At 51.0% G+C, this 72,089-nt stretch overlaps 1 protein-coding gene across 7 annotated transcripts; it reads right to left on the bottom strand.

Annotated features, from left to right (window-relative positions):
• Nucleotides 1–13,649: 13,649 nt before the first annotated feature.
• On the bottom strand, nucleotides 13,650–53,389 carry GATA2 (GATA binding protein 2). Of its 7 annotated transcripts, none has more exons than XM_061551817.1 (7): nucleotides 53,047–53,389; nucleotides 35,436–35,683; nucleotides 29,171–29,953; nucleotides 26,220–26,363; nucleotides 24,136–24,284; nucleotides 15,222–15,347; nucleotides 13,650–14,160 (listed from the first exon to the last, which is right to left on the bottom strand). In XM_061551817.1, the coding sequence occupies exons 2-7, from the start codon at nucleotides 35,674–35,676 to the stop codon at nucleotides 13,855–13,857; spliced, it is 1,749 nt and encodes a 582-aa protein (XP_061407801.1). In that variant the 5' UTR covers nucleotides 35,677–35,683; nucleotides 53,047–53,389; the 3' UTR covers nucleotides 13,650–13,854. The 7 variants fall into 7 exon arrangements, with proteins under 7 accessions (XP_061407801.1, XP_061407800.1, XP_061407802.1 ...); XM_061551816.1 differs by lacking the exon at nucleotides 53,047–53,389 and adding an exon at nucleotides 37,817–38,270; XM_061551818.1 differs by lacking the exon at nucleotides 53,047–53,389 and adding an exon at nucleotides 37,817–38,268 and having other exon boundaries at nucleotides 29,171–29,950.
• Nucleotides 53,390–72,089: the final 18,700 nt, after the last annotated feature.

Below are 72,089 nucleotides of genomic sequence, written 5' to 3'. Positions count from 1 at the left end.
GGTGGGGGGGTAGTCGCTGAACTAAGTTCTTGCCGCGTCGTTACGACTTCCTGCGCAGAGCAACGCGATGAATACATCCGGATCGAAGAGGGAACACCGTTCGATGACGGTAGCGTTGGTCAGCGGTACAGCACAATGCAACGCGGCAACTTGAGAGGTCCTTGGCTCCGGAGACTTCCAGGGCGGATTCCAAAAAGCCACGTGGTCGCCGGCGGCGTCGGTGGCGGTGTCAGTGCAGCAGAACAAGCCCCGTCGGCACGTGACCCCCCCACGGTCGGAGCCGAACCCTTAAATCATGATGACCACGTTCGTGTGGGAAACCTTTTTTGAGCGGTCCTCGTAATTCTTGACGCCGTGTGTGGCGAGAATATTGTTGTTGTTGTTGTTCTTCTTCTTGTTGTTGTTGTTCTTCCTCTTACTCCTCCTCTTCTTCTGATGTAGATGCAGAACAACAACAACAACTACAATTTCACATTCAGGTGGTCAAGTCCAGACAACCAAGTCAGAAGCAGCCGTGTTGCATCGCTGCGACGTGCCCTTCTTGTTTGTGGACCGGGCATTGCGTCATTACACGTTGTGCGGTCTCTTCTGGATGACCACAGTCGCTCACCGATGGAGAGATTCTAGTTTCCCATTATCTCTGCTCGCAACATCTGCATTCTGCTGCAGATGGAGTTTGTGCGATGATGAGAGAGAGAGTATGGTGTCTTTGGAGACTTGACTGAAAACCCGAGTGTGGGTCTGTCTTTGTATTACGAGGTGCTCGCTCACAGCACTTGCTCCTACAGTCTGTTAGGGCTATCGGGGAGATCGTTGACTTTGTATTGCGGCTGTGCCAACACATTCTGAGTTGGCACAGTGGGGAGCGCAGTTGCTGCATCCGCCTGTCAGTCATCTCAGTCAGTCAACCCATGGCACCTGGGTTTGTTCTGGGACCTCCTGCCAGCGGGCTTTGGGCACTTCACGTGGCTTCAAAGTGCACCAAGCCTGGCACAAGCGCCATGGTGACATTACCGCCACTTAGTGGTGAAAGGCCTCACATGAGTACCTGGAGCGGTGTGTAGTAAACACCGTCACTTGGGTGACAAAGGCGGCCGGGCGTGGTGCTGGCCACCCACTCCACTCGTTTGCCCGTGTCGACCTTCATAGGCGCTGATCACAAACAACAGCACTTGCCCAAAAAGTCTACTAAGGCTACACGGGGGATCTTTGTTTCGTCTTGTTTTACGAATGGGATATTCAGGAACACGTACCTGGCGTGATGACGATGTATTCAATTAAATCGATTTTTTAACTTGCAATGCACGAATCCATCATTTGCGATGTAGAATAATTGTATGCTAACGTTATATTTAGGTGTAATGGAACGCGACGGAACAGAGGAGAAGGACCGAACAAATGAGACACACAATGGCAAGGAGAGACGGCGAACGAGACAACGTCAGATGAAATTCCAACAAGTAACGAATCGGCCAATAGATTAACAAAGTTCCGCATTTTTTGCGAGTCATTTAAAAGTGTTTCCACGTAATTAAATAATTGTTGGGCGGTAGCTCGTCTCTTGGCCGTGCTGAGCCAGTAATGGAAATTCCACATTCCTCAGGATGGCACCAGTCTGTCTATGATAGCCACTGTTAAATAAATGCCGGCAAAGTGCCACTCATTAGCCTAACAATACCAACGCCCATGGCATTACAGGAGGCCGAAAATAATGACAGTGGGTGGTGGCTCGCACATTTGTTTGGACGTTGCTTGGGTAAAGCTGCAAATGCCTCTGGCTTTAACTTGCGCTTGGAGGGATGGCAGGCGAAGCGAGCAGGGCTCGCATTCTCGCCATAGTTGCATAAACGCTCTCTCTATGAATCGCCAGTCTCGGGACAACCCGGAGCCAATTGAAATGTCTTTTCGTTGCGACACTGATGCATAGGCCGTACGCGCGGCTCGTACGGAACGCATGTCCGCGCAAGAGTCTAGGTCAGAGTGACTTCCTGCTCATATGGACGTTGAGGCCAATGCCCAACCTCCCGTTTACAGGCCTGAGCCAGTGGTGGAAATTCGACATTCATGTGACGGGGGGTGAGTCTGTCAAATAGGACCGTTGACTTCCCCACAAAGTGGTACTTCATTGTATCGACCCTGGAGCGATGATGGGCTGAGTCAACCCCAACCTGAATAAGAACGGGCAACCTTCCGATTTTTGAGCGGCTCACTCTGGCCTCTAGACCACCACTATTGGGGCATTACGGGAACCGAATCTGTTTGTCATGGAAACGAGTTATTTGGTGCTGCTGCTACTGCTGCGTTGGGTAGTGGTGCACATGTACAATTAAGAAACTCAATTTAAACATTACATTATTAATCATCAATAACACTGTGGCCTCAAAAGTTTGAATCTTAGAACGGCGACGTTTTAGGCAATGGCCCTTTGATGGTGAAATATGGTGGAACAACCTATATGACACAGCATGAGGCCCTCATCCAGCAGTGGATTGACAGAGGGCTGTAACGAACTACAATTAACGAGTATATATTTTTTTGTTACCAGTTAAGGCCCACTGAAAAATATGTAGCTTTTTGCAAAAGCGACCTGGCCACAAATGACAGCTTAACGAAGTGGCTTATCATCACGTGAGAATGAATAACAGCAGCCAAACAATCTAAACGCACATCGATACTAAACGTGGAGGGGGAAAAGGCGGATAACCCGGTGAAAAATAGCACACGACCACGGGGAGAGAGAGACACTCCAAATATATTGGCGGAGTTAGGGTTGGGATCAAACCCACGACCTCCTGTATACCGGGCAAGGTAGTTAACATCTCGCCACCGTGGCGTCGTTAGTCTTTGGTCGCTACTCCCATTGCATAGCTACAGATGAATCGGTGTCATTTTTTGACGCAACGACTCGCTGACTTTCCCCCCCCCCACCTCCGGCTTGTGCCCCTACACCGGCACAGGGCATCACAATGAAGCACATAAATAGCCGTGGCCCGGAGTTCAGGGTGATGTGAGGTTCTTAGCAGCGAGGTGGGAGTTCAGTGAGCGCTCCAGTACCCGGATTTTTTAAACAATAAATTTTCCAGAATCACTTCCTCCTGCCCAAGCTTCTTTCCTTCCTGCCCATAGTATGTCCATGACATCATGTGGTGTTACAGAGGCCCACAGGACCTCGCGTGGAAGTTAATTCAGCACGAACACGTGCGTTGATTCACTTGTTGTGCACTTATTGACTTGGTGTACGGCGTTTCACATTTTGACTCCATGCATCACGCTCGCTTATGACAGCATGGACACATCTCGCAGAATGGACGCCAGGTTCTCTTTAGATGTTATCATCACGACTATCATCATCACCATCATCTTCACCATCATCATCACCACCATCATCACCACCATATTTCATAACTTTATATTTGCGCCTCGCATAAATTACAGTCTAAAGCGAGTCCCCAAGCGCCAACAGGATTGATAATTTTTATTTTCAATAAGAACATTGCACTGCACATCGGTAGCTCACACGCACTTAAAATCTTAGAAACTAAGCAGGGGTTGAGTCTGGGTAGTGCCTGGACGGGTGATCTCAGTCCCCAGTGCATGCCAGGTTGCTATGGGCGACTGTCGGTCACTGCGATGGTGGTCATCATTGTTGTACTGTAGTTCTATGCGTCCACATATATGCTCCAAATGCAATGATCGCCCGTATAGCCTTAGCAGACCGTTGGGGCAAGTGATGTTAGCGAGTAGCACCTATGAAGGCCGGCACGGCACGCGAGGGGGTGGGTGGCCAGCACGACGCCCGGCCGCCTTTGTCTCCCTAGTGGCGATGGGTTACTCATTTGAGTCTGAATCTATGCTCCACGCATTTACCCACCCGCACAGACCAGCGTGGTAAAGTATGATCAAACAACCGCCGTGATTGGAAGGGCATGAGGAGGCCTCCATTCAGCAGTGGATTGGCTGCGGGGCCAGGTATGTCCAGGTTGATGGATAGGCGGATGAACTTTGCTGGACTTAGGGACATGTGCTGTGGGTGGCACGTTTGCGAGATGTTAACTACATCGCCTGGTATACAGGAGGTCGTGGGTTTTATCCCGCCTGCTGTATATTTGGAAGTGTGCGTGTCTTTCTCTCCTCGTGGTCGCGTGGATTTTTCTTCTAGTCCTGAGGGTTTCCCTGCACATTTAACATCAACATCAAGCGTTTTGAGTATAAATTTCCACGTAATTAAGCCACTTCGTTGAGCTATCATTTGTGGCCAGGTCGCTTCTGAAAAAAATTGCTATACAGCTCAGTGGGCCTTACCTGGTAAAATGAAATGAAAACAGTTTAGTTCAGATTATATACCCGTTCAGAATGAATGACAGTGCTGCCTTGAATGCTTCGGTATTTTGTCGCAATCATTTAACAATTTTGTGGTCGAGTGATCGTAATACTCGTGCATCGCCTTGCCGGGTCTAATCCCACAATCTCCTGGTGGTTTTCAAAACGATGTTCAATAAAACGTTAAGACATCGCCATCATCACCGCCACCGCCATCGTCATCATCGTCATCGTCGTCATCATTGTACTCGTTCCAAACCACAGCATGTCACAGGTGCGATGCTGCAATGACTCACGATTAACGAGTCGCGGGGCAGGTGAGCAGGAGACATTGTACGTGGTTCTCGCGAGCCGAGCTGCGTTTACAAACAAAAGCGAAGTTTTCCTACTTGACAAAACTGTAAACATGACAATAACTGGCATACACAACAACAATCACCAACAACAGCAGCAGCAGCAAAGCCTGTTACGTAGTTGTTTTTGTTTCGTTTAATGATGGGGCGCAATCAGCAACACAGCGTGGTTGGGATGGGCCCTGGTGTACGGAATGAACTGTCTGCATACCCACGTCTCTCGGCCAACACCAGTGACGATTATCTGAACCGGTCCTGGGCCTCCCCTAGGTCGACTCAGCCTCAAATGATTACCCGGTGTGGTGTGCAAACTTCGTCACTGGGGAGACAAATGCGGCCGGGCGTGGTGTTGGCCGTGCCGGCCTTCACAGGTGCTACTCGCTATACGGGGCATATTTTTTTGCGTGTGTTTGTGTGTCACGCACGCGCCGGGATTGCAGGTGTAACAAAGACACGCGCGCGCGCGCACACAGCCACAGGCACGCGCGGCTGTGCGCACCGTGCACGCGACACGGTCGGCGCGCGTGAAAGCTGAAATCTGCGCGGCCCCACAAAGCCTCCTCGCGCGCTGCTTGAATCAACACCTTTGTGCCAGGGGCCATGGGATCAGGGCCCCGAGATGCCGATGCTGATGGTAGTGGTGGTGGTGGCGGCGATGCTGCTGCTGGTCGTGCAGTGGTGAGGGTGGGGGTGGGTGCTGGGTGACCTAAGCGTCAGGGGTCATCGGACTTTAGGAGAAAAAAAAAACAATTACAGTAATTTCGTATCGTTATTCTTACCTCCAATGGTCAGAAACGGGTGAAAATACTAATAATGATACATAATAATATAATGTTTATTTTTATTATTTTATTACTTCCATTCTACGTGACTTTACCGAAAGAACCAAGAAGATGAATCCCTGCAGTCACGAAAGCTTTAAATCGAAAAGTAACGATACACCTGTGTGTGTTTGAGAGAACTCGCGCTGACTGTTTTCCTGTGTCGACGAATCTCCGCGGCGACGTTGGGCGCAGCAGCGTCTCTGTGTCACAGGGCGAGAGCCGGCCTGGGTTTACAAAGAAGAGAACTTACATATCTGTGTTGTTGACAGGTGTTTAAGTGATGTCAGCCCAGAGCCACGGAAGGAATGTGTCGGTCATGAGGAAGCAGGAACCAACCGAGCTGCATGGAGTCGACACAAACAGGGCCAGGCCCGAGTGGAATGGGCGCCGTGGTGGTGAGATGTTAACGATCACCAACATCAGTGACGATTGTCCGAGCCGGTCCCGGGCCGCATCCCTTAGTTTAACTGAGTCTCAACTGAGAAGCTGGCGCGGTGTGTAAACATCGCCACTAGGGAGACAAAGGCGGTCGGGCGTGGTGCTGGCCACCCACCCCCTCGTGTGCCGTGCCGGCCTTCATAGGTGCTCGCTAACTCCACTTGCGCTGACAGTCTGTGTCGGCTATACGGGGTGTTTTTGTATTTATCTTTGTGCTTATGTAAGAATAATAATCATACGTTATAATTTGAGATATCGAGTCAAAAATGAAGTTGCAGTCATGCAACATTTCTAGCGAAACATTTTTCGAGAACAATTTGCAAATTTCGATTTAAAGCTTTCGTGACTGCAGGGATTAATCTTCTTGGTTGTTTCGGTAAAGTCACGTAGAAGGGAAATAATAAAATAATAAAAAAACATTCTTTTATTACGTTTTATTTTTATTTTATTTTTTATTTCCCTTCTACGTGACTTTACCGAAAGAACCAAGAAGAACAATTTGTAAGTAAAAAATAAAAGATACCGAAGTGGGATTGAGCAAGACACGTCCCTTGGAAGAGGTGATGGCTGGTGGTCAAGACGAACGATGGAGTCGCAGCGAAAGGAGAGACAACCCTTGGGAGGGCGTCAAATAGGGAGATGGAGCCACGGTGGCGACAGATGTTGCAGGGCCGGATTACGACATTCTGAGGCCCTGGGCGATGTCAAGCTTAAGAGGCACCATGGAATTACAAAAAAATGTGTATTGTTATTATAACCAAAAAGTCTATGAAAATTGAAATAGTAAAGAATTGTGTTTATATATACACCGAGGCGAATGTGCAACCGATGATGCTAAACCTTCAACTTCGTGTTATTTTTATATATTGTATTTAGAGGCCCTTCATAATGTGAGGCCCTAAGCCCCAGCTTACTTAGCTTATGCCTAGACCCGGCCGTGAGATGACGCGTGCAGCCTCTTCAGTCAATCCACTTCTATATCAGGACTCACCCCTCCTCCCATGCCGTGCAGGACATTTGACCATACTTCACCACCCTGGTGAAGGCGGACGGCGAAAATCATCGGAGTGTCGAGCAGTGCAGCACAACGGCATCCTACATCCACAAGCACGTGTGGTTAATTCAGACATGATTCCTTGCAAAAAGGTTTCTGTTTGTTGTTTTAACATCTGAACACCTTTTGATTTAAAGCTTTCGTGAGTGCAGGGATTCATATTCTTGGTTCTTTCGGTAAAGTCACGTAGGAGGGAAACAATAAAATAATAAATAAATAAAAATGTATATTAACTAATAAAACAAATATTTTATACTTTATTATTTTATTGTTTCCCTTCTACGTGACTTTACCGAAAGAACCAATAATATCTTAACACCTGTTTTATTGCCGTAAAGGGTTAAACATATACTTAAACCTGTTTATACACTGTGGTCGCGCCATCCAAGCTCTATCCAGGTTCAAGGCTGCTTAGTTTCCAAGATCCCATGACATTGGTTGGGCGAGTTCCAGGTGATCTGGTCATCGGCGTTGTTGTCGTAACTCTAGTTTTTGTTGTCATCTTTGGAACGTACGTTCAGCGTCGTGTGGTTAGTCGTAACTCGACAAGTCACCCAGATCTTGACCGAGTTTTTGTTTATCATGAAGGTATGGATCTGTTTAACAAGTAGGCTTTCGCGACCAATATCATCCATAGTACAGGTTTTTTGTGGGTTAAATCGCGTAAATATTAAGGACCCATTTATATTTTACGCGATCTAACCCGCCCCCCCCCAAACACCCCCCTGTATTATGGAAGGTATAGAATGCCGAAGTCTAAATCACCGGCATTGGGCCAAATCAGGTGAGCATCGAGCAACGGAGGAGGCACGGTGATGCAAGTGGCCACCTAACTTTGATTCCTGGTCATGGTTGATAGCAGTGGCGAGCGATTTACTGAACTAATCCAGTGCCTTCCCGAACAACCCCTACGTCCGACATGGCACGGGAAAGTCGTCATCCAGCAGTGGAGTGACACACGGCTGTAAATATTTGTTTATTCGTTGATTATCGAGTGAGGTTGAGGGTTTTTCTTTTTTACAGAAACTAACCAAAACTCGAGATGATGTTCATCGTGAATGGACTTGTGCGGTGTGACCCAGGGTTGTACAAATTCCAGTCCGTTTGGCCCCAGTGCAAGCGTTTAGTGTATACCAATCATCAGGTGTGTGCAGCGTGTTCAGTGCGGCTTTGATTTGTAGTTGTGAATAGAGAAATAAATTGATAGAGGCGGAAAAGGCGCACGGTTGGGGAGGTGTTCCAACTGGATTTTGAAAAAGAAAAGCCCTGATGTATATTCACACTGCCCTAAACGGGGAGCAATATATCTACCTATGAATATTCGACTAACGAACTTTCAGAGATACGAACAAAGTTCAACCGCAGTGCAATAGACGGCGGTGGTGGCATCTACGTCTGCAGAACGTGAAGAACCAGTTGGCATCTACTTCTGGAGAACATGAAGAACCAGTGGCATCTACATCTACAGGAGATTATATAACTTGTATAAAGCCATTAACTGTGTTTAGTGTAGATGCCGTACAAAATGTTTGTAATCGACATGAGTAAAGTTAGACTAATGAAAAAATCGACTTACGAACAGACCTCTGGAACCTAACTCATTCGTAAGTAGAGGATTGCCTGTATGTATATAATAGAGAGTATGCGACGTGTCTTCAGGGCAGTGCTATTGGCGAATGCGTTGAGGTATTTTTTTGGTGTAATTGTGCACAATACCACGATCGCAAGCGAAATAAAAAAAAATTTCCAAACGGAGCAACTTCACTCAATTTATGTGCTTTATTTAAGCTGCAACAACATAGCGAGGATAGTAATAGCATTCAAATATATAAACAACAGGTTTTACATATTAACAATAACTTAACTTCACTAAAAAAAAGATGAACGAAATAATGATAACGACAATAATACCAATAATATTCATAACGACCGGAAATTGCTTGTTTAAAAAAAAAGCACGAGAATTATAATTTCTTATTCAAATACTGTACGGGACCGCCCCCCCTCCCCTCCGACTAATAAGAGCCCATTGGCACAAATAACTTAATAGGAGTGATCGCTGTGGCAAGTGGGGGGAGGAGGAAGGGGGGCGTGGGAGGGGGGGGCTACCACCTCCACGTGTGACCCCCCCCACCTCCTCCACACCCATACCCATGCCCGAAACGCACAGCAGTGGCAACGAACGAACGAACGAAAAGAGAGAGAGAGAGAGACACGCAGAGAGCCGTTCCGTTCATTCGCCGTCGCTCTTTCGAATGTTTGGTCGGGCGAGCGAGCGTGCGCTGTTGTTTCCGTCGATTTTAAACGACAAGAGAGCTGGTTGACAGTGGGGGGGGGGGGGGGGGGGGGGGGTGGCGGGGGGGGGTGATACTCTTTCACAGTACGTGTTAACTACTGCAGCTAGTGCGTGCAGGTCGTGGAGGGAGAGGTGGGGATTGAGTGGGGAGTGGTGGCGCAAGTGGTTAGCGCACTTGGTTCTATGAATCTGACGGCGCGAGTTGAGGGCTATTCGATTCCAGGCCACGGCTGTGTGTGTGTGTATTTATATATATATATGTATGTTGAACTTCTTTCGCACCGTACGTAACCAACCGTGCTAATCGGCGGCGCGAGAGAAGTTCTACGTACATACAGACAAGCTGGCGACACACGAGTCGGACGTTCGATTCCAGGCCACGGCTGACACCCGTGGCGAGCGGATATCTAAACCGGTCCTGTGCCCAAAGCCACCACCGCCCCATCATCATCACACAGCCCATCGTGGTGCAGTACAGTCAATAGACAACTGACAGACCACCTGTAAATATATCGCCGTGGCGGTTGCGACCGTACAAATTATTACCACGTTGCACCGCAGTGTGCCGTGCGTGTCAACTGCCCTCCAACCTCCCCCCCCCCCCCGTCGCCCATGCACCTCCGATTAGCACGATTAGCCACGTAACGGTGCGAAGGGAGTTCAAACAAACATACATACGTTCGTACAAACATAGCGAATTGGCTATGGCCACTAATATGCTCCGGTGGGTAAATTCAGAAAAGTGCATCATCGCCCGCACGGCACAATGGATGATGACGACGAGGATGACGACGACGACGACGATGGGTCGTGCTTGAGCCGTGGGATGATGCGGATTTGTGCGCGCCGGGGCCTGCGGGTGTTTGCCAGGCGTCCGTCGTGCAAGACCGAGATACGGCGACAGGATGCAGGCGCAGGAGGAGGCTCAGAGAAAAGGGCCTTAAACGATTCCAAAATGTAGCTGTCACGCCGCGACTTAAATCTGCGTTTCTCTGATTGAGACGCAATGTGAGCACGTGACGCTGTCCAAGGGCACATGACAATAATCCGAGAGTGCGCGCGCGCGTGTTCGGGACAAGAGGCCCGGGTTGTTGAGGTTATGACGGGATTTTGACGCAAAGGCCGCAAAAGCTGGTCACTCCGGCAATGCTCGCTGACCGTCAAAGCAGTCGACACGCACGCGCGCAGTATTTCAAGTGTGCACGCGTAGACGTCGCAGGGAGAGGAAGCGGCATAAATTTGGACGCTGGGATTTCAGAATGAGATTCGAACGTGGGCAGCAGCAGCAGGCGGCCGCCCTCCCTCCGCACACGGTCTCGCCCGGTCGTCACAGAGCGCCGTTCGGCACGACGTGTCCGACGTTTCGCCCTGCACGCTGAGAAAATGTTTTTGGTTTTTCTCTCTCGTCGCCGGCACTTGGGCACGTGCGGCGAAACGTCGTGGACATCGCGCCGACAGAAACAAGGAACAGCAACGCAAGGAGAATAATCAACAACCGCCCCCCCCCCCCACACCGCCGCCACCGCCCTAATAGGAACAGCCGCTCCGGTACAATCCCGCGAGAAAAACAAAGTGAAATAAGAGGCGGTCGATGGGTAACCCACTGCAGCGAGTCGTCGTGAGAAACTTGCCGATGCAAGTTTGGGGGGATGGGGGGGGGCGTAGAGACACTGGCGGTTGTTTGTAGAATAGCGGGCCTGTAGCTCGCCCTCCCCCCCCCCCCCCCCCCCCCCGTACACATTTTGTATATCGCCAACTTAAAAGTGCAGCTCTCTCTCCCTCCCCTCTCCCCTCTCTCTCTCTCTCCTTGGCTCAGCGAAAAACAACACAATTGATACAAACTGCGGTGCTCGTCGATATAGTTATGGCTCTGTGGTCCCTCTGAGGCATTCACAGACTGTGGGGGGGTTCATATATAATACATAAGTAAAAACAAAAACGCAACATCATCCACACTCGCGCAGCAATCATTGAGAAGGGACGAGAACGATAGTACAACATGTTTTACTTCTCTCTCTCTCTCCCTTAACCTTGGCTCTGCAATATGTATACACTTAAGCACAGGCAAAGGCTCCTTCAAACACTTCTGAATTTATATACACCCCGATAACAAATAGCAACAGCCTTATAATTGCTAAGCTCTTTGCATATATATAAATGTGAAATTCAGTGGGGGGGGGTGCCCATTATATGAACACGATCAATGCCGAGGGTCGCCACGTGCAACGCACGCGGACGCAATGACAGCCCCACCCCTCCCCCCTCGTCTGACGCTCGCGCCCACGTGGTTTAACTATTATGACGTTTTGTTGTCGTTTATTATTGACTCTTTGCCGCTACCGCCGCCGTCGTCGTTGTTAACTGCATCATTGGCTCCCTTAAAAGTTTGCGTCACGCAATGTCCCTGATTTCTTAGCGCAAAGAGAGAGGAACCACCCCCCAGCGTACTGGTGGAGTGAAGAGTCGTGCGCGTGTGTGTGTGTGCGTGTGGGGAGAGAGACACCCCCAGAGACACCCCAAGAGGCACTGTATGCCCAAGAGGAATGCTGCTCCCTTCTCCCTGCTGCCAGCTCAGCTCAGGAGCCACCCAGCTACGTCTCACCTTCACACCCCACCCTGCCTGCCTCGCTCTACCCCCCACACCCACCCACCGACCCTCCACCCGCACCCCCCCTACTCCACTCCCATCCAACCTTCTCTACCTCCAAAGCTCCCCTGGCTCACTCACCCGTGCAGGTTAAGTTCCCTAAAAAATAAAAACTGGTTTGGGCGGCGTGCCACAAGCATGAGCTGTGAACGGGGAACGTCTTCAGTTCAGAGTGAAAATGCGAAGAGTTTGAAATCCGCCTCCCTTCGCTTTTGTGTGTGTGTGAGCCTGTGCGTCTGTGTGTCTCTGTGTGTGTGTGGGGAGCGGTGGTGCAGCGGTTAGCGCTACGCTGCGTCACGAACTCGGCGAGCCGAGTTTGGTTCCCGCTCACGGCCAACACCCGGTGACGATTATCAGAACCGGTCCTGGGCCTCCCCTAAGTCGACTTAGCCTCAAATGAGTACCTGGTGCGGTGTGTAAACACCGCCACTAGGGAGACAAAGGCGGCCTGGCGTGGTGTTGGCCACCCACCCCCTCGTGTGCCGTGCCGGCCTTCATAGGTGCTCGCTAACAGCACTTGCCCCAACAGTCTGTTAAGGCTACACGGGGGATCTTTGTCTTTGTTGCGTGTGTCTTTTTTGGTTTGTTCTTTCCAAAGCTGCGACGTATGGCGTCGTGGAGTTGGGAGTCTTCTCGTGTTCATTTCGAGCCCCCGGAGGGGGAATGTCGTTGCCGTGGTCTATAACTTAATAAAAACGATGTAAGAGGGTTGGCGTGTGAACACAACAATTGAAAGATTGGGAATGTGCAAGGGTAGAAATTAGATATATATATTTGTACATATGTATATATATTTTTTTACTTCAATATGTAATTAACATTAAGACACACTCATCCCAATATACAGACGGTACTTATGTGTGTATACAAGATACATACACACAAGATGATACGGACGTACACACGCACACATACCTAACATATATATATCATATGCCGATATAACACGGGTGACATGTTATACCAAATGACAAAACAATCATGGGACATGGCTTTAACATACAGTGCTTAACATTCTCACATGGGATTGACATGCATAACATCTTAATGTATTCCAGTAATATGACCTTTAAAAAGGTACGCATTTATAAAAAGCTTTATCAATACAAGTTTTACATATAGGCAGCTGCATTAATTTCCTTCATTACATTGTCACGCACATGCTAGGTGGTTTTTTTTCTTTGAATAACGGGCCTTTCGACAAAAAACAGGGAATTTTTTTCTTGAAATGAGCGTAGCGATTTTTTTTTTGTTCGTTCATTCGCTTTACACGTTCTCACATTCGGTTAAACGACACGGCACTCCAAAATGTGGTTGCGATCCAATGCTTTTCCAAGTTTCGTTTTCCGCGCAACGACCCCTCGGGTGCTCTCTGTCCGCTCAATTCGTTTGCTTTCGTTCGGACCGGTTCCTGTGTGAACGTTTCTCGCAGACACTTCTCAGTCACTCTGGGACCAAAGCGCCAAAGTCCACCTCTTACGTTACTCTGTGGACGGACGCCGCCACTTTGGTGAGTTAAAAAGGTCGCGGTGGTTTGTGTTTTTTTGTCGACGGGGAACTGAACCAAGCCCGGCCTCACGATCGACTCGTTAAATAAAAAATAAAAGTAAAATTCCTTCGGCGGAGTCGTCGTTTGCGCCCAGCGTACCGTCCGGATATGATGTCAGAAACCGCAATAAAAACAAAACAAACAACCCCCCACCTGCCCCCCCCCCCCGCCCCGCAGAGCCCCCTCCCAGCACCGTCTCCCACGAGCCTCCCCGCCGTCTCCACGCTGCCGCGCGCGACGCCGCTCGCCTCCCGCGCGCTCGCCAGCGATCCAGCGAACGAACGAACGATCGGTCGATCGCGCGAGCGGCCGAGACCCATCGAGCGAGCCGTCGACCGATGGAGCCAGGCGAGCCGGACGCCTCGGGGAGGGCCTAGCACATGGCGGTCACCATGCTGGAGTGGTGCGCCGGCCCGAAGGAGAGGCTGGTGGAGGGGTGCATGGGAGTGGGGGTGGGCAGCATGTGGCCCGAGTACGGGTTGAGGTGGTGGTGGTGCCCCAGGGAGCCCATGTGACCGGCCAGAGCCGCCGCGCTGAAGTGATTGGCCTTGTCGTGCATGGCCTTGGCGAGGTCGCCCTCCAGGCCGTCGGAATTCTTGCGGCTCTTCTTCGACTTGGTGGAGATCTTGCGGTTGCGCGTCTGGATGCCCTCCTTCTTCATGGTGAGGGGGCGGTTCACCTGTTGGCAGCGCGCGCGCCGAGTTACACTCCCGCACCGATCGCCGACCCTCCGCCCGACGTGCTTCTCGGCCAGATTTCCACGCTTGTCTTCCGCCGTGCGCGGAAATGTGATGTGGGGGGCAATAAAGAAATCCTAACGGACGACGCCAACTCCCCCAAACCGCACACCACATTTTTTGTTAGCCTGGCCCGAATGTCGCAGCTTGCTACTGGACATCTGTGAAAAAGAGCTTCATGGCCCATTGGATTCCTCCTCCAGACTAAATAACGATTCTGAATCTGGTTGGGCGAGTGCTGCTCACGAGAGCCTGTTGAGGACTAATGGAGCTTGGGTTGCCAGGGTCGTTAGACACACACGACGACGGCAATCGCAGCTGGGCACCGTGCCAGGCTAGGTGCACTTTTGCGGCCATTTCGAGTTGCACATAGACCGGCGTGTGTTCACTACAGACTCATTTACCCCGAGCAATTGAAAGGGGGACGTGAATTTCGAGCTACTGGGAGAGAGGCCCAGGACGGTTTCAGACGCCTCTTGCCGCTGACGTTAGCCGCGGCTGGTGCTGGCGCGACGTGGTTGGCGCAACGGCCCCGGGGCAAGAAAGACACGGGGTCACCCCCCTGTCCAATTCCCGTCCCCCCCGCCCCACCTCCTCCCACTTCATGGCCTGGCCTATGGGCCTCGTTGCATCTCCCAGTGCCTGCACGCTCCATAGCTACGCTATACGCCGCCGACGGCCAAGAATCGAACTCGGGAACGGCAAAATCCACCGTCTCACCTCTCCCACCGCCCCCCCCACCCCCACGTCACCCCCGATACACACGAAGACCCACCGCACGCCCACGCTCACGCACCAGCGCGGGCACGCACGCGCGCGCGAAGCGATCTCCGGTACGGCGATCTTGCGACAGGGGCGCCGGGGACAGGACTTTGCGACCGCCGACCAAAGCGGTGGAGAAGAAAACAGAAAAGAGGAAAATCGTTGGAGATAAGCGAGCCTAGGCGGTGGTGCAAGGTCCGCACAAGGCGATGAGCGATACTCCGGCCACATTCCAACTCACATTGTGCAACTTGTAGTAGAGACCGCACGCGTTGCAGACGGGGTCCCCGTTGGCGTTTCTCCTCCACAGCGTGGTGATGGTCGTTTGGCAGTTTGCGCAAGAGGTGCCAGCGCGGCGAGCTGCGGACTGCGCGGCAAGGGGCGGCACGGCGGAGGGGGCGGAGTGGAGGGGGGGGCACACGGAGAGACGCGCCGTTGGTATCGTTATCGGGGCATAGCGGCAAAGCCATCATTGGTGTCTATATAATTCATTCATGTAACCTTCCTGGAAATAAGAGGTGTTAAAATGTTCACACGCACGCACACTGATCACGGTCATCATCATCAATATTGTTACATTATCATTATCGCCATAATCACATTCATCATCTCCATTCTCATCGCTTACATCATTATCATCATTGAAATTAGCATAACTATTTCCACGATAAATATTCTTTTATCATCGTCTTCGCCATCATGATCATCATCATCACCACCACGATTGTCATTTGTGAACATCATCACTGTCATCAGCATGATTGTCATCATCATCGGTGTCATTATTTATCAACCATTCTACACGCTTTTGGGGGGAGCTCTGCGCAGTCAGAAACTTCAAGAGCTCTTTGCCCAAAGGCGTCGTTTGACCATACTTCGCCATGCTGGTCAGTGCGGGTTGGCGAAGGTGCGGGGGGAGCCACTGGATTGCCGGTTCAGTTAAAAATGACTCGCCACTCGCATCAACCACGGCTAGGAATCAAACTCCGCCTCGCATTGAGCAAAAAAACAAACCGCGGCCACGAAGCAACCCGCACGGAGGTTTTCACAATCCGCGGGTGTCTCACGGGCGTCATAACTATTCAAGCTAAACTGTTGTTTTTATTTTTACTAGCGAAAGGCCGACTTCGCCGTATCGCTCTTTTTTTTCCAGAAGTGACCTGGCCACAAACGATAGCCCGACGAAGTGGCTTATCGTGGTGGAGATTTACTTGCAGCCAAATAATCTGAACGCGCGACGTTGATTCTAACTGTTGAGGTACAACAACAAAAAAACGTCACCGCCTCGACTCGCCACCACTCCGCCTCGACGGATCGCTCGCCACAAATAAAACCACGATGCCCTCGGCGATCTCGTCGGGCATCATGAGCCGTCATCGCGCGAACTCTGGGCCATCTCTGCAGCGGCGGCAGTGGATTTTCTTTCGCTGGCCTTCGAACAAAGACGGTCGCCGCGTCGAACGCGCTTTCAGATGTGCTTCTGCGGCCATCCGGAGCGCTCTTCCGTCCGATATTAGGAAACCACTGGAGCAATGCGCTTTTAAATTGAAAAATAATTTCCCTAGAACTGCTTTGTTGCGTTTAGTCTGTTGTCCTTCTCCCCGCACCTCCGATTAGCCACGTAGGGTGCGAAAGAAGTTCAACATACGTAAACACGCACAACGGTGGACGTCCTATAAACGTACTGGTCTCTGCCACGGGAATGCGGAAGATCTACTGCTGGCGCGGCCTCCGTCAACAGTGGCTCGGCTAACCCCCCTCCTCGCCACTCGTCTGGGCAGATGAAGACATTTTTGCCGAAGCGCGTTCGGTGCAGGGGGGTTTGGATCGCGAAACAAAAAAAACACCGCCTAGACAATTCCCTCACAGCGGACGTCAACTCCTCACTACTCCCGATTGGGGTGCCACTCGGCCCGTCATCCCTTCTGGGGTCGATGAAATAACCACCGCTCCGTGAGGCGGTCAACAGCGGTGGTCCTGCGCGCGCACACGTGGTGGACTTCTATCGCACCGTACGTAGCCAACCCATAATCCTTTATTACGAATAATATTTGTCGCGAAAGCCTGCTGCGTATTAAGCAGACCAAATAAACCTTGGCTGTGGCCCAATCCTCATCAGATCTCGGACGCTAAGCGAGTTGAAGCCTAGTTGGTCCTTAGGTGAGAGACTGATTGGGCATAGCAGGTGACAGGAGGCTTGAGTTGTCAAGTGCCCGGTCAATGGCAGTTAAACAATGTGGATTCGTTCTAGCAGGGCCATCAGCAGCATACGCCACGAAGTGCACATCTCGCTTAAGACAACAAGCCAGACGGGGCTCAGCAGGGGAGACGGGCTGAGGCTTGGGGAGCGGTCACATTCCATGTCCAACCTGGTCGCACTGACAGCAGGCCCCACGCTCTGTGACCTACCTATAGCGATCTACAACAATAACAACACATCACCATCCGCTGTTGCGTGGGATAACCCAAGGAGACATGTCGCTCAGTCACATATATATATATATAACCGGAGTAAAGGCTGTCTCCCACCACGACGGACAGGGCATGGCGGTTGTTTGACCATACTTCACCACGCTGGTCAGTGCCCGGTGGGTGAAAGTGGGTGTTCATATTAGCCGGCGCCTGCAATTGAACTTAGGGCGCCAGGTCCATAGCACAGAGCGCGCTAACCACTGTGCCAGCACCTCCAACAACTCTTCACTGATGTTATGCAACTTATTGATGTTCATTCATATGGATGGCATGGACATTTGGCTCAGAATCAAGATCCGTATTTATACACGGAGGAATCCGATGAGCTATTAAGCTCTTTCCCATTGATGTCCAGTAGGCTATTTCACAACTCGGTCCCTGTACTTTTCCACAAATCCTGAACCAGGACTGGCATTTCCATCGCGGGAAGGAACAATCCATAGGCATCACGTGACCATTACCGGGCCGAGTGTCATTCTCAGGAATGTTGTCCCTCTGCGGCATCCTTCAAAGGGCCAGACAGAGGCCCTTTGACGGTGCCAGATGTAGGCTGTATGGAGGGACGTGGCTGCACAATCTGCCGGACCGTGGCATTACATCGAAACGTTCTCACAGGATTGACACCTTCTGGCAATGTGGGATTTGCAAAGATGGCTTCTGCCATCCGACAGGAAAATTCACGGGAATTCCCACCGAATGGAAATCTACAACCGTAGCTTCGGTTCGCGAAGGCAAAAGAACAACAAGCGCGATACGGAGGCGATGTTTTCCTTCGTAGCGAGGACGCACATCGAGCGCCAGAAAACCACGGCTGGGGAGGATTGCAACAGCGCAGAGCTGATGTTTTTGTCTCACGCAGAAGCGTTTGACATCGAGCGATGAGCCCATGCCTTTGCTGACCGCTGGCCGCCAAACTGGCGTCGCAAGCTTCTCTCTCTCTCTCTCACCACGGCGGTGGGACGACGACATTGCGACACTCGCGCTCGCTGCCACGTGGAGATTCCGATAATCCTCCCTATCAGCGGCCCATCAGCCAACGTCGTCCTCGTCTGGTCTAATCGGGCGGGAGCCATCTCGCAAGATGCTTTATCTCTTGGCCAATGGGAGACCTGGGGTGCCGCGGTTACGCAGAGTTCTTTAAATTGTTTACGCGAGTTGGGATCGGCAGGGGGGGGGTGGTGTGGTGGCTATTACAATGGCACACGATGTCCTAGCGTTGTTGTAAATGACGTCCGAGTAGAATTGTGGGTTGGTATTAGGATCGCGGCTTGATGTTAGATATTGTGGGCTGATGTTAGAATCGTGGGTTTATTTCAGCAGACAATCCACTCTGTTAATCCTGTAAATTTTATGTAGAAAAAAAATGACAAGTCACTTGTGCAGCTGATCACTTTGTTCAAGCTGGTTCAGTGGTAAGCAGCCCGTCCTCACGATACAATTACACAGAACCACGGCCATGATATGTAAAGGTTCTACATATCCCGTGGCGTAGCTAGCGGAGTGTGCAGGCGGTGCAACTGCACCGGGTTACTAAGAGAGGCGTGGGGGAATCGGAATGGGGGGGGGGGGGGGGGGGCAGCCCCACTTCGTTCCTGGAACCCAGGCAGCATGCCAACCGTGCGGGCGCTACCGTCACTGCACACAAATCGTATATATGGGCAAAGGTGGCCCCGCCCGGCTGCATTGACCGACGGGGCAAGTGGGCACGGCGGCACCCGCTGAGTACGCCCGACCGCCGCCGCGGCCGGCACAACGCCGAGCTCTCTCCTCGAACGTCGCCCCCCCCCCGACACCCTCGCCAGCGCGAGCTCCGTGCCACGGCGACGGACATCGACACAAACGAATGCACAGGCGCACGCGGAACGAAGGGCGGTATATAAAAAAAAGAAGAACCCGGCCCCGCGTGCGTTTGTGCTGCTCGTTGGTGCGCAGCGACAAATTAAAAATGAAAGGGCCCCCGGCGATCGGGGCTGCGCGTTCGCTGGGGTGGGCTAATCTCGCCCGCGCGTCGTGTTTCCGCTGCGCGCAGAGCGGACCGCATCCAACACCCTGCGCGCTCGGCATCGGGGTTCGTGGAACGCGGACGACGGCTTGATCGTCGGTGGGCATGCGGGCGATGTGTTTACCGTTGCAACATCGACTGTCTGACAGTGGCGATTCCTCTGTACGTGGAGTTTATAATTACGGGGGGAATCGCTCATTTTAGACCTTTGCGGACGCGCGATGTGGTCAATACCACGGCATGTCTGTCTTTGTCTCCCCAGTGCATGATTATTGAACGTCGCACTGGGTACTTGTTTAAGGCTGAGTCGACCTAAGGCTGAGTCGACAGGACAGGTTTGTACACACACACACCCACGCGCAAGAGATTTTAAGGAAGGGATTCAATCGAGTTTCGAGAAGTAATTTGGCACGGACAAAAGTAACACTGCCCTCACAGTAGGCGTATTAACAACGCAAATCCTTATCACCAGGCGTGGGGGAAAAAAACCCCTGAAATAACATAAAAGTTGCGGCAGTGGCGTTGAATGTAAATTCATGAAATGTTTTCTAAACATTTAAACCACGATTTATGTACATTGACCAATTCCACGGATGTTACGTGAATATATTTAATTTAATTTCTGACTTGGCGATGGGAGTGTTTATGAATGCGCCACTGACAATCCAAAACCTGGAGGTTCAAATTCGCACCCCACAGCTTGGTCAGCCGTTCATTCGCTTTGAGAGCCATTGACGCTCGCACCACTTTTGTGGGATATCTCATAGACCCGGGCTCATCCCCACCATGAGAATGTGGAATTGCCACCGAGTAAACGCGAGAGATGAGCACTGCTCCCATCGTTACTTTGTTTGATCAACGAAACACAAAATGCAATTAATTTGCCCAAACATTATGATTTCAGGAAGCTCTTGAAAAACAGCCTGTAAAATTCTAGTGAGACATTTCCCCCAATGAAGGGACACTATTGTTGTTTTATTAATTGTCATTAGTGTCACAGTTATCGGAACCAAAATAATAAAGAATAACTAACGTGTATTACTATATTAATAATAAATATATATATACAATTCGAGTGTGCGTGTCTATGTGTGGTGCAATAGTGGCACGGTAATCAGCTCACTTAAGCTCGATTCCCGGCCAGAGCTAACATCAGCAGCTCTCATCCGAAACAGCGGTGGATTGGCAAAGGGCTTGTAAGTCATCACCACCACCACCACCATTCTTACAATCACTATTATTAATGTTATAAAACGGACCTGCGCGTATGTTTGTTTATAAGCTGCTAACTTTCTCTCCCCATCCCGAAACCTCGCTCTCTCCCTCTCTTCCAGAAATAACAATAACAACAACGACGACGACGACAACAACAATAGATTAACAAACGCCATTGTCGCGAGTGGCATTGTGCCACCGTGCCTACTGTGTGCCCGCCGTGCCAGCGCTGGGGGCCACGGTGACAGCATTTCCGTTGTTTGTGAAACCTAATGACGACAAACACAAAAGTGCGGCTCCCTACGGCGCCGCGCGAGCCTCCGTGGCTCTGTTCGTGGGATTGGGAGCGGCGCTCAACGCACGCTGGGCTTAGCCAAGGTGGAGAGACGTTAACTACCTCCCGTGGTATGCAGGAGGTTCATGGGTTCGATCCCGACCCTGACGACGCCTGTATATTTGGAGTTGTGTGTCTCTCTCTCTCCCTGTGGTCGCGTGGATTTTCCTCCGGGTCCTCTGGTTTTTCCCTCCACATTTAGAATCAACATCACGCGTTTTTGTATTTGGCTGATGTACATTCCCACGTGATGATAAGCCACTTCGTTAAGCTATCAGTTGTGGCCAGGTCGCTTCTGGACAAAAAAAACATCCACACAGCTCAGTGGGTCTTCCCTAGAAAAGAATAAAACTAAATTGTTTTAGTTTTTTTAGATTTGAGGGCTTGGGTCAACAAAGCTGGAGGATGCGCAAGGGGGCAGTGCCCAGCGAACGCCGTGAAGTGACGTTCCCTGGATGGAGTCACCGGCTGGGGAGGCACGGGTGGGCACAATCGACAAAGGTCGTGATGATGATGATGATAGGTCGTGGTGATGATGATAGGTCGTGATGATGATGATAATAGGTCGTGGTGATGATGATGATAGGTGGTGATGATGATGATAGGTTGTGATGATGATGATAATAGGCATGGTGATGATGACAATAGGTCGTGATGATAATAGGTCGTCGTGATGATGATGATGATAGGTCGTGGTGATGATGATGATATGTCGTGATGATGATAGGTTGTGATGATGATGATAATAGGCGTGGTGATGATGATGATAGGTCGTGGTGATGATGATGATAGGTCGTGGTGATGATGATGATATGTCGTGATGATGATAGGTTGTGATGATGATGATGATAGGTTGTGATGATGATGATAGGTCGTGCTGATGATGATAATAGGTCGTGGTGATGATGATAGGTCGTGGTGCCAGAAATGTAATGCCTCCACCACTCTCTCCTGTCCAGTCTTCAACCTCCCCCCCCCTCCCCCATGATCATGTTTGTATCCCCTTTCTCTGCGCCCCTCTGGCACGTGGGGCCCGATGGCAGTTGCACCGCCTACACACTCGATAGCCACGCCACCACCGGTGGTGTAATGGTTGGAGCACCGCAATACGAACCCGGCAACCTGAGTTCGATTCCCGCTCACAACCGACAACAGTGGCGGATATCTGAATACCTGACCTGGGTCTCCCCTAGGTCAACTCAGCCTCAAATGAGCACCTGGTGCGATGTGTAAAGCATCGCTACTGGGGAGACAAAGGTGGCCGGGCGTGGTGTTGGCCACCCGCCCCCTCGTGTGCCGTGCCGGCCTTCATCGGCGCCGCTCCACAAACAACAGCACTCGCCCCAACAACCCGATAAAGACTATACAGGAGATCCCAGCTTTTTGTTTGATTTTTTTTGCTTTTTTTATATGTCCACATCATAGTCCTGTGTGTGTCGTGACCAGGTGGTGCACGGACTCTGTGCGGAGCTAGATTGCGAGAGTTGTGAGTCGTCAAAACCGCTCTGCCGTGGCCTTGAGAGGGACAAAAGAGCTGCCAATCAAACTCGTTTAATCACAGGAGTTCATCTTCTTGACGGGTTGCTGCTCAGCCAAGCGAGCGATACGGCACGTCTGCATCCCGTGGTCAAGGATGGCTCGCTGTTTACGATCTACGTGTTTACAAAATATCATGGAACAGTGCCGGATTACTCGCCGGTCGGTGTCCCACAAACAATATCAGCGCCCAGCACACCAAGTCCACGATGTTGATGTTAACTACCTCGCCTGGTATGCAGGAGGTCGTGGGTTCGATCCCGACCCTGATGCCTGTAAATTTGGAGTTTGCATGTCTCTCTCTCTCTCTCCGTGGTTGCGTGGATTTTTCTCCGAGTCCTCCGTTTTTTCTTACCTCGACACTTAGAATCAACATCACGCCTTTAGAGTATTTAGCTGCTGGTAAAAATCTCCACGTGATAAGCCACTTCGTTGAGTTACCATTTGTGGCCAGGTTGCTTCTGGAAAAAGAGCGAAATAGCTCAGTGGGCCTTACTTCGTAAAATAAATAAATAGTTGAATGAGTTTAGTACTCTGGCGAGCCAGACCCCCAGAAAGTATTCTTTGACGAGTTAAGCCCCGATACGGACAATACGCAATCGTGCTTATTCTAACCGCATGTGCTCTCGCGCGTAGGTTACGCAACGTGTGTGCGCATGTGCTCGTGGGCGCGTGAAGCGAGCGTGTTTGACCCCATTGAATTTGCATGGCAGCCGGACACTTCCCTGGAAACTCAGGAACGTGACTTCTATGTTGATTCTACGATGTTAAATTTTTTGTCGCTAAATTATTCGCGTCCACCGCGTTTGGCGCGTGTTCCTTTTGTTACTGAACTTCATAGAATTACAACCCAAGCCCTTATCCAAACCGTAGCTCAAAAATTATTGCCCTCATCATAGCCCGAAACCCAAATCTCCACGTGAGCCGTATCGCTCACGCTCGCTGTGGTTACGTGGAGGGCATGGGGCAGTGGAGCAGTGGGTTTTCACGCTGCGCTACGAACCCCGGCAAAATTCGTGTCCTACCCCAGGCTGCGGCTACAGTCGACGGCGAGCGTGATGTCTCAACACACAGCAACGATTAGCCTCCGTGCGCCACTAAAGCGACAGTGACGTCACCACGACGCTCGTGCTGGAGGTGGGGAAGGCAGATTTTGTTCGCTGGCAGGAGGTCGCGCGTGCAGACCCAGGCGCTATGGGGTCGACTGACCGAGGTGACTGGCGAACGCACCGCATGTGCCAACTTTCTGCGGATCGGCACAAAGGCAAAGGTACCCCGGTGTGGCCTACACAGGCTGTTGGGACAAGTGCCAATCGCTCACCGACACCAACACAAACAGCCGCCATTCGCCACCCAGTGATGACGACGTCACCACGGCGCCTGTGCCAGGTCAGGTGCACTTTGAGGCCACGTGTCGAAAGGCTCGCTGACAGGAGGTCACGGGTCAGGTGGTGCCATGGGTGGACTGACCGATACGACTGGCCCGATGCACCACCTGTGCCCACCCCATACTGTGCCAACTAACGCTCCTCACTCGCTCGCTCGCTCACTCGCTCGCTCACACGCTCGCCCACTCACACGCTCGCTCGCACTCACCAGCCGGCGCTTGGGCTTGATGAGGGGCCGGTTCTGCCCGTTCATCTTGTGGTAGAGGCCGCACGCGTTGCACAGGTAGTGGCCCGTGCCGTCCCGGCGCCACAGCGGGGTGGACGTCGCCCCGCAGTTGACGCACTCGCGCCCTTCGGCTGCGAGAGAGCAACGGCACACACGCCACGCAAACGTTTCAGACGGCCGCTTCCAGCGACGCCGGTACCCGCGCTCGCGCCGCGTAGGTTTGCATCCAGCCCCTGGTATGAACGACTCTGACGCTTGTAGGGATACGTTTCTCGCTGAATGTTTTACTTTTTTACTTTTTAATTCCGAGTCACTGGTGACGCTTGTCTAGCAGTCACAGTCACAGCGAAAGGTATACTGGATGTGGTGTGCCGACCTACGGTAGGCCCGACTGAAATGAAGGCCTCAACTGTGTTTCTAAAGCGGCGTCTGAACGCGGTTGGGGTTTTGAAGCGCGAGATATTTTGCACCATCCCGGCCAACAGGAGCGCGAGTGTCCCTTTTGTAGGTGATGCTCCGATTGGGGTCATCGTTTCGAATCGTTACGGCTTGTTGGGAGTCAGAGAGCGTGGTGCAAAGCGCGTTTGGCACTATTCTATATCGAGGTGACACTTAAAAACAATCGCCACAGCCAATGAAACAGCAGCCATCTGCTCACAAGCACTTAAGAATTATGCCAATCTGAACCAGGCAATCACTTTGCAATTCGAATTCTCCGCAGAATGTTGGTTCAGCTTGAGTCTCTCGGTGACCACTAACCTAAATCTCAACCTCTACGACCAACGTTCTAATCTCAACGATGTCTGCAAGCGTCAAATCATATCCCTGGGCTGGAGTTAGGGTAAGGGTTCAATTGTCAGGTTACATAGCCCATTCACGTAATGCGGACACACACACACACACGCGCACAGAAACGAACAGCGCAAATAAAACTCATTTCAGGTCACTGCAAAATTTCCAGGCACATTCGCGCTTCTCAGCTCGCGTAATATCCACAGAGAGGTTATGCGCGGCATCGTATCTGGCGAGACACTTTAAAGGGAGACGAAACAACAACAGCGGATACGTCGTGCGAAAAACAGGCAGGTTCGCGTTTTATGCGCTGCATTTTACACTTGGGGCAGTTTTCGTGTTAAATGTAACGAAAAAAAGTAAGTTACATTTCGTCGGACGTTAGAGAGCGCGATGCAAGTGGGTACGAGGGGGGGGGGGCTGGCAGGCGTTCCGCGTGTGAACAAAGCGCGCTGTGTGCGTTCCGCGTGTGAACAAGCACGTGCGTTCCGTCTGGGTGGAGCGGTGAAGCCTGTGCGTAAAAAAAAAGAGTGGAGATGCGGAGCTTTTTGGGCTCGTTTTATTTTGAATTCCTCGGTTTGACGATTCATTAATTACGCTCAGAATTGCCTCTTGGGGTAGCGGAAGTGTTCGTGCATTAGAAGCTGCCCCCCACTACAATGACACGGGGAGTGTCATTGGCGTGTAAAAACGCAGTCATAACTAGACTAATAATTTGAACGTTACGTTTGATCATGATGTGCGCCACATATTGTCAGGCAACTGCGCATCATTGGGCGGGGGCGTGGGAATTTTTAAAACCGCGAAGCCTCAATTCGGTGTACAATAACGCGAAATCACTCTGTCGGTCCGTAAATGCGTCTTGCAATTTAAACGAGCTGCATTTAATTCAGGAGGCTTGAAAAGGGTGGAGGGTGGGGGGGGGGGGGTTCAGCGCTGGCATTCTACGACGAAACATCAACGATGGCCAGCGAGCGGACAGAAGGCAACGGTGTTGGGAGCAAGATTTCAAAACCGAATTGCACATCGTTCGTTAACCACGATGCGGTTTGGGGGGAAAGAAGCGTGTCCCCCCCCCCCTCAACGCGCCGCCCCCCGATTGCCGAACGTCTACGCGATGTGTGTCGAAGGCAGGTGCAGAAAATAAAATGTCAGAACAAAATCACGTGACAAAAAGAAAATTTCAAAAAGCAAACAATTGGTTTCGTGTTTGGGGCTTTTTCTCTTTTAGCTTTGCTGTTTTTGGACCAAATGGAGCAGGAAAGGAAGCTCACCGAAAGGATATTTGAGGTTGAGCTCCAAGCTCTCATGCCCAGAGGAAGGCCAGGGATGTGAGGAGGTGGCATCGTGCTGCATGGGGAGGTGGAAAGTCGAGGCACCAGGCATGAAGCGAGATTCTGGAGCCAGGACCGGGTGGCCTGGCAGCAACAGGTAATGGTTTATTGATTTGAGAACATACTTAAAAGGTGATTATTCCGCTAACGTGATGCGCACATCTCCTTTGCGCCGGGGATGTCCGCGAAACCACAGCAAATGAACCGTTATTATTTTTTTACGCATGACAAAAAATATGTTTTACATCAATCGACCGTTGCGGGTGAGCTCGACAAATAAGTGGGCGCCGTGACCCTTGCGTGGCGCGTCGCAGATTCTCTCGAGAGAGCGTCCGCCCTCTGACAGGGCCGACGTTTTGCGATCGGTAACGCGCCAAAAGCGATCGTTGTGGCCGGGCACGCGTTCCAGCCCTCACTGAAGCCATCGCGAATGTGACTCGCTGGACAAACTGTCCGGCCAACGCGAATAATCGGAACCCAGACATCGGCACGAATTCAAGTTCACCGTTCAATATTTTTAACATACGCGCCGTGACCGCGAACTACAGCGGTGCGATCAATTTATCACTGCTTTATAGCTAAGAGTTGAAGCAGATGCCTCGACCGATAGTGGTTCATATTATCTAACTGGCATCGCCCACTCCCCAGTCTCGATCCGCTGCGAAGCGATGCACCGAGAAATTTCCCCGCGACATTCCGAGCCGTGGAGTACATTTTTATCGGCATCATCATCATCGTGATTTTTCAAATCACCGATCCTCCGTCGAGGCAAACTGGGCTTTTGGTCGGGATGCGCAGGCGCAGACAATAACGCGCGTAGCCTGTTTCACTTTTTTTATGCGTCGCTGAGGCCAAATTGTACACGCGCGTATTCCAATAAAATAATAATAGTGCTGCGATTCTGCCATTCTATTCAACACTCCCCCCCCACCCACCCACCCTGACCTTATGCTCTGGGCAGGTTTTGGGCTGGCGAGTTGCGCGCGTGGTGCGTGAATGACGGACGGCACAAACACAGCGGGGTTCGGTCTGCTCCTGACTACGCTTTGCATCGCGCTCTCGGTCATATTCACGGGCGGGGAGAACATTTCGCTACGGCGACGACATGTGGGCAGTGGCATGCACGTAACAATTCGGCGCAAACCTCGCAAACATCCCTCACCCCCTCTCTCCGAAAACACACACACACGCGCACACACACGCGCACACACACATGCACACACACGCGCGCGCACACACGCGCGCACACACACATGCACACACATATGCACACATACACGCGCACACGAACGTTAACACGACATTTCAGTGGCGACTTCGCATTGACACACAGCATGAAGTTTAACACGTAGGCTTTCGCGACCGATATGAAACGCGACGAACGATTGGTGGTTATCGTGGCGGGAATACGTGTAAATGGCCCTCATTTTTACTTTTTTTTTCATTAATTGAAGATTGAAGGAATTTCAATTTACATTCAGGTGCAGTCACCGTGGGCCTCCAGTGATGTCACTGCCACACGAGTCACTGGGCATCGCGGGGGAGAGATAACTACCTCGCCTGGTATAGGGGAGGTCGTGGGTTCGTTACCGACCCCGACGCCTGCTGTATAATTGGAGTTAGCGTGTCTCTCTCCCCATGAACGAGTGTGCTCCGGTTTTTCCTTCCACATTTAGAATCAAACTTTATTTAGAGTATTTGGCTGCTATATATTTCCACGTGATAAGCCACTTCATAAAGCCACTTCATCATTTGTGGTCTGGTCCCTTCTGAAAGAGCACCGCATAGGTCAGTGGGCCTTACCTGGTTTAAAAAAAAATCACATTACATTTTATACAGAAAGTTAGGTTGCAGTGCCCTGAAAACCAACGACTAGCGGCCTACTTGCACACCTCCTGGATTTCTGTCAAATATTTAACCATCAGAGTCACCTCTACACTCTTCACTAACTCTAGAATTCACCTTAGAGCTGACGTAGGAATCTGAGATGGACTACAAAACCTCTTCACTGGAGACATAGGCCAGGTTGTATAATCATAGAGTATATCATCCAGCACTATTGCAAATACGTAATTATCATTACGCTTTCTCTTTTTGTAAATCCAGGAAAGCATCATTTGAGTCTCGATTCACTTTTTTCCAAGAGAGTGCTGCCATTGGGATGTTTGGCCAGTAACATTTTTTTTGCAATGGAATGAGATGCCGTACATATTCGAGATCTCTGTTCCGAGATCCATCGCTGTTTAAGGAAGCAAATTCCGGGCCGGTTTCGACCGATTCTAGTGGGCCAATTAAAACGATGGATGCGCAACTCGTTGACGAATCGGAACCTCGGCTGCCCACGGTGCGAACTCGTGCAGAGAGGACGGAATCTCGAATCGATCGGCACCGTTGGGCAATTTTTGTCAGCCCATCGTAGGCTCTGAACAGAATTCATGTTTGGGTTGACCCACATGACTAGAATCAACATGATGATGATGGCCCAGACACATGGAACTTAATTATATCGCGGCTGTGTGATATTATTAGTTAAAATATCGTAATCGTGCAGCAAAGAATTATGATATATTTTTCTAGCATTTTTTTAAAATTAAGTATCCGAGTTCGATTTGTTGCACGCCCCGTTTAATATTTTTGTCAACAGCCTTGCGCCAATTGGGGTGCCATTAAACTTTCCCTTATCGCCCCCCCATCCCCACCACTGGCCCAGCACTTGCCAATTGTTCCAACTGCACTGTGGCCTGGCTCCGCGCGGTGCTGCAAGTGGCCACTCCAAGCACACGCACGCACGCCAGCAAAGTGACGGTGACAGGGAGGCTTGGGTGGGGGGGGAGATGGGAGAGAGGGGGAGGTGGAGAGAGAGAAAGAGAGTCAGTGTCGGGGTTCACTACCTGCGGACGTTCGCGACTTGCTGCGCGGCTTCGGGGTGAACCCCACGGGGGAACCCCCCAGCAGCCCCCCGTGGGGGTAGAGCGGGTCACCGTAATTGGGCCCGCCGGCCAGGTAGTGCGGGTACATGGGGATGGGGTGGTGCGTCGCCGAGGCGGCTGGATGCTCCCCGCTTCGGGGCGGACTGCAGCTCTCCAACTTGAGTCCACCCTGATCCCCTCCACCTCCCTGCTGCTGCTGCTGCTGCTGGTGCTGCTGCTGCTGGTGCAGGGCAAACGCATTCTTCTGCCCGTGCTGCTGCTGCTGCTGGTGCATCTGCTCCTTGTCCATTTCGTCTCTCTGCGTGCCGCGGCCCCCTCCACCCCCTCCCCCGCCTCCTCCTCCGCCGGCTCCGCCGCCAGCGGCCCCGGCCCCGCCGCCCGGCGCGTCCACGGGACTGTGCGCCGAGTCCTTGGGCGGCGTCGACGAGAAGCCGAACAGGTGGTGGTGGTGGTGGTGGTGCGGGCTGGCGGCCGACGCCACCCCGCTGCCGCCGCCGCCGCCGCCGCCGCCGCCGGGGCTGTAGCCGGCCAGGCTGCCCGGGTGGGGGTGGTGCGGGTGGTGGGCGTGCGGGTGGTGGGCGTGGGCGGCGTGCAGGGCCGACTTGCCGAACGGGGAGACGCTCCAGGCGGCGGGGCTGTGCGGGTGGTGAGCGCCCAGCGCCTTGCCACCATCGAGCCACGAGAGGCCGGCCGGCCCCGGCAGGATGTGCGGCCGGCACACCTGGGCGCCAGCGAAGCCGCCTGCTGGGACACGCGCGCACACGCACACGCACGGGACACGCACGCGCACACACATGATGATCAGGCAGAGTCCGCTTCCCGGCACGTGTGGAGAAACGTCGGACGACGTGCCAAAACAATGCGTCACACAGCAGTTGTACACCAAAGATCCACTCGCCTCCTCTGTAGCCTTTAACAATCTGTTGGGGCCAGCGCTGTTAAATGGCCAGCACGGCACACGAGGGGGTGGGTGGTCAACACCACGTCCGACCGCCTTTGTCTCCCCAGAGGGGATGTTGACACACACCGTACCAGGTACCCATTTGAGGCTGAGTCGATCTAGGGGAGGCTTAGGTCCGGTTCAGATAAGCGTCACCGGTGTTGGCCGTGAGCGGGAATCGAACTCGTGTCGCCGGGTTCGTAGCATGGCACCCTAACCGCTGCGCCACCGCTCCCCAATGAGCCGTACACCACCACCACTGTGGCCTCTGGGAGTCCGGTGCAGTTGCACCGCCTACACACTCGACAGCCGCCCGTAATGGGAGTCCGTCGAAATCCCGCCATGTCAAAGTGTTTTCAATATAAAGCAGCACAGTCACTGAGGCACGTGGCATCTCTCACTGCAATGCAGCAGCAGCCAGGCGGTAAGCCCCCGCTACAAACAATTGCCCAAGCTCTGTCGCCCTCTACCTATACTGACAATGTCTTCAGCCAATCAACGAGTGGCTGGTTGCACACGTACATCGGGGTCGGGGTGCGTCAGGCACAATCGTGACAGGCAGGTGGAGTGCAAATCCTCCACTCTTCATAGCTCTTACCCAAACCTCTGCTTCTTTATCTGCCTCTGCATACTGTACTTGTATCACGCATCACTGGGTGTCCGCACTCTCTCGTTGGCTCGTCTCGTGGTATTTTAAATCCAAGCTTTTACGGCATTCCTTCAGCTGCAAACCGATCCTTCAATGTGACACGAGTGAGCGAGCGAGCGAGCGAAGGGGCGGGCGGGCGGGCGAGTGAGTGACCGAGTGGGTTGGTGAACGAGTTGGTGAGTAAACTGAGGGGAGTGAATGATTGAGTGCATGAACGAATGAGTGAGTGAGCAAGAGAGGAAGCGAATGAGTGAGTGCTTAAGTGTGTCAAGTTAATTAATTAATTACTTTGCAGAGAGATCAAGTGAGTGTACTGTGTGTATCCAGGTATTATCATGTACCGAATTACATAGTAGGGCACGCAGATTAAGTGTGCGTGTGTGCGTGTGTGCGCATCACAGATGCGTTTACACGAAGCAGTGCCTTCAAATTATTTCGCATTGTGCACGTGAACGGCTCTCTGGAGACGCATTTACTTGCGGCGTTAATAACTTTTTAACTAAACGTGATGGGGTGGGTGAGTGTGGGGGGGGGGGGGTGAATAGCAGCACCTCGTACTCCAAGGGGTCTGGGAAAACCCAGAGGGCCTTAGCCGGCCCAGACATCCCGTGGCCACGTGTGGGCCCATCGCTTCGATGCGGCAGGTAAGTGATGATCACGCACCGCTTGCAAGCAACTCATCCACACAAATCGGGGGATGCTGGAGAGGGGGCATCAATTTCGCTGTGGCCAACATCCGTTTGTTTCCAATTGCATCGAGCGCACAGCAAACCTACGACTATCGTTGGCCACGTTTGTTGTATGATAAGTCTGAGGGGTGAGCGCGCGTGCGCTTGTGCGTGACAACGTGCGGCTTGCGGAAGGCATTTGGAAGTCACGTTCAGACGCTTGGCCTGACGCTGTGTATCCACTGCAATGGTGTATCGAGGGAGAGCGCAAATTGTCTGCCTTTAAAACGCCCTTCGTACGATTTGCCTCCGTAAATAAACATCTCACGTCACCGAACACAAACTCTAAGCCTCGGAAGGGAGAGCAATGGCTGGCGAGGGTTCCCTCCTGCGGACGGGACCTCGGGACTCAGGGAAGCTTTGCCGCGACAATAAATAAAAAGGAAGAGATGACATTGTGACAATTCGTGGTGTTGCCACTGCAGCTGCTGCTCCGAATTGAACTGTGGAATTACAAACCCGGGTGGCTCAGAGCCGCTCGCAGAATGATAATCAACCAGCCTCCTACATCGCCGCTCGCTTGATAAGCGAGATATATAACGGAACCTTTTGCAATTAATAATCCCACGTTGTATCATCAGCCAGAGCTGTAACCTCGCTACGGACATCTCACTTGAGTTCCAGACCATTCTCCACGTGCCATTCGAGCTCACGCACCGTGATGGGGAGAGATACACACACACGATGGTCTTACTCGTTCCTTCACGGGGAATTTAATTTCCCACGATGATGGCCTCGCGACTGACACCCAGTTCCACTTCAGTCAAGAGCGACCCAAGCAGAAGGTCCAGTGCGTAGCCGTAAGCCGTGGGTTGGGAATCACACCTGAGACGACCCAGTGGCAAAACAAAAGTCGCTACCCCGCCGGTCCGGTTGAGTGTACGCGTGTGCCTTTTTATTTTTCTGAGTCGACGATTTTGAGTGAACGAGCAGAGGAGAAAGGGGAGACGGGAACCCTCAAGTCGAGATAACGAGTCACACCGCACCTCACACTTCCCCACATTGCTGCCTTAACCTATCTGGCAGTCGGCATGCGCGTCCCGCAAACCCCAGCGTGTGCGTGGTTTTAACAGGAATGCGCTGCGCGCGCGCGTGTGCTTGTGTGTGTATGTGTGTGCGTGTGTGTTTGTGTGAGGGGAGCGGTAGTGTAGCGGTTAGCGCACTGCACTACGAACCTGGCGACCCGGGTTCGATTCCCACTCACGGCAAACACCAGTGACGATTATCTAAACCGGTCCTGGGCCTCCTCTAGGCCGACTCAGCTTCAAATGAGTACCTGGTGCGGTGTGTAAACATCGCCACTGGGGAGACAAAGGCGGTCGGGCGTGGTGCTGGCAACCCACCCCCTCGTGTACCGTTCCGGCCTTCATAGGTGCTCGCTAACAGCACTTGCCCCTACAGTCTGTTAAGGCTATACGGGGGATATTTTTCTTTGTATGTGTGTGCGTGCGTTCGTATGTGTGTGTGTGTTTGTGGTTCTGGCCACCCACCCCCTCGTGTGCCGTTCTGACTCTCATTAGGTGCTCGCTAACAGCACTTGCACCAACAGTCTGTTACAGGCTACACGGGGGATCTTTGTTTTTGTTTTGTGTGTGGGTGTAGTGGGGGTGGGGGTAGCGTTGGGTGGTTAAGCGCACTGCGCCAGGCACCCGGCGACTTAGATTCGATTCCCTTTCGGGATACATCCCCAGTACGCAAGCGGCTCTCTGACCCTCTTGACCTAGTCCGGGATTCCCCTAGGTCAACTCAGCCTTGAATGAGTACGGAGTGCAAAGTGGGTAACGTCACCTTGAAAGACAAAGGCCTTAGCAGGTGCTCACTGGTTGATGATGTACAGCTCAATGGGGAGCGGTGGCGCAACGGTTAGCGCGCTGCGCTATGCTACGAACCCGGTGACCCGGGTTCGATTCCCGCTCACGGGCAACACCAGTGATGCTCATCTGAACCGGTCCTGGGCCTGCCCTAGGTCGACTCAGCCTCAAATGAGGACCTGGTGCGGTGTGTGTAGACATCGCTACTTGGGAGACAAAGGCGGTCGGGCGTGGTGGTGACCACCCACTCCCTCGTGTGCCTGCTGGACTGTTAGGTTATATGAGAGATCTGTACGCATGTGTACGTAGCATGTACGTATGTACCATGTGTGTGGTCGAAATAGAATTTGTACAAATGAAATAGCACAATATTAAGTTACGTTTTCACGTCAATGTATTCATAAATGTATAGTCAACCTCTGATATGCCGTAACGTCGCCGCTGGCAGGACTGAGAGATAAAAGTATGCACGCAGTTACGTAAGCCGTGCATTGCACTGCTAATATTGGCGTCAGGATACCAACGGACATCATTCATCTACACGTCAGTGACCCAAAATTAATTCCACGCACGTGAGAAACGTCCACGTTGCCGCTCAACGCATCCGAAGTTTTCCGTTTTGCCAATTCTCACCAATCGGTGCAAAGTGCCTGGACCGCACGAGGCGATTTGCCACCGATAAATGTCGACTTTGGAGCGTCACAAAACCGAATTGTGAATTAACTTCAATTCTAACGAATATTATCAGTAGTTAAGCACGGATGTCCAATTCTACCATCAGCCCGATGCAATAATGTGCACAGTATGAATAAAACGATATACAGTTTTATAAAAATTGATTAACTGTTATTGGCAGATGTGCTGCTACCAAAACAGAAGCTGTTTTGGTAATTAATACTGACTTGTACGAAAAAAACCAATCAAATGTAGTGTCTACAGTAGACTGAGTGAGCGAATGCTGCAAATCAAATTGCTGAAGGGCTAACGCACTCGCATTTGGCACGATGAATCCAGTCTAGAATAAAAAAAACACCAACAATACAACAGAAAACCATTTGTTTATAAGTTTGCAACCCCCTAGAATCACGGCGATGATCTTTGATCGCCCTCACCATCGGGGCAGGTAGCGTGAGCCCAAAAACTCGGGGTGCGGATTCAGTCTCGTATTGAACCCTCAACCTCCCGTCACCGGGAAACCAACTCATTCGACGCCCGCTCAGCAGAGTGTGACGCTGAACCCCCATAAAAAGCGCCGCTGACGAGCTTAATCGCACAGCAGGCAGACGTTTCGGACAATGGCCCTTTTCTCAGAGAGACGCACACAGCGTGAGATAGAATATCAATGCCAGGATGATATCATGGGACCAGTTTTTTTTGGTGTGTGTAATTAATGCAGACGTGTTTCCTTGCAAAATCGATCTACTTGGTGTTTAAACAACTTAACACCTGTTTCATTGCCAGAGAGGGTGAAACGTGTTCTTAGTTTTAATGCAAGGATTGTTTCAGCAACTTAGAACCTCGATGCTGAAAAAGCTGTCGGCAAGTGTGCGCGAAACGTCGAACATCATTCCGGGTAGGGAAAAATAACTAAAATGCACAACGCGCTTAACAACGCGAAAGACGACACAGCTGGTCTGCTCCTGTATGCCGGGATTTCACAGGGACTGAAGTCCGCTCTGAACCTAGTTGAGACCGGACAAGGGAGGAACTCTGTGGAGCGACCGCGGTGAGACGAGTGGGGCGATGATTGACCGGCACACTGAGAAAGCACGCGAAGACGGTGATGGTGGTGATGGTGATTATGGTTCATGCAGGTGTGGTGAGGTCAGCGTGCACACACGGTGATAATGGTGATGATGGTGAAGATGATGATGATGGTGACGATGGTGAAGATGACGATGGTGAAGACGATGATGATGGTGATGATTATGATCATGGAGATGATGATGGTGAAGACGATGATGATGACACGGGGGGAGGGTTGCGTAGACACACGATGAAGACGATGATGTAGGTTAAGAGGATGATGATGAAGATGACACGGAAAGCGGTGTGTGTGGGGGTGGTGGTGGTGATGGAGAGGACGGCGTCGACTCACTGTGCGTCTGTCTGTAGCCGTGCACGGCGGCGCGGGCGTGCGCAGGGCTCGCATAGTAGGGGGACACGGGGTTGCCCTGCCCGTCCAGGTGATTGAAGAACACGTCCACCTCGTCCGGGGGCAGCAGCTGAGAGGGCTCAGCGTAAGCCCCGTGCGGCAGCTGCTCCATCGGGTGCTGCGCGCCGCTCAGCACGGCGTTTGGATGCGAAATCCATCGGGGTTGTTCGGAGCTCACCTCCATGCCGGCTCTGTGTCACCACCGGTGTGGGGAAGGAGGGGATGGAGAGGCATGGAAGGAGAGAGGCAGGGGAGGGAGAAGAGCAGCGGGAGATAACAGGGTGTAAATCAGAATGCGCGCGTGGGATAATAGAATATGCATCACGTGTCCATCTGGCTAGCGAAGCGCGTGGTTAATAGAGACCACGGTGCAAGGAATTCAGAATGACCACCACCCCCCCTTCCCACGTTCCGACTGCGCACCAAGCAAACACTCGTTATCTTTAAGAAAATCAACAAACAAGGAACGGGGGCGAACATCGCAGACGTGGCCGAACCCTTTGAGACGCCCGACACTCAGGCGGCTCAAAGTTCCGCACGTGCGGGTTTCACAAGCCCACTTGCTGTACTGCCACCTGCTGGCCACCGCCTCGTAACCAAGTGGGCGTCCAGAGTTTGGCAAACGTCGACGTGACCCGCCAACCCTCGCATCTCAAAGCGGCACTCGTGCTCGTGAGATCTAAATGCGTTAAAAGTAAAATAATGGAAAGAAAAAAAACCACCACGTGGATTTCAAGTCGGTTACGGATGCACCGTGAACACGACGGTTGAGTCGAGCGAAGGCGTCGCAGCAGCGAACGAGACACATCATAGCGCGCACGCACACACAAAGGATCTCGACATCGGCGTTGATGCTAAAATAAAAACTCCGTAAAGGTCGATAAAATAGACGGCTACAGAGGTGATGATTTCCGCACCTCCGGTTAGCACGGTTGGCTACGTACGGTGCACAAGAAGTTCAACATACATACACACAGCACACATACACACAACATTCATACTCACAACATACATATACACAACATACATACACGCGATTACGTCGCGTGCATAGCGAAGCTCCACTAACAACGTGTGGTATGTTTAGCTATATATACACGATATATACACGATATATAGACGATATATAGACGATATATAGACGATATATAGACGATATATACACGATATATAGACGATATATAGACGATATATAGACGATATATAGACGATATATAGACGATATATAGACGATATATAGACGATATATACACGATATATAGACGATATATAGACGATATATAGACGATATATAGACGATATATACACGATATATAGACGATATAGACGATATATAGACGATATATAGACGATATATAGACGATATATACACGATATATAGACGATATATAGACGATATATAGACGATATATAGACGATATATACACGATATATAGACGATATATAGACGATATATACACGATATATAGACGATATATACACGATATATACACGATATATAGACGATATATAGACGATATATAGACGATATATAGACGATATATAGACGATATATAGACGATATATACACGATATATAGACGATATATAGACGATATATAGACGATATACAATGTCATTCAGCGCTTACTGCGCGATCAAACTAACGCGTAACAGCATGAATAGCGTTAGTAATCATAGTTGCACATTCTTAGCTGACCATTAAATATTGAAATGTATCCTGTATATTATGAACATTATACACCGCGTAACGAATATTTATCCGGAACACGCGACGCGTAACACATTATTAGTTCAATGCACTGCGTAAAACAATGCGCGTGTATTTCCATATGTGCGTGTGTATACGCTTGTATGTCTGCAGACAAATATGCGAAAAAAAGACTTGCGAATATTAACGTACATTTATTTTTTAACTCCTTGCGCGTTCTCTCTTGCAAACATAACTTTCCTCCAATAATATTATTTTAAGCCATCGTTCAAACAGACGCGGAGTCCCTCCGCATACCTGTGACGGTCGTTTGGGGGTTATTTGACCATACCTCGCCACGCTGGTCAATGCGGCTTGGTTAAAGTGCTTCGGTGTGAAGGGTGTGGAGAGTTTCGGGTGTCTATCACTCGCCACGGAGCTCAACTGAGGCCGCCAGCGGAACTCTACACACGTCTGCTGATCGCAGCGACGCGCGGTGCGCTAACCACTGCGCCACCGCTCCCTATTACTTTACTTTACCAGTTACTTGCGGCGTCCCGTGTGCGTGTGCGTTCCTCTCCGCGTGCGTGTGCGTGTGCGTGTGAGCTGTCATTACAGAGTGCACGCTCTCTTACTTTGTTTTACCATCTACCGCCGGAGGAAGCAGTTGCCGACTCTTCAGACGATCCACGGATATGAACACAGAGAACGCTAATATAATTCAAACGTATTCCGAATAAAGTCGACGAAACGTCGTCAAATTGCGTGCGGCGACCGAAGAAGTGCTGTGGCGCGCGTGGCAAGGACTCGCGCGACGACGATCGAGGGATGCACCCGGAGCCAGGAACAACGACACGATGTCGCCTCGAATTCGCTTCGCTCTTCGCGCGGTGCGTGCGCGCTGTGCGCGTGCGTGCGCGCGTGTGCGTGTGCGGTGGGTGAGTGAGTGAGTGCGTCTCGTACTGGTGGACCGCGCTAATGCCAGAGCGAGGGGTACAATGGACCGAGCGCCAGTCAGAGAGGGAGGTGTGTGTGTGTGAGTCGAGTCGTAGCGCCGCGCGCGTGCCTGCGTGTGTGCGCGCGCGTGCGTGTATGTACGCGTTCGAGGGCAAAAAGCCCACCCCTCTTCCTTCCCCTCCTCCTCTGCACCCTCCCCCCCAAAAGAAAGCCAGCACCACCCACAGTCCATCTCAACGCATTCCCCCCTTCAACCCCCATCTCTTCTCCGACCCGCCCAGCTGACAGACCCACCCATAAATGTGCCCCTCCCACCCTCCCCGCAGCTCGCCCGCTTCTTCACTGGCGCCAGTCCGACCCAAACCCAACCTCGTAACCTCGTAACCCCCCCCCGCCACTCTCACGCACAAAAGACAAAGATCTCCCGTGTAGCCTTTACACACATTTGGGGCAAGTGTCGTTAGCGAGCAGCAGCACCTATGAAGAAGGGCCTGCACGGCACACTAGGGTGGTGGGTGGCCAGCACCACGCCCGACCGCATTTGTCTCCCCAGTGGCGATGTTTACACACCGCCCCAGGTACTCATTTGAGGCTCAGTCGACCTAGGGGAGGAGGCCCAGGACCGGTGCGGAGAATCGCTATCGCTGGTGTTGGTCGTGAGCGGGAAACGAACTCAAGTCAACAGGTTCGTAGCGCAGCGCGCTAACCGCTGTGCCACCGCTCCACAAACTACACACACACCGCCACCCACTCCCAACCCCTCACTCCCCCTCAACCTAACCCCTAACCAACCCCACGCTCAACCCCCACCCCCCCTCAATCCCTTTGCGCCGCCACACGCCGCTTGCAATTGGTGCACGGAACTCACTTAAGATTTTGTTCCACCAATTTCCAATTTTGCGCGCTTCGGTCGCCTAATAAATATCAGACTCTGAAACGCGGGCGGTAAGGGTCTGTTCAGAAGCTCTCTATTACAAAGACGTATATATATACCTCGAGTAGCCTCTACAGCCTGCTTGGGTGGAAGTGCTGGGTGAGCGAGCATTCTGTATACACGCACAATAAATGCAAAGATTTCCAAAACGTACAGCTTCGTGGCTATTACAGCAAGCGAGCGAGCCTATGAAAGCTGGCACGGCGAATCAAGAAATTGCTGTGGCCAGAGCCATGCCCGACCCACCACCTTTGTCTCCCCAAAACGCGACCGGTTACCAAACCGTAATAGGTATTAATTTAAGACTGAGTCGACCTACGCGGAGGGTGCGCGATACGTTGAGATATCTTTCGCCACTGCTGTTACAAATTGTGGCCGGGAATCAAGCTGAGGTTTGCCGGATTCGTAGCGCAATGCGCTAACCACACATCATCGTCGTCGTCGTCGGTTGCGTAACCCTGCCGCGTGTCGTGCGGAGAGCGTTCACGCGGTTCACTTTCTGTTGTTTGTTTTAATTCGCCTGCACCGAGAACGACTTTTCGCGAGGCACGCGCAACTCGTGCATTAGCGTGCAAGTATTCACACGAAAAACAAACACGCACACACGCACGCACCTACACGCACGCGTGCACGCATATATACAGACACAAACATAAACGCACACCAACGGACGACACCACGGCGCCTGTGCCAGGCTAGGTGCACCTCGAGGCCACGTGCGGTGTTTTGCATGCTCACTGTCAGGGGGTCACGATTGACAGAGTTGCACACACAAAGGTCCCCCGTATAGCTTTCACAGACTGTTGGGGCAAGTGCTGTTAGCGAGCACCTATGAAGGCTGGCACGGCACACGAGGGGGAGGGCGGCCAGCACCACGCCCGGCCGCCTTTGTCTCCCCAGTGGCGATGTTTACACACCGCATCAGCTACGCATTTGAGGCCGAGTCGACCAGCGGGAGGCCCAGGACCGGTTCAGATAATATTTACTGATTGTTGGCCGTGAGTGGGAATCGAACCTCTCACACGCACGCTCGCGCGCGCTGTTCAATCAACACCATCTCATTCCGTTTACACTATTAGCCTGTACACACACAGACAGAGAATGGCGCTTGCTGAGCCAAATGCAAACAATTAACTCCGTCGATTAACGAAAAGCAAATAAACTCTTCGGCGTCGCAAGATAATGTTGCGTCGCGCTGTTTATTAACATGCTTACTGGATGAGCAAGCATCTGCAACGGCGCGTGTGTTCATCTTCTCGTGTGTGATTATTTATGCTCAGACACTCGCTATTGCAATGCGTAATGCATTGACGATCGTGTTCCGTGCCGGCCTTCAGCATAGGCGCTCGCTGACAGCACTTGCCCCAACAGTCTGTTAAGGCTACACGTGGGGAGTGGGGGAGTGATCTTTGTATTCGTTACGCGCGCGTGCACATTTTTATTTTGGTGAAATAGACACGGTGACGTCACAGAAGCGCAACACACGTGTGTGTGTCACTGACGTCATATGACGGCATGAACACTGCGCCGTGTGGCACCGAGACCGCCACAGTAAACATCAACTCCTGGAGTGAACGTGCGCTGGGGTGAAGGCCTGCCCACACCGGGGTCGTTTGACCATACTTCACCACGCTGGTCGATTGATTGACAACTGGGGATTCGTCCGTGGAGGGTTCACGTGTAGGGCTCGCCGTGGTCAGGATTAGAACTACTGGAAATCTGGGGAAAAAGAGCTTTATTGCTCATCGGATTCCTCCAGTACGAATACAAATATTATGAAAAAATATATATATTCTGAACTCAAGTGGAGCCGGGGTCAAAGGGCAGTGCGCTAACCACACACGTCACCGCTCATTCCACTCGTAACGCAATTTCTGACGCTTCTCAAACGTTTGGGATTCTGGATCGTGACACGGCACACGATGCCCTCCTGACTTCGACATCCGTCCGACGATAAAAGTCAGTGACGAGTGGATGTCCGAGACCCGGTCATGAGGTTTCCCCGCGCATCTACCGGGCGTGGTGAAGTATGGTCAAACGACCTCGCCGTGACCCACATTGCGTGCGGAGGGAATATCCGACTTGCTGTAATTGGCTGACAACAGGACCGTAAATTATAATAATTATCATTATCACAATTATAAATTACAATTACGGATAACGATTGCAATGTAGTGAGCCCTTATATATATACACACACTGTGACATCTCAAAGCGCTTGAAGGTACAAAGAAAATCCCACGGATATAATAGCGTCCCATCAGTATATTTATTTATACTGCGGGTGGAATCCGATGAGCTATGAAGCTCTTCCTCCCACCCCTCCCTCCACAGATGTCCAATCCGTAGGGGCGGATAAGAACGTTACATCGCATCGTGCATCTGCGTATATTTTTGCGCGTGACGGAACAAAAAAATACACTCCGTGATGTTCGCCCCGAATCTCGCCCCGCGTCGGAAGCCATGCAGCTTTTGAGCCTGGGTTGCGCTCGGGTGAGCCACCCAACTCGCATACCAAGCAAGTGTTGTCGGTCAAGCGAACATCCCCATCGTCGGACTGCACTCTGCTTCAAAACGCCACGCTGCACATCTTCGATCACAACAGCAAGCCACACGCGACACTCATCCAGCAGTGGATTGACACACGTGCTGTACGTCACGCTGCACGTACACACACACAAGCATGAACCCGTCTCGAAACTGCACTGCTTTACGCATGTACAGCGCGCGCACGCCCTTACAGCAAATAATGGTGATTATTATAGGAAGTGTTCTGCAATCGTCATCGTTCATCGCGACTGACGGGAGTGATTGAAGGGGTGTCCAACGCCCAGGGCGACTGAATTCAGCCCCGGCCCCCTCCCCTCGACCCCCCCACCCCTCCCTCCCCTCCCATCATCTCTGAGCCTAACCCCTAATTCCTGTTCATCTCTCTCCTTCGACCAGCAGCAGCGGCAGCGGCGGCGGCAGTAGCAGCGGCCGGCGACGGCAGAGAAGCGAAACGTCGGCACTCGAATTTGAGTTGCCGCGGCACGGCGGGGATGTCTCAGTCACGTAGGTGTGAAATGCGATTTATTTTATTTTCTACCTACGCGACTTTACCGACAGAACCAAAGAGTATGGATTCCTGACAGTCACGAAAGCTTCAAATCTAGACTGCCACCGGCCGTTGTCGAGTCGACCGCGCGCGCGCGCGAGCGATTCGGTCGCGCGCAACTCCGTCGATTTGCGTGCGACTGAGTTGAGAGTCGCTTGCGTCCGTTGGAACCATCACACTTACCCTCCCCCACCCTTGCTAAGCAGTGTTACAAAAAATAATTGGCAGGGATTTATGTGCTTATGCAATTGTACCCAGATACTTTGTTTTGTATGATGAATGTTTCGTGATTTGCCTAACGTTTCTCTTACTTTGCGCTCCTATCGTTAGTGGAGTTTTTTTTCGCAATGTTTGTTGTTGTTACTCGCTGATCCGCCCCTACTGGACCTGGACATCTGTTAAAAAAGAGCTTCAAATTTCGTCTGATTCCTCGAGGATAAATTCAAATACTGATTCTGATTTGTGCAACTGCTCACTCAAAATGAAGTCGGTTGTGGAGCTAGCTGCTCCGGTGTGGTAATTGCCGTAAAACTCCCACGAATATCATCATCATCGCCTTCATCACCTCATCATTACCATCAACACTGTCATCATCAACACCATCATCGATCTAGACAGTTTGCTGTATATTCCGCTGGCAGTAATGTCGAGTTTAATTAGATGGAATGTAACATTAAGCATAAGATTATATGCTTGATAGAAACAGGTACATTGCATTCTACAGCTACAAGTCAGTCAATCTCTCTGCCCTCTACACACTCTCTTCGCTCCATACAAGAACCCTTGCCCGAAACGTCAGCCTCGTATTTGTGTTCTGCTCGTAAGCCAGCGTTGATAACGAACGCGTTGGCTTTGTATTTGATTTACGCGTCAGTGCCTGCTACAAACGAGCATCTCTCCCCTTGCACGTTTGCTGTTACATATTTCGCTTCTCGAGAAAGAGAGAGAGACAGGCGTGCGCCGGTTGGGCGGTGAGGGGTGCGGGGAAGGGTGGGAGAGTGGTGGGGGTGGGGAGAGAGACGTGCATCCAGCAGTGGATCGAGCAAGACCCTTGAGATCACTTGCTCTCGGGCCTGTGAGCAGTCGCGGGCCACGTGAGCGAGCACCCGCTCAGAGACGCGGAGACTGGCTAGAGCGATTACGCCCTGCGTGGGAACACCAAATTCCAAAGGCTGACGCCGGTTTTGGGTATCGTGAGGTTCAACCAAAGATTTCAATCGTGTGTGTGTGTTTGTGTGTGTGTGTGTGCGCGCGTGTTGTTTGCTTGTTGAAAATGAAAACAATTCATTTGAAGTACGCTCGAGGCTAACCTGTACACCCACCACCGCCACCACCATCATCATCACCTCGATCCCGTAATGATTACAGCTAGCCGATGTAATAACATCACTCTGCTATGCTCTCATTTTTTTTTAAACAACACAAATCGGCGACATGAGGTCACCCACCGACGTTACCGGCCACACTGTGAACCTAAAATCACGTGTGCAATGCACACGAGTGTTCATATGTCGATGTCTTCACAGGTAATCATTGACAAAACATGCATGTTCGCTCTGCGTTAATGCGCGTGCACGAGTGCACCTGGTTGCAATGCAGACGTAACTGTCACCGTAATTCATTTACCATAACATGCACGGCGACGCACGCAATGCATTAGTCCGTATCAATGCATTGGTCCCTATCAATGCATTAGTCCGTATCAATGCATTAGTTCGTATCAATGCATTGGTCCGTATCAATGCATTAGTCCGTATCAATGCATTAGTTCGTATCAATGCATTAGTATTCAGAGAGCGTAGACCCGGTACGTAAACTCGCAAATCGCGTATGTTGACACGTACGTGTGTGCGTGAATTTCTCGAAGTAATCATAAGCGTCGCCTTTTTGGAGTCGTGTAGACCTCTATAGGTTCGCGTCCAGAGAGGGTGAACTGCCGACAAGATGGGCAGGTCACCAGCAATCGATCCGAGCAACGCCTCGATGCTGCTGATGAGCTACCGACTTTACCGAAAAAACCCAAGAATATGAATCCTTGCAGTCACGGAAGCTTCAAATCTAGAGCTACCGCGACTCGAAACCGGTGCATGCAGAGTTTGCTTGTCTTGAGACAATACCGCTGAAATGACGCACTACCCCGATAATGGCGGATAATGGGTCGTGTGAGAAATTTCTATATATTCATACGCAGACGCGTATTTGTGTAGTCGATATCTGAATTGTATACATTGAGTAAAATGTATTATTTTTGGGTGGTTAGCGGCGCTAGGAGAGCCTTCGTTCAGCAGTGGATCGACTGTGCTGTATTTGTTATCATGCGTACGATGCGCATATCCCTCCCAACTCGCTGGGACACATTAGGCACGCAGAGGTTTCTCCACAGCAGTATATATATACAGTATATATATACTGTATGTGTGTGTATATATATAAATGCAGTGTGGAATTTAAACAGTCGAGAGGACTAATGGGGTAAGGGCAACCACCTTTACGGATCACGTCAAATGTCATTTCCAAACGCTTTGTCCAATGAAAGGCAATTCAAGAGAGGTCATGCTCCACGTATGACTCGTGTGTGTGTGTGCGTGAGTGCGTGTGTGCGTGTGTTAAGGCTATACGGGGGATCTTTGTCTTTGTCTTTGTTTATAGAGCGGTAGTGTAGCGGTTAGCGCGCTGCGCTACGAACCAGGCGACCCGAGTTCGATTCCCGCTCACGGCCAAAATCAGTGACGATTGTCTGAGCAGGTCCTGGCCCTCCCCTAGGTCGACTAAGCCTTAAATGAGTAACTTGTGTAGTGTGTAAACATCGCCACGACCTCGTGTGCGGTTCTGGCCTTCATAGGTGTTCGCTAACAGCACCTGCCCCAACAGTCTGTCCAGGCTATACGGGGGATCTTTGTCTTTATAGAACCGATACTGACCCTCTTCTTGTCGTGTCGACTCTGCCTTAAATAGGCTCCGAGTCTCGTGTGTAGACTTCAGCGATGGAGAGACAAACACGGCCACGCTTAGGAGATGCCCCCCTGACGCCAACAGGGGCTACACGGGGACTCTTGTGTGTATGTATATAATCAGCTTATATAAACAATATAATTCAATATTACAACTCCGAACTGAATAGCCCTTTATTTTAAACACGTGTGCGCGTATTGCACGTGTTCTACCGTGCAGGGTAAAGCCACGCGCACACGTGCAGCAGTGTCCATTTGAGACGGACAGGCTTGACTGTAGGGACTCCTGATTTCGCGCAAGTTGCGTGTGTTTGTCCGTCTGTGTGTATCTCCGTACATTCTCCCGAAATGCGGGGCGATCAGAGCCAAGCGATAAAAGTGACCATAGCAAAAAAATGGAACGTTCGTACGTGCGAACCACAGCGCGCACGTATGAACACACCACTCGCACGCGTACCAGCACGGCACTGACGCACCCACATCACGATCACGCGCGCAGCACATGCGCGCGCGCGCTGTGCACCCACGCATGAATTTATATACACAAAGGGCGGATTACTAATACACAAATAAAAATAAAAACCTGTCATCGCGCGGGTCAGAGCGCGGGACTCACGCAAGGCGCCGCGGGACTTGCGTACTCGCGCGCGCATTTAGACACGAGGTCTTGGCTGTGTATTTACATGCAAACAATCGTGCTGCTGACGCCGCGCAGATCGAGTGCACGTGGGCAACGCTGAGCGTGCTGCCTGCGAAGAGGCGACGGGGCGCACGCACCGTAGCGTTCACCACAGGACTCACTCGCACACGTGAACCGCATGACTCACCCACGCACACACGCAGCTGACACACACACACACACGGCCCACAGGTCTCACGCACACTCACTCGGAGGGGGGGGGGGGTGGTGCGCACACGAACTCCCGGCCTGTTTGCGGCTCTGACCGCTGGGAGTCAAATCGCTCCAGGCCAGGGCCTCCACGTGGCCCTGGGCGCAGTGGCCGCCCGCAAAGCGCCAAGAATGTGGGCAGGCAGGCAGCCCTCTCCTGCCGCGGCGCTGATAGGGGCGGCGCGCTCAAGGAAAGACAACGCAAGAGCCAGCGCGCTTGCGTTGAATCGCGCAGAGTGATGCCGCGTAGCCTCCGTGTGCGCGTCGAATCAGCCTCCAAAAACAAAACATAGTACCTGGTGCTGTGTGCAGTACACACATCGCCACCACGGAAGGCAAAGTCCCGCCGGGCGTGGTGCCAACCGAGCCATCACCGTCCTGTGCCGTGCCGGATTTCATCGGTGCCGCTGCTCGCTAACAGCACTTGGCGCCAGCAGTATGTTACAGGCTAGACGGGGGGTCTTTGTCTTTGTGTGTCAGCGGTAGTGCAGGGGAGCGGTAGTGCAGTTGTTACAGCGCTGCTCTCTGCTGCGTGCCCGGCCACCCGAGTTCGACTCCCGCTCACGGCGAATATTTGAACCGAACAGGGTCCTCCCCTAGCTACCCCTCCCCCCGAGGTCGACTCAGCTTTATGGAGTACCTGGAGTAGTGCTTATACATCACCACTGGGGAGACAAAGGCGGCCGGGCGTGGTGTTAGTAGCCACACCACCCCCTCGTTCGTCGCCTTCCAGGCCTTCATAAACACTCGATAGGGGCACTTGCCCCAACAGTCTACCCAAGGCTACATGGGGGATCTCTGTCTTTGTTATACACAAGTGTAAAGGTGTGTTATGTACTCTCGTGTATATATGTACGTGTCGAAGTTTACTATATTACATAAATACGCGACTTATATGCAGAATAGAGTATGTGTATATTATGTGTGTGCGTATCATATATGCAAGAGACATATATGTACTAGCATATACATGTAATGCTAATGTAACTGAGTAATGTGTACATCCATGTATTGTGCAGTTTGTATTGCATTTATGCAATTGTGTTATATACATATATAAACGCGCAATGGGATGTGTAGTGTGCATGATGTAACTGTGCAGCCCTACTCTTAACATGCATGTGAAATGCTGTGTCATTGTGTGTCATGTACATATGTGTTTTATATAGACTATGTGAGTAATGTGTGTGTGTATATCTGCATGGCGTGTATTGTGCCTGTTATGTGTATATTCTGTATATATGTTTGTATCCATATGAAACACGAGACGTAGCTACGTAACATCATACATGCATGCAGCACTTACAAAACGTCAAACACAAACGCACGCTGGCTACGTATTGTGCGAAAGAAGTTCAACGTACATACCATGTGCCGAACATAATATACAACATCTATACACACACACAAATATACATTTACGCTTGTAAAATAGTGTATAGTGTTGCATGCACTGCACAATACATATGTGTATGCAGAATACGTCGTGATAATTATACTAATTCTAAAGCTGATACGCAATTTCTGAAATACCTAAGTGGTTGAATGTGTATATATGTACAGCGGGCAGAAGCACCGCGGTTAATGCGCTGTGCTCCGAACCTGGCCACCCAGGTTCGATTCCCGCTCACGGCCAACACCAGTGACGATTATCTGAACCGGTTTGGGTCTCCCCTAGGTCGACTCAGCCTCAAGTGAGTACCCGCTGCGATGTGGGAATATCGTCACTAGGGAGACAAAGGCGGCCTGGGGCGAAGTGCTGGCCACCCACCCCCTCGTGTCCCGTACCGGTCTTCATAGGTGCTCGCTAACAACACTTGCCCCAACAGTCTGTTGAGGCTATACGGGGGAAATGTGTTATGCATTGCATGTATACTTATGTTATGCATATCACATGTGTGCTGCATAATCGGTAAATGTGTAGTATTTATACATAAACAAGATTACACGTTATCCCTGAATTGTCTAATCCCGCGTGAGATATCGCCTTTGTCTCCCCGGCGAGTGGCGATGTTTAAGCACCATACCAGGTACTCATTTAAGGCTGAGTCGACCTAGAGGGTGCACAGGACCGGTTTAAATATTCGCCGCCGTTATTAGTCGTGAGCGTGAATCGAAGTCGCGTCGCCTGGTTGGTAAGCGCCGCTGGGCTAGCCACTGCACCATCGCTCCTTACACAGAGACAAGTAAAGACAAACATCTCCCGTATATTGTTAACAGGCTGTTAGCGAGCACCTGTGAAGGCCGGCACGGTGCGATGTTTACACACCGCACCAGGTACTCATTTGAGGCCGAGTCGACCTGGGGGAGACCCATAAAAACAGACACACGCACACACATATTTATGCGCATGCGTATGCATTAGGTGAATGCTACGTAATGGTATCTGCTATATTGTATATCCACGTGTTACTCAATGCGCAGGTTAGCATTTCACCGTGTGCATTCAGACATGTCCAAATACCAGTGGCATCCGTGTCGACAAACGTCTTGGAATTCATCTCTATACACACGTGGTGACCTTTATATATAGTAAGATATTTATATAAATCCAGATGAGAAGCCACAATTGAGACGTCCTCTTATCATCGTCGTCATCTTGAGCCATGATCGATCCACTGTTAGATGACGCCTTTCAAAGCCGTCGCAATCTCCGACGGACCCGCGATCCATTGATCAATTCCCCTCCACGCCACCCTTCCCACCCCATAGCGCCTGGCTGCACACGAGCTGACGGTGGTGGTGATTATGACGATGGCGATTCCATGAGCTTGCTTCAACACAGAATGCAGCACGGCGATATCGACGGAATACGGGGTGGGTTCAATGCAATATATAACACGATGAAGACGAACACAAATCAAAAAGGAATTAAGTCTTAGATGGAATCCAATGTCATATTGAGATATTAAAAAAAGAGGATAAGCCCCCGTTTTGTCAGCTGGACTTCGTTTGAATACCCGTCTTCATTTAACAGTTCATTTTATCGTCTGTACTCTTCCGTACGCTGACTTCGCACTGGCCAATGTGGTGAAGTATAGACAAATAAGGAGGCCACTCATCCAGAAAGCAATGTCTGCGAGCACGCGCATGGACACATCTCACGCGCGTCCGCACGTCCTGGCAAACCCAGCAGGGGTTTGAGTTATTGATGAGGCTTGACTGCTGATGAGAGCCCAAGGATCAAAACCTGATCCAGAGTTTGCTTGATGGAGCAAGTGGCTGCGGGATATTATCAGTCTGGATATACAATAGACCAAGGGACGGTAACACTGGCGCCGCGGTGGCTAGGAGATGTTAACTACCTCGCCTGGTATACAGGAGGTCGTGGGTTCGAGCTCGACCCTGGCGCCTGCTGTATGTTTGGTACCGTGAATTTTGCCCCGGGTCTTCCGCTTTTTCACCCCACATTTAAAAAACACGCGTTTGGAGTATTTGTCTGCTCTACATTTCTCCGTGATAATCCACTATGTTGAGCTATCATTTGTGGCCAGGTTGCATCTGAAGAATTTATAAAAAAATATAGCTCAGTGGGCCTTACCTTGTAAAATAAAAAGAATATATATTTAAAAAAATCTGTTGTTATGCAGTATGCGTAGAGTGGATGAAAACAACAATGAAATAAATCAAAACCGGGAATTATTTTTCAGTTGTAAAAAAAAAACCAGCAGACGAGATATTATATCAGCGTGCACAACGCAGCTCCCGGGTCGAATGGAATTGTTGCTGTAAAAGTGCCATCAGTCATAATTATTTTTTCTATTTACGGAAAATGTTCTTCCCCGTGGTTATTGCGTAAACACGGCGGGGTACATCAACGAAACGTTCACACAAACACACGAACGTGCTAATAATCTGCCCACATTGATGACAAAGATCCACCGACGAGCCTGAACGGACTGTTGGGGCAAGTGCTGTTAGCAAGAAGCACCTATGAATGCTGGCACGGCACATGAGGGGGGTAGGTGGCCAGCACTACGCCCGGCCGACTTTGTCTCCCTAGTGGCGATGTTTACACACCGCGCCAGGTACGCATTTGAGGCCGAGTCGACCTAGGGGAGGCCCAGGGCCGGTTCAGATAATCGTCACCGCTGTTGGTGGCCGTGAGTGGGATTCGAACCCCGGGTTCGCCAGGTTCGTAGCGCATCGTAGCGCTAACCGCTACACTACCACTCATTGATGACACGCAGATTGACACACACACACACGCACGCCAAGTTACACACACACACAGACACGTAAAGTTACACACAGACGCACACGCGCGCGCACGCACACACAAACAGCAACAACAACAACAACGGGCGGTTAAACGACGCCGCGTGGCAAATGTAAGCGGATCGAAAGCAGAGCAGTAACGAGTCGAAATATTGTTACGTAGATAATAATGGCAGTCGCAGTCAATACGTTCAGGGCTTGCGTGCAACCGTACGGCATATATTCAACGGGGTATATATTGACAGTCTATATTATGATATTGACAGTCTATATATAAACAGCATTTCTGTGTATACTAACATTAAGTTGACATTATATGCAATACCCCGTTGGATATATACCGTACGCCATGCAGTCTGTGATGTGCAGTCACGGCACTACGAACTCATTAAAATATAAGACGCGTAGTTTGACACTCTGTTGGCTTCATCCAGCAGTGGATCGACAAAGGGCTGTATATATATAATGTTTGTACATATAAACCGACATCTGTAGCCTGCACATATATATATTGAATATTGACTTATCCTTCTCCTCCATCACCATCATCATCATTAATAATAATAATTAATAATAATAGCTATTGATGCTATTTATCGCATGTTTAAATACTGTATCGACAAATATCATGCTTTAATAGGCAGCAAACATATATAACCACGATAATTTAGGAAATACTGCAATGTGTAAATAAACATCGATACGCACAGCGCACGGACTCATTCAGCAAAATGCTGTGTATATATGTGATGCGCACATTCGAAAATAAATAGTGTTTATAATCGCATGTACGCATTCACAGTCGCTCATTTGGGTCGAACGGGTCAAGAACATCGCTTGCTGCCTTTATGATGATTATAATATGCGGACTCGGCGATACATAATTATAATATAAACACATGAAGGCGAGAGAACATCACATATACAATGTTTCTTTCACCTCCAGATCGGCTAACATTGCGCTAGGAAACACGTGTACACACACCGCATGTGGATAATGAAGAAGCGATGTGACAAAACACAGCATTTCACGACAGTCAGTCTTGGAGTGATCATTCTGCAGATGCGATTTGAAGGCCATACAGATGATCCGAACCCAAAATATATATTTACGTGACGTAGAAAATCAAGCTCGTCGTCTAAGAATCGCGCGTGGGATAACAGTACTTGGTACGCGCAACAATTTGCTTGAGGTATCAGATACATCGAGCCGTGCACGAACATTCAGTACACGTACCTGTATATATAGACAAAGATCCCCGTATAGCCTTAACAGAATGTTGGGTGCAAGTGCCACGGCACCACGCCCGCGATGTTTACAAACCGCACCAGGTACTCATTTGATGCTGAGTCGACCTAGGAGATGCCCCGGACCGGTTCAGATGATAATCGTCACTGGCGTTGGTGGCCGTGAGCGGGAATCGAACTCGGGTCCGCCGGGTTTGTAGCGCAGTGCGCTAAGCGCTACACTACCGCTCCCCACACATATAGAAGAAAACAAATCACAAAGATCCCCCGTGTAGCCTCAACAGACTGTTGGGGCAAGCGCTGTTAGCGATCATCTATGAAGGCCGGCACGGCACACGAGGGGGTGGGTTGTCAACACCACGCTCGGCCGCCTTTGTCTCCCCAGTGACGATGTTTACACACCGAACCAGGTACTCATTTAAGGCTAAGTCGACCTAGGGGAGGCCCAGGACCCGTTCAGATAATCGTCACTGGTGTTGGCCGTGAGCGGGAATTGAACCCGAGGTCTCCAGATTCATAGCGCAGCGCGCTAACCGCTACACTACCTCTCCCCACACACACACATCTATATATATACATACAAACACAGGGCAATAACAACAAAACCTTCACACATTCATCATTGACACGGCGCCTGGCGTTTCGGGCCACGCACCCCCCTTTTTTTGCCCGCAATACATTCCACTGATTAAAAAAAATGGACAAAAGCTTTCGCGTTGCGTAAGTTGAGTCGAGGCAAATCCAATGTCGTCTCTCACGGTCACACGGGGGGGTCTGGCATCGTGGACGAACGCGCGTGCCACGACTGAGCCGGAGAGCGTACAACTCGCGCGCGTAAGTCGAAGATGTCACACTCCACACCACACACACCCACTCGCACACGAGTGTGTGTTGTGTTGTGTGTGCGCCAACTTCGCCTAGGTCGACTCGGCCTCAAATGAGTACGATGTGTAAATATCGCCACTCGGGAGACATAAGACGGCCGGGCGTGGTGCTGATCACCCCCCCCCCTACCCCCCTCGTGTGCCTTGCCGCTCTCCATAGGTGCTCGCTAACAGCACTTGCCCCTCAAAGTCTCAGAGTCTGTTAAAGCCTATACGGGGGATCTTTGTCTTTTTTTTACATCACATTATCACGCTTCTGCTATCCTCCCCCCCCCAACCTTTAAATCGCTCACTCAATTGCATGCATTCATCCGCGTGTTCTTCTACGCATGCAAGCGTGCATCCCGCATGCGTGTGCCTCGTATACACACACACCACCACACACACACCACACACAACCACACACACACGTGTACTACTGTATCAGAGCCGGCCACTAATGGAAGGGCAAATGCCCACTTAACCTCGGACATCAGCGCCGGTAAGTTGGCGACTTTTTAAAATCTCAACGATACAAGATGAACTTGCAACAGCAGCAACAGCAGCAGCAGAAGAAGCAGTTGCCAGCACCGCAGCATCCTTTCGCAAGCCACGAACGCCCCAACTCTCGTCCATTCACAACCTTCGTTCCTCGCTTTCGTTCTCCGAACGACGACAAAGAGAAACGCGCACGAGTCGCTTGCTCACCTGTGCACGGCGGCAGGCCAAGCCGCGCTCGCCGTGTTTGAGTCCGGGGGGGGGGGGGTGGGGGGGGAGGTTATTGCAGCGCTTCGAAGCGTGCGAGGAAGAGGGGGGGTGGGTAGAGATGCGAGCGTGCAAGCTCAGAGGCACCACCACCAACCACCACCACCACCAACCACGCGTATACACGGAGAGCGAGAGCGCGCAAGAGAGCGAGCGAGCTGAATGTGACAGCGACTCGGGGAGACGCGGAGAAGAAAGCGAGTGAGGAGGAGGAGCGTCTTGTGTGTGTGGACGGGGGAGTGTTATGCGAGCGAGAATGCGGGGAGAGAGCGAGAGAGAGAGAGAGTTTATGATGGGAGGCTGGAGAGACATACATGCCTCCTTATGTGTGCGGTCTGGGCTGGGTCTCAAAGTCTGCCACCTCCTCCCACCCACCCACCCACCCACCCCTCCCTCTCCCCTCCCTCCTCCTCTCTCCCCCCTCCACTCTCTCTCTCTGCTCGCCACCACGCACACCCACCACACACACACACGCGGGCAGGGCGAGCACACCGCCTGCACAGAGCGTCGCTGGCTCTCCCCTCCCTCCGTCTTCTCTCCTTCCCTTCCGGGTTGATCTCCCCGCTCCGCTGCGCTGTCAATCAGAGCCGAGGGTCTCCTCGACGCAGAACAATTGCGTTGATGCACAGAGATGCCAGTGTGTGTGTGTGTATGTAGCTACACACAGAGCTGTGTGTGTGTATGTACCTACACACACAGGGCTGTCAGTGTGTGTGTGTATGTAGCTACACACAGAGCTGTGTGTGTATGTGTGTGTCTGTGTGTGTGTACCTACACACACAGCGCTGTCTGTGTGTGTGTACGTACCTACACACAGAGCTGTCAGTGTACCTATAAGATAGGTTTTTTGGGTCAGATCGCGTTTATAAATAACGCGATCTGACCCAAAAACCTATATTATGAATCAGTGATGATTATCTGAACCGGTCCTGGGCCTCCCCTCTGACAACCTAGTACCTGGTGCGGCGTGAAAAAAAAACATCACCACTGGGGAGATAAAGGCGGCCGGGCGGGATGCTGTGCCGTGCCGGCCTTCATGGGTGCTCGCAAACAGCACAGTCTGTTAAGGCGTATTCACCCTCGCATATTTATATATGTGTCTTGACAACTTGGTATTTAGTATGCTTGATGACAATAATTCTATGCGCATGTTTATGTAACAATGCGTAAAAACACAAAATATGAACCGGAGGGTCACGTGTGCAGATTCTGAAGTAATACTTTTGATAATTATTCTGTGTTTTAAGAAATCGTCGTTTGTGTCCGCGTTCAAAGAGAGATAAGAGGTGGATGATATAATAGAGGACCTGCTTCATTTATCTATATTGTAAATTCAGTCTATGATAGGGCATTTCAGTGATATTATTAAGAACATATAGAGTATGTTTGTGGTTAACATTACAGGACTAATGCACACGCTATTATCCTAAAACCTGCCATTTAATTAAAATATACCCTTATACACCAATATATATTTATGCATCGGGCAGATAACATTCAAACTATGGGCTTTGCAGTATTTAATATTTCCCAAATGTTAATTGCACCTCCAATAAACACACCGATAACAATACATACGCAGATACAAACGTGAATACACAATCATGTGGTCTTTTATAAATTGTAAAAAAGAAAACTGCGTACAATATTGCCAATCTAAAAATCTATATGAGGTCATCATACAACATCAATGTTCCTGACATATGTTAAACAATTATAAAGTGGAACCGGATAGGAATACAAATATACCTTCAAATATACCTTCATATACATGTACATACAAAGCCAACCAGTATAGCCTTTAAGGGAGTCTTGGGAAAAGTGCTCTCAGCGAGAACCTTTCAAAGGCCGGCACGGTGCACGAGGGCATGCGTAAACCAACAATAACGCCCGGCCGCCTTTGTCTCCCCAATGCTGATGTTTACAAAACCGTTACCCGATAACTAATTCAGGGCTGAGTCGACCTAGGGGCGACCGAGAAACCGGTTCAAATATCCGCCACTGCTCAAGATTGTGAGCGGGAATCGAACTCTAGCGCAATACACTAGCCACCACTGCACTCTATCGATCCCCTCCAACATACGCAAACCACGCACACACACACGGACACGCATGCACAGACACAATAACAGGTAACCATACATAAGCAACGACATACATACAGACAGGCGTACAGAATCATAACGCACTCGACAATTGCGCTGCACGTGTATAGGCCTACAACACAGAGGCCAGTGTTGTAGCGAGCATGGGAATCAAATACCCCCCCTCCCTGACACGTGTAATGAACACGTGTCAGCTATTCGGCCCTTGCGGTGTCCGACCGCTGTTGTCACGCATGGCTCTGGGCTCTCGGTGGACGAAGCGGATCGGCACGGACCGATCCGTTCTTGCGCGATAACCCCAGGCCACGAGTCGGTTCGAGAATCTCCCCTCGGCATGACCGCGTGGCCGCCATGGAAGGCGTCTTCTTGCCAGCAACGCACGGCAGTCGCCATTGCTCCCACGTACTGTATTATTAACACATCCCCTTGTGAACAACGGGACACGATAATTCGTATAAATAATATACCAGCGAAGCACATAGATACGTAACGAACGCAGACAAAAAAAAACCCCATTAGCATATCAGTGGATAGCACTGTGGCAATACAATCGAGCCAAACAAATATGATATGCGACGTTTCGAGTAAGGAACAATTACTTCATAGCACATGAATACAGAGGATGGAGTGGCTGGTGAGGATTGGAGACTGACTGCACACACACACACAGATACATGCGCGCTCGTATAGTCTTCAGTCAATCTACTGCCGGATTAAACCTCTTCCTTCCCTTCCTTACGCCATGTCCGGCGTTGGGGTAACGTTGTTTGGCCATACTTCACCACCCTGGCCCATGCCGGGTCCATCGCTGGAATATGAGACTGTGAGAGCGGTTGCCAGACATCAACCACCACTCCGAGGTCCGCTTCGTGTCGCGAGCCCTGGCCCAGAATGAAAGGGGGTCGTGTAAGGCGAGTTTGTATCGCAGCGTGGGTAGCCAGCCGAACCACCGCCAATCCCCACCCCCGCCCCCCCCTATTGTGACGACTCGACTTGAACGCGTCACGAACGCGTCACGAACGCGTGATCACGTGTGAGTTACGTGCCGGGTACGTACGTGGTTGGTACGTAAGTAGACGTGTTCCACGTGCGCACGCGCACGTGTGTGTGTGTGTTCTCGCTCATGGCCAACATCGGTGACTATTATCTAAACCGGTCCCGGGCCTCCCCTAGGTGGACTCAGCCTCAAATTTGTACCTGGTGCGGTGTGTAAACATTGCCACTAGGGAGACAAAGGCGGTCGGGCGTGGTGCTGGCCACCCACCACCTCGTGTACCGTTCCGGCCTTCATAGGTGCTCGCTAACAGCACTTGCCCCTACAGTATGGTCAGGCTATACGGCGGATCTTTGTCATGGTGTGCTCGCTAACCCACTTGCCACCAAAGTCCGTGAAGGCTGTATGCGGGGATCTTTGTCTTTGTGTATTGGGGAGCGGTGGTGCAGCGGTTAGCGCGCTGCACGATGAACCCGGCGACCCCAGCTCGATTCGCTCTCACGGCCAACACCGTTGGCGATTATATGAACCGGTCCTGGGGCCTCCCCTAGATCGCCTCAGCCTCAAGTGCAGTACCTGGTGTGGTGCGTAGTAAACATCGCCACTGGGGAGACAAAGGCGGCCGCGAATGGTGCCGGCCACCCATCCCCTCGTGTGCCCGTCCCTGCCTTCATCAGTGCGTCTGCTCCCTAGCAGCACTTGCCCGGGCAGCATGTTGAAGGCTATACGGGGCATCTACGTCTTTGTAGCGTTTGCTGCTGGTGCTGCGTATTGAGTTGTATTCATGAACATCGATGCATCCGTTATAGTAAGACTCTCGCTTCATCACGGTCACACGTTTAAATGAATAGCCCACGTGTTTATTGAGCAGTCGGGAGTATTCGATACAGCTGAAATTAATAAGCAAGTGATCAGTCGGTAAATATATTAATATTGCCGCACGTTCTAACCAACCTCACCAAATCGGCACACGAATTCTCGACAGACCCCACGCACCACCCTGATGTCCATCGTCAACCGCGGTATTTTAACTCGCACCCTCGCAGCGATGCGTCGCCTATGCCTCGCTGACGTTTCGGGCAACGACCCTTTTTTTGGTAAGCGTTCTTCAGCTCAACAGAAGCGATAGCCAGAAACAGCAAACCTATTATATAATACTGTACCGTTACAAGGCGGTGTTGACGCTTTTTAAATATAATGTCTACGTTGTCCCTGTAAAAAAAACGAAGCTACTGTCAACACAGTCCGTTGTGGCTTGTTATTAGTATCATTATATTAGGAGTTTAGGCGGGGGGGGGGGGGAGAAGCACACACACACAACGCGCAGCGTAGCTTCGCAACCACCGATTCGCTCCATCTCTGTGAATGAGAATATAATCGCGCAATTCATTGCAAGAATTCTCCCATTTCGAGTAAATCCCCGTCGACGCGTTTTGCGGTCTGCGAGGTACCGCGAGCCCGCATCTCTCCCTCCTGAATGACCGCGAAGTCGTCAAGCTTCCGCGGAACGTCCTTATCGTTCGTTCGATCGTTCGTTCGTTCGTTTTCCCAATGAAAATGTTGACTCGCACTATGCTCCCCGGGACGCATTGCGCCGCGTGTATTCGCCGGGGCACCCAAGCGGACGCGCTGTCGCCCAGCGAGGCTCGCAGCGCTTGTCGGTGGCCGTGAATGTGTGTGTGTGCGCCGGATTAATGTTGCCTCTCGTTGCGACAACCCACACACGGGCACACACGGGTGCACACCACACCATACACACACGTACACACGGGTACACACCATAGACACACACGGGTACACACGTACACACACGGACACACGTACACACATACGGGCACACCACACACACACACGGGCACACCACACGCACACACACACGTACACACACTCGGGTGCACACACACACGGGCAGACACGGGTGCACACCATTGACACACACGAGCACATACACACACACGTACACAGGGACACACGGGCAAACACACACGTACACACACGGGCACACCACACGCACACATACACACTCGGGTGCACACCACACACGCACACACACGCGCACCACACACACACGTACACACACGGACACACGCACACACACACGCGCCCCACACACATACGCGGCCTGGAAAGCGCGGTCGCCGTTTAAATGAGAGCCGTCTAAACAGAGCCAGGGCCCGCGCGAAGGTAAGTTGTGTGTGAAGACACAATTGTGTGTGCGTGTGTGCGTGTGTACGCGTGTGTGTACGTGTGTGTACGTGTGTGTGTACGTGTGTGTGTACGTGTGTGTGTGCGCGTGTGTGAGGAGCGGGGGCGCAGCGGTTAGCGCACTGCGGCTACGAAGCCGGCGACCGCTCACGGCCAACATCGGTGACGATAATCTGAACCGCTCCTGGGGCTCCCCTAGGTCTACTCAGCCTTAAATGAGTAGCTGGTGCGATGTATAAACATCGCCACTTAAACTGGGGAGACAAAGGCGGCCGGGCGTGGTGTGCTGGCCACCCCCCCCCTCCCTCCCCCCCCCTAGTGTGCCACGCCCGCCCTCAGAGGTGCTACACGCACTTGCCTCAGCACTCTGTTCAAGGCTATACGGGGGATCTTTGTATGTGTGTGTGTGGAGCGGTGGCGCAGTGGTTGGCGCACAGCGCTGCGAACCCGATCACCCTTGCCCGCTGCTGTCTGTGCAAGGCTATGGGGAGAGGTGGCGGGGGCGGTGAGGGGGTCTTTATCTTTGCCTCTATGTTAGGTGGTGCGGGTTGCACGCGTGAATCTGTCGATTTGTGATGCATTGGGTTCGCGTGTATGTGCGCGTATGGATAACTGTGTATCGTGTGAGTAGAACACGTCTGTAGGTGTGTGTGCATTCTTTTCAAGTGTTAATTATTACTAGGCATGTACGACACAATTGTTGCACGTAAACACGCATGTGTGTGTACAGCATATGTGTAATTATACAGTATATGTGTGTACCAATGTGTTGGTAAGGTTTGCGTATATATGTATACAGTACACACTATTACAATGTTGGCAAATATGTGTTCAATTGTATATCGTAAGGATATATATAATTGTATATGTAGTTGTGTGTATATCTGCCTCTATCTATAGGAATATAATCTTATTCATGTACGCTATGTGTGTGTAAATGATTGCGTATGTATGGAGGTGTCCATTCTATGAGTGGGGAGCGGTAGTGCAGCGGTTAGCGCTACTCTGCGCTACGAACCCAGAGACCCGAGTTCGATTCCCGCTCACGGCCACCAGCACCAGTGACGATATCTGAACCGGTCGTGGGCCTCCCCTAGGTCGACTCAGCCTCAAATGAGTCCCTAGTTGCGGTGTGTGGTTAACATTGCCACAAGAGAAACAAAGGCGGCCGGGTGTGGTGCTGGCCACCCACCCCCTCCTGTGCCGTTCCGGCCTTCATAGGTGCTACTCGCTAACAGCACTTGCCCCTACAGTCTGTTAAATGCTATACGGGGGATCTTTGGCTTTGTTGTAGGAGCGCAGTTCGTGACGATTCTCGTGTTGGTGATGATAATAGTCAGAGTGATGGGTCTGCTGCTGCTGCTGATGATGATTTAGCCTAGAATAGAAGCTGGCATATAGACTGGTACATAACCTGGTATATATAGATGATGGTATAGACTTTGCTATAGATGCTGATATATTGCCTGCGATGTAGAGGCTGACATGCAGCCTGTTATATAGGGTACTGGTGAATAGAAGCCGGTAGATAAGAAGCTTGTGTATAGCGACAACAAGAGTGGAATAGAGGCTGGCATATACAACGCCTCTTATAAAGTGGCTGGTTTCGACGCTGGTGGGTAGAGCCGAGTATATCGCCTGTTACATAGAGCCGAGCACATCGCCCCTTATACAGGGACTGGTGGCAACAGAGAGCAGGGCTGGCGGACTGCACGGAGCTCACACCCCGGCGCGGCACGCTTTAGCGCGCTAAAGCGTGCCACGCGCTAAAGCGTGCCACGCGCTAAAGCGTGCCACGCGCTAAAGCGTGCCACGCGCTAAAGCGTGCCACGCGATTGTCCCTCGCGGTCTCGCCTCCTCCTCCTCGTGGTCGTCGTCTTAAGCCGCCGCGCGGTGTTTGCCGAGCGGTCCCAACAAAGCGCTCACGAACGCGCGCGGAGGATTAGCCTCAACAACTCGTTCGCGCGCTCCGCATTGTGTCTTTTGGTGGATGGGTGGGTAGTGGGGGTGGTGGTGGTTGAAGTGCTTTGAATATTTTTTAAAGGAAAAACCCCGCACAACCGGCACGCGTTAAAATGAATAAAATAAAAAGTGGCGTTCGCGCCGCCGCCACCGTCGCCTGCTCGAACTCCGACTGGGCATCTCGCATCTCAGGCCGCCGATGCCGCCGAGCAGAGCAAGGGGGGCATAAAGCGCCGCGTGCATTTCACGCAGCCCCCCCCCCCTCCCGATGGGTAGAGTCACGTAAGAGGGCATCGTCGTGAGCGCGGTGCCGTTTGGCGCTGCGCCACGTGGGCACCGCTGTGGTGGGGGTGCACGGGGAAGCGGTAGCGTGCTGGTCTGCGCATTTTCGCCCGTGAAGAATCTCCTGCGACCCGAGTTCGATTCCAGACTCCGCTGATCACATCGGCAGCGAGCCATGGGTATCCTGGGATTCGCCTCTTCAGAAAACCCGCAGTGCCCAGCGTGGTGAAGTATGGTCTATTAACCCCGCCACCCCATGGACCGACACGGCGTGGTTGAGCCCTTGATCCAGCAGTGGATTGACAAAGGGCAATACGGTAAACAATGTGGATGGATGTGCTGCAGCATACACCACAATGAGCGGTTGTTATAGCCACTATTATTTCGTCAAGCTATAATGCACCCGACCATGCAATTATAAACCGTGCAACATAATTATTACATCTATGATAAGAACATGAATAGCTACGGAATGTATGTGTTCGTGTGATTACGTGTAACATGCACCGTCCATTTAAGCTTTGGTGAAGGACCATTGCCTTGAACGTCTACTGTTGGATGACGTCCTTCCAGAGCCGTGGCCATCATTATCGTCGCCACAATGCATCTCCAAATGGTGCTCGCAGATTGATGCCATTGACAAAGATGGGAACGTATTCTCTTCTGCTCTGGAAAGAAGGAGGCAGGCCCTAAGCTTGTGCTCGGTGTCAATAAATGTATACCAACCTGGTCATCAAAGACAAAGCTCCCCCGTGTAGCCTGTAACAGACTGTTGGGGCAAGTGCCGTTAGCGAGCACCTATGAAGGCCGGAACGGCGCACGAGGGGGTGGGCGGTCGGCACCACGCCCGAACGCCTTTGTCTCCATCGTAGCGATATTTACACCAAGTACCCATTTGATGCTGAGTGGACCTACGGGAGGCACAGGACCATTTCAGATAATCGCTATCACTCGTGTTGGCCGTGAGCAGGAATCGAAGGCGGACAGCCAGGGTTTGTAGTTCAGCACGCTAACCGCTGCACTACCGCTCCCTACAAATCAGAACATAGCCACACACACACAAGACATGACAGTATAAGACGCACCCAAAATATATTCGCTTGAAAATACTAGAAGTCAAAATGCCTCTTGTTATTGTACAGAGAGTATGGTTTAAATTGCCTACAAATATTGATATCCGAACCGATACAGATTGATTGATTACTACGTAACCCGGCAGATAAAAAAAACAGATATCTAGATAAAAGTTGGAGAGACACATCAATTTCAATACCTAGATAAACACTTGGACAGATAAATGAACAGAGATTTCCATAAACAGTTGGACGGATTAATGAATATAGATCGAGTTAAACAGTTGGACAGACAAACAAAATAAGGCTAAACGCGGGCACGTACGAACGAAAGCGCTCATCCCATTAATGCATTAATACTGATCAACCCTTAGTCTCGTCTCTCTAACGCCACCGTGCCGGGCTTGACACAACTCGAGTCTAAACCCCCTGTAACGCGTAGCTCACCACCCCCCCACCACCACCGCTCCCATTCATTGTGGCTGATCTAAGCCGCGGGGCTGCGAAGAGGCCAACTGCATTCGCCGAGTGCGGATTCCCCCCCCCACCCCTCTCCTCCTCCTTAATGTCATGGAAATCTCTCACTGGGCACCCGCCCTCACCCCACCCCGACCGCCTCTCCTCACGGGTCGCACGTGAGTCGCCAGGTGCCATTTGACGGCGCCACGTGCCACTGCAGGGCCCGCTGGCCCTCTCGTCCGCTATTGTCTACTCCTCCCCCTCCTCCCCCACCGACCCACCAAGCCACGCAACACAAAAAAGACGCACGCGCGCGCGCGCACACACAATGGCAGGGCATTGAACGAGGAGGCTCCCCCGTTTAAGTCGAGCGCGCGCAACACGAGACGACTACGCCGCCAGATTTGTGTGTGTGTGTGTGCGCGCGTGTTAAAAAGAAGAAAATGTTATTAAAGGAATAAACTAGCATTCATAATGGCAATTGTGCCGGGCCAATCCGCCGCCTTAACTCGTAGCGCGAGCGCGCCCCCGCGCATGCGTAACCTGTTTGTATTTCTCGGGGCTTTTTGATGTTTATTTAAGGCGAGGAATAGCAGCAGCAGGGATGCATCACACAGCCGCTCTGTGTTTGTGGTACTTATAAGATAGATGGTTGTCGGTGGAACGGTGGCGCTGTGGTTAGCGCATTGCGCTTACAGCCATCAGGCAGCACGCTGAGTAGCGAAGTGGTACGTTTAACTCGTAGCCTTTCGCGACCAACATCATCCATGGATACAAGTTTTTTTTTGGGTTAGATCGCATAAATATATAAATATGTCGTTAATCCCGCCACCACCCGACGACACAGCCAATTAGTAAGGTTTGTAACGTAAATATAACATGCCAGTTCGTTACTAGTACAGCAGCACCGGTGTGTTGGAGAGTGAACCCAACTACAAGCGGAGTGGTATCTGAACCGATCAGAGCGTACCCCTCCCCCATCACAAAACCCGCATTGACCAGCGTGGTGAAGTATGGTCACCCCACGCTCCTCCCCTCCCGCTCCCCGGCGCTCCATGACCAACGGGGCATCGGGAGAGAGGCCTTCATCCAGCAGTGGATTGACAAGACGCTGTCGATGATTGTGTCACCGTCAGGCGTTCGTGTCATTGTGCGCCTTGCCGACGTGACGCCGGTCTCTGTTGTGAGCGCGCTGGGCCCGCGTGTTTACGCGCAGCCCGCAATGCGATTGCCCCACCACCACGTGTGCGTTAAAGGCGTAAACACAAACAAACACCGCTCGCGCAATGTGCCAACACAAATCGCGCAACGAGACGACGCTAACGTATACATCAACAACAGTAATACAAATAATGAATAAACAGGTCTCAATTTTCAAATCCGGCCGTTTTATCCGCGCGCATTTCCCGTCAATTACACAGCAGGGTGAATTACAAACCATCCATCTAACGTGACGCGCGGTTACCCACTGCCGCATTCGTCTCACCGAGGCTCAAGCTGCCAACAGCAACCTCCTCTCGCGATGGCTTCGAGCGGGATGATGTCCGCGTGCGTGTCCCTGCCTCCCTGCCCTGCCTGCCTGCCCTGTGCCTCCCTCCCGGCCGCTCTTCCTTCCTCCCGTCTTCCCTTCTCCCCTCGTCTCTCCGCCGCTCTCAGAGGGGAGCGTGCCGAGAGTGTTTGATTCCCCTCTCTCCCACGACCACCACCACCACCTCCTCTCGCTCTCTCTCCGGAAACAGCGCACGGCTCGCACGCGTGCGGCCACAGCTCGACTCAACGTCATCTGTCATTTAGTGTCGTTCGTTGTTGTTGTTGTTGTTTATCTTTCTTACCTAGTTGTGTGTGTGTGTGTCGTACACGCGTGCCTACGTGTAATCGTCATCGCCGTCATCGCATCAGAATCATCGTCTATTGTCTTACTCATTGTTTGATTAAAGTATTGTGATGTCAAACCTGACCTGAATCCCATAGCTTGGTTCTGGGATGATGATCGTCGTTTGATTTCCCAAAAAGAAAGACAAAGCTCCCCCGCATTGCCTTTTACAGATCGTTGGGGCAAGTGCTATGAAGGTCGGAACGACACACAAGGGGGTGAGTGGCTAGCACCACGTCCGGCCGCCTTTGTCTCCCCAGTTGTTATTCTAACACACGGCACCGGGTGCTAACTTGAGACTGAGTCGACCTAGGCGAGGCCCAGGACCGGCGCTTGTGTAGAGCAGGAATCGAACTTGGGTGGCCGGGTGCATAGCGCAGCGCGCTAACCACTACACTACCGCCCCCCTCCCCCGCCCACACACACACACACAAAGTCACTCCCGCATATTAACACTTAAATACATTCACACACACACTTGAATACACACACAGAAACAATACACAGGCACACATACATACACACAGATATATACACACGCAAACACTACTTGTCCTCCCCCCACCAAAAACAGCCATTAGGTTACTATATCTAATACCAATGTAACACTGTCAATATAAACACACATGTATACGCACACGCTATCTCAGATCTTAAATTACAGACACATCACGCTCAAGTGCGTATTTAATATCGCAGTGGATTGCTTCGGCACCGCGTCACATTTACGTTTCGCATGGCACTAAATGTTTCGGGAGGAGCGGTGGCGCATCGGTTAGCGCAATGCGCTGTTCGCTGAGTTCGATTCCGGACCACGGCTAACATCGGTGGCGAGTGAAGTCGGAAGTTTACCTCCTCACCCTACCCTACCCGCAACCCAGTGCCGAATTAAGTTAGTACGGGGCCTGTAGCATATGTTATAAAGGGGCCCTAAATAGAGAAAAAAATAGAAATATTAAAACACAAATTTCTTACTTGCACAGTAAAGTAATTGCATGTTTTCACTTGCTATACGGCCAGATAATACGACAAATCGCTAACACACAGTCGTTCACAAAAATTTAAGGCAGTATAGTACTATAGTAATAGAGCAAGTGCAGAATCACTCAACCGGAATTGATAACTTCAAAGCATTTAGCGCGGGGCCCTTGAAAGTGCGGGGCCCGTAGCTACGAGGATAATCCCGCACTGCCCCAATCCAGCCGCACTGAACCAGCACGGTGAGGTATGATGGAACATTCCCCCTAACTAAAATTAAATTTAATAAAAGTAAAATTAAAATAAAATAAAAATCACGACGTTTCGGAGGAAGCTTGTGTTGCCTCCGAAACGTCGTGATTTTTATTTTATTTTTATTTAACTTGTATTAATTTAATTTTTCACCTACCTGGCTTTACCTAAAAAAAACCTAAGAATATGAATCATTGCAGTCACGAAAGCTTCAAATCTAGAATTCCCCCTAACGGCCGACGCGGCCTGATGGCAAAAAGAATGCGCCTTCATCCAGCAGTGGAGTGACACGCATTGTGTATGACTTGCCCTCTCCCCTTGTTGTTATGCGACCAGCAGCTTGCGAGAGGAGGATGGAGGAAAGGTCGCTGGAGAGAGTGGAGGGACGAGCGGTAGCAGGAAAAGTTAAATAAAAAATAACGGCGCTGTCGCTGTACGTATGGAGAGCGGGCTATGGTACAGCTAGAACTGCGAGGTGTATGTGTGTGTATGCTGTGTGTGCACTGAGTGTCAGCTGTGTGTGTATGATGTGTGTGCACTGAGGTGTGCTGTGTGTGCTGTGTGTATGTGTGCTGTGTGTATGTGTGCTGTGTGTTTGTTGTGTATGCTGTGTGTGTGATGTATGCGTGTGCTGTGTGTGCTGTGTGTGCACTGAGTGTGTGCTGTGTGTGTGTGCTGTGTGTGTGCTGTGTGTGCACTGAGTGTGAGCTGTGTGTGTATACTGTGTGTGCACTGAGTGTCTGCTGTGTGTATGTGTGCATGTGTGCTGTGTGTTTGTTGTGTGTACACTGAGTGTGTGCTATGTGTGTGTGCTGTGTGTGTGCTGTGTGTGCTGTGTGCTGTGTGTTAGTTGTGTATGCTGTGTGTGTGTGCTGTGTGCAGTGTGCTGTGTGTGTTGTGTGTGCACTGAGTGTGTGCTGTGTGTGCTGTGTACGTGTGCTGTGTGTTTGTTGTGTATGCTGTGTGTGTGCTGAGTGTGTGCTGTGTGTATGTGTGCTGTGTGTTGTTGTGTATGCTGTGTGTGTGCTGTGTGCGTGTGCTGTGTATGCTGTGTGTGCACTGAGTGTGTGCTGTGTGTGTGTGCTGTATGTGTGCACTAAGTGTGTGTGCTGTGTGTGTGCTGTGTGAAGGGCCGGCCTCAGTATTAACTCTGCCATTGAAAGGCGACCTGTCACTTTGATTGAACCTGGGCAAGGCGGCGTTGTGTGTACCCTCGAGATAAGATAGAGGCTCTGATTTGCGCCTCTTCATATGTACATATATATATTGCATATATATGGTAGCCTATATGCATACGCAGGAGTGGTAGAGCTGTATAGTGGTGGCCTATATACAAACACTTTGAGAAGCTGTGGGGCAGCGGTTAGAGGATTGCTTTGTGAATCAGGCTACCTGGGTTCTATTTCCTGCCATGTGTTGTACGTATGTTGAACTTCTTTCGTACCGTACGTAGCGTAGCCAAGCGTGCTATCACGGGCGTATCACGTGACATATGAATCTGTCTCTCCCCTCCCCTCCACTCCCCACCTGCCACTCTTCACCAACGCGCACTGACCGGCGTGGTGAAGTATGGTCAAACAAACCGATAAGGTGTGTGGGGGGGCCTTCGTCCAGCGGTGGATTGAAAATGGCGATGAATTATTATTAAAACTATTTACAAATACCGTATAGCCTTCACATACCTCCAAATACACAGCAGGCATCAGGGTCGGGATCGACCCCACGACCTCCTGTATCCAGGCGAGGTAGTTAACATCTCCTAGCCACTGGGATGATGAGAGAGAGAGACACGCAAACTCCAAATACACAACAAGCATCAGGGTCGGGATCGACCCCACGACCTCCTGTATAGCAGGCGAGGTAGTTAACATCTCCCTAGCCACCGGCACACCCAGGCCGTCAAGACTAATGACGGATTCGGAGCCGAAGGAGGGAACACGCAGTTGGGAGGACATCCAGCACGGAGCGGATGGAATAACACTGATGGGGCAGTGGGGGTGCGAGATGTCCTACTGGACATCTGTGTGGGGGAAAAGAGTTTTATAGCTTATCGGATTCCTCCGGTGTGAATACATATGTTGGTTCTGATTCTGAGATGCCATTGGCCATGTAAGGGGGTGGGGGGAGGATTTAGTAATCACGCAGTGGATAGAGCAAGGCCGATTACGACAAGGACGAGATCATTCTGAGACAATGCAAAAGACAAAGACAGCTCTCCGGGCAGTGGCCACAGCATAGCCACGCAAATGCAGCATCAAGGTATGGGATGATACTCTCCATGCTATTAATGTTGTACACAGCACAACCACGAGATGTGTGTGTGTGTGTTATGTATCAGTGGGGAGCGGTAGTGTAGCGGTTAGCGCGCTGCGCTATGAACCTGGCGACCCAGGTTCGATTCCCGCTCACGGCCAACACCAGTGACGATTATCTGAACCGGTCCTGGGCCTCCCCTCGATCGACTCAGCCTGACATGAGTACCTGGTGCGGTGTGTAAACATCGCCACTGGGGAGACAAAGGCGGTCGGGCGTGGTGCTGGCCTCCCACCCCCTCGTGTACCGTTCCGGCCTTCATAGGTGCTCGCTAACAGCACTTGCCCCTACAGTCTGTTAAGGCTATACGGGGGATCTTTGTCTTTCCCCAGTGCTGATGTTTACACACCGCACTGGGCTGAGCCGACCTAGGGGGAGTCCCATGACCGGTTTCAGATGTTCTCAGTCACTGTTATTGGTCGTGAGCAGGAATCAAACTCCAGTTGCCAGGTTCGTAGCGCAGTGCCCTAACCACTGTGCCACCTGCTCCTCACAATACTCACTTTTTTCGTACTATTTTCACTTTATTTAACCAGGTAAAGCCCACTGAGCTATATATAGCCTTTTTCAGGTTGTGACTTGGCTACAAATGATAGCTCAACGAAGTGGCTTATCATGCGAAAATGTATAGAACCCAACAACTCTAAACGCGTGTTGATTTTTGAAGGGGGGAAAAAAAACCGAAGGACCCGGAGAGACATCCACGCGACCACGGGAATAACTTATTCACTCAAAATGTACAGAGTTGGGATCGAACCCACGACCTCCTGCATATCAGGCGAGGTAGTACACATTCCTGCGGAGGGAGCTGGTAGGAACGTTGGGTTACTGGGTCAATGGCCAGGGTCAACGGCGGCGTGGTGTATTCTGCAAATATGCCCGACTGTGAGGGCGGGCACAAGCCGGCGTGAGTTGGTTAGAGGTTGAGTTTTATAAGGGGACCACGGGGTGACCAGCCCCTCCCCATCCTGCCCCATCCCTCCCCACCCTCCCCACCCAGCCCCTCCCCACCCTCCCCTCTCCACCCATTTTTGGATGCACGACGGACGGACGGACACAATAATCCCCTGTGGGCTGGTGTAACCAAGAGGTTCCTACCAGTATAACATCTCCTAGCCACCGTGGCACCGTGCACACGAACAATGGGACACTTTTACAATAATTAAAAAGTATCATCGTATCGACTGTTTCTTCCCGCTATCGTCTGTCCAATTAAGTTCACGTCGGCATGACGTCACACCGCCCAATCCTTCCACTTTCACCTCCACGGGGGCAGTCTCCAGCGCCGATATCAATACTTGGGGGCCGTCCATAAATGACGTCACGCGATTTTGGACGATTTTTGACCTCCCCCCACCCCCTTGTCACACGGCGTCACAAAAAGCCAGACCCCCCCTCAAATATGACGTCACAAAGCTCTGCCCCCCCCCCCCAAAAAAAAAAAAATATAAAACATGCTTCAAATATTTTACTTGACACAGCAATTGTGCTGTGACTGTTCCACCTGAAGACGGAAGCTTGTGTTGCATCCGAAACGTCGTGATTTATTATTTTATTTATAGTATTTCTTATTTAATTATTATTATCAATTTTATTATTTATTTTTTACCTACGTCACTTTACCGAAAAGACCTAAGAGTATGCTTCAAATCGCTTTAAACTATTGTCATTGTAGTGCGTATTTAATGTGGCGCTGCACTCTGATGTTGTAGGAGAAAACACTTACTAAAAAGTATATTTCATTAAGTAGAACGTGTTGTCTATATTTATTTAAAGTTGCGCATTTTGATGTGACGTCACATTTCTCAAACCCCCCCTCCCCCCCTTCGTCACACATCGTCACAAATGTCTGACCCCCCCCCCCCCCCCAGGTGCGTGACGTCATTTATGGACGGCCCCATGTACGGTCCTTGCGCCATTGCCCTGCACGTCTTTATCGGTACCACCTGGGGTGGTGAAGGCGAACCATGATTCCCTTCTCGCCTATTGCCCCCCCCCCCCCCCCCCCAGGGTACAGCAATGCGTGGACAGCAAGGGCGCTGTTCAGTTTAGCACGTGGGAGGCTTTCGCGACCAATATCATTCATAATAAACGTTTTTGGGTTAGATCGCGTTTTTTATAAATGTGTCGTAACCCTCCACCACCCGACAAGGCCAATCAGCAAAAAAAGTGTCACGTTGACAAAAGACAAATAGTTCACTGCTTTAGCCCGCCGGTGTGTTGAAGCGTGAAACCACAACATAAAAAAATTTTGAGTACGACGTTTCGCTGGTAATTGCACCCAGCATCATCGGGAAATTCGCGCGGGCTGGTGGTAGCAGTTGATAAGAAAGTCTGGCTTATCTAACAAGGGACACCACGATATGCTTGATAGCGAATTTCGCTTCGGAACACAACAAAGAAACCCCCTCACCGTATTATACGACTGTCAACAATCTACTCCGTGTAATGTGAGAACAATTTGGACATGTGTGGAATAGACATACGGTGTATAATTCTAGATTTGAAGCTTTCGTGACTGCAATGATTCATATTCTTAGGTTTTTTTCGGTAAAGTCACGTAGGTAAAAACATTAAAAAGTAAAATAAAATAAAAATCACGACGTTTCGGAGGCAACACAACCTTCCGTCTTCAGGTGGTACCGTCACAGCCACGACAGCTGTATCAAGTAAATGAGAGATTGCAGGAGCTACCACTCCGTTTATATAATGGTTGGAGAAGGTGGTGGGGCAAGGGCCGCATACTTTTTATTAATACGGTGTATACGTTTTATTAATACGGTGTATACGTTAAGCTTCCTACCCTGGACACTACACGTGGTGTACACTGCCCATGGTAGATACAACCAGTGGTGGACACTACCCATGGTAAATAGTTGTAGCATTTGTCACCCCAGGTGGTACGGACCAAACCGCAGTGGTCTATGGGCCCTTAGATGTGCGGCTGCGTTAAGATGACTCCAATGCATCTCTGCGTGATGCACACACGCTCTGTGTATGCCGCCATGCACTTAGCACACGAACTCTGATAATATAATTACCGATATTTACCACGCCAACGGTTCCACGTGTATAGCCAAAAAAACACACTGTTGGACAAGTGCGTAATGCTATTTGAGAGCACCTATTAAGGCCGGCACGACACACAAAGACATTCACATCAACACGGTCAGCACACGTATACGTACACACATATATACACATGTATGTATACACTCGCCTACATGCATACATGCATATATAGAAACACACACCTATAAGCATGCACAGATGTGTACATGCACACAAACACACGTATTATATACACACAAACGGGAATATAAACACATACTGTGTAAACACATGCACATTCCCACAGACACATAGCACACACAATGCACAAAGACGCGTGTGTGTGCGACGTTTAATGCAAAGACAATGATCCCCCTTACAGCCTGAACAAAGTGTTGGGGCAAGTGCTGTTAGCGAGCACCTGTAAAGGCCATGGACGGCACACGAGGGGGTGGGTGACCAGTACCACGCCTGGCCGCCTTTGTATCCGCCCGTGGCGATGTTTACATTTCGTACTGGGAACTCATTTGAGGCTGAGTCGACCTAAGGGAGGCCCAGGGCCGGTTCAAATGATCGTCACTGGTGTTGACCGTGAGCGGGAATCGAACTCGGGTGGCTGGGCATGCGGACTACATGACCCAGCCAACGCAGCTTCGCCTGTCGGAGGAGCTCACTAATGCGAATGCGTCCTGCTCTGTCAAAGATCTGTGAATTCCTCACTAAATGCAGTCTGGTTTCACCTACGATGGATCGTAGGCAAGCCAGATTGAATGTTTCAAACCGGCGCAGATGTTTCCTTGAAAGATGTGCACGTTGCTTAATCATGTATGGAAGGGAGGGCATAACTGTGGCCGAGAATAAACGGGTCTTTGTATGGAGCGATAGTCCAGGTATCTTCCATACAGTGTTACTTACACAGCCGATTCAAAGATAATGCCGCTCGACTGATTCGGAGTGAAACCTCCGCTACCAAACCGGAGGTGATCATAAAGCAGACTGCCCAGGTACAGATACTTATGCACTCTCTCCATAATTGCTCTATCACTCATGGGGAGTGGAGGGGGTTGAATATATATGATGACACAAAATACCCGTGCTGGCGATTCGTTTTTTTGTAGGGCTGATGGTGAGGCCCCCATCTCTTAGTCACACTCTCCAGGTTCAGCATTAGAGCCTCCAACTCCTCAGAGTGAGCAGCAATTACAATATCCATCAGCGTACATGACATGGTTTGCCATTCGGAAGCCATCCTTTGACCGCAACCCGGGTTTCAATCAGCCTACGGTTGCATCTGCTGTACAAGATGGAAATTCCTCCTGTACAGCCATGGAAAGCGTCTCGAAGTATGTGGTGAGAGAATATGTTAATTAGTGTATGGGCCAGAGGACATCCCTTTCACACAAAGACAAATATCTCCCGTATAGCCTTCACAGACTATT

The sequence above is a fragment of the Lethenteron reissneri genome, chromosome 15 (assembly GCF_015708825.2).
Source record: "Lethenteron reissneri isolate LAM-NWPU_2019-01 chromosome 15, ASM1570882v1, whole genome shotgun sequence".
Classification (NCBI taxonomy): domain Eukaryota; kingdom Metazoa; phylum Chordata; class Hyperoartia; order Petromyzontiformes; family Petromyzontidae; genus Lethenteron; species Lethenteron reissneri.
Note: the sequence above shows the minus strand (reverse complement) of the source record. Positions and strands in the feature narration are given on the sequence as shown.

Bases quoted from the DNA above. Each gene is read 5' to 3' on its own strand.
- GATA2 (XM_061551817.1), bottom strand. From the start codon at position 35,676: ATGGAGGTGAGCTCCGAACAACCCCGATGGATTTCGCATCCAAACGCC. The intron at 15,348-24,135 runs GTGAGTGCGAGC...CTTGCCGCGCAG, and splicing joins TCAAGCCCAAGCGCCGGCTG to TCCGCAGCTCGCCGCGCTGG. The intron at 14,161-15,221 runs GTGAGTTGGAAT...CGCTGCCAACAG, and splicing joins TCTACTACAAGTTGCACAAT to GTGAACCGCCCCCTCACCAT.